At 42.8% G+C, this 72,089-nt stretch overlaps 2 protein-coding genes across 3 annotated transcripts in view; both read right to left on the reverse strand.

The window, feature by feature from the left end:
* Positions 1 to 16,373: 16,373 nt before the first annotated feature.
* Positions 16,374 to 49,621, reverse strand: PRTFDC1 (phosphoribosyl transferase domain containing 1). Of its 2 annotated transcripts, none has more exons than XM_063450792.1 (10): positions 49,520 to 49,621; positions 40,413 to 40,528; positions 35,245 to 35,351; positions 33,583 to 33,766; positions 30,018 to 30,083; positions 28,550 to 28,567; positions 27,563 to 27,645; positions 26,293 to 26,339; positions 20,004 to 20,080; positions 16,374 to 16,514 (listed from the first exon to the last, which is right to left on the reverse strand). In XM_063450792.1, the coding sequence occupies exons 2-10, from the start codon at positions 40,464 to 40,466 to the stop codon at positions 16,467 to 16,469; spliced, it is 684 nt and encodes a 227-aa protein (XP_063306862.1). In that variant the 5' UTR covers positions 40,467 to 40,528; positions 49,520 to 49,621; the 3' UTR covers positions 16,374 to 16,466. The 2 variants fall into 2 exon arrangements, with proteins under 2 accessions (XP_063306862.1, XP_063306863.1); XM_063450793.1 differs by lacking the exon at positions 49,520 to 49,621 and adding an exon at positions 49,196 to 49,274.
* A 4,810-nt stretch (positions 49,622 to 54,431) lies between these two features.
* The window catches only part of ENKUR (enkurin, TRPC channel interacting protein), a 21,754-nt gene continuing 4,096 nt past the window's right edge, over positions 54,432 to 72,089 (reverse strand). The window contains exons 2-5 of the mRNA XM_063450794.1: positions 70,063 to 70,208; positions 57,495 to 57,748; positions 57,060 to 57,206; positions 54,432 to 54,674 (exon numbers count right to left, since the gene is read on the reverse strand). Coding sequence (XP_063306864.1) covers positions 54,501 to 54,674; positions 57,060 to 57,206; positions 57,495 to 57,748; positions 70,063 to 70,208 — 721 coding nt within the window. The 3' untranslated portion in view covers positions 54,432 to 54,500. The remainder of the gene's footprint in view (positions 54,675 to 57,059; positions 57,207 to 57,494; positions 57,749 to 70,062; positions 70,209 to 72,089) is intronic.

The following is a 72,089-nucleotide window of genomic DNA, read 5'->3' on the forward strand; positions in this document are numbered from 1 at the left end:
ATTTGCAATTGTCTTAATTATTATTAAGTTTCCTGCTTTATGATATTGTTAAGTGCTACAGAATAATTTGAAGCTATACACATTCTAATAATAATAATAATAAAAATAATTCACTATCACAAGTGGAGTGGCATTCGTCATTGTCACTATCACAAGTGGAGTGGAGCAACCTAATGGCCCTTATCCACATCAGGTTGACAGGCTACCTGGTTGGATGTCCAATCAGGGCTGCCCAAACCTTGAGCGTTGCTTTCGTGCTTGTGTATGGACGCCTTGAATGTAACTCTTATAGGGTTATTTACCAAAGTGAGAATTTAACCCCCTAAGGACACATGACATGTGTGACATGTCATGATTCCCTTTTATTCCAGAAGTTTGGTCCTTAAGGGGTTAAAGTGAATTTCATATTTAAACACAGAGTAGCCAAACTGGAAGCATGGCTAACAGAGAGAGTTTTTCCAGTTCGACCATTTTGATCTCAAATGTTAAATTAACTTTGGATTCTAAAGTTTAGTAAAAGACTCTGTGAGGGCATACTGAGTGCCATTTTGTTCCCTTTCTCTCAGTCCTCCTGACTGTCACACCGCCCTCCGGGTCTGCTCCTGCCAGAGAGCGGTATGGGTCCAGCAGGCGCGTATCGTTGCGGCGGCATTCCCACATCGCAAGGGGAATGCCGCTGAATACTCAGCCTGTCTCTAGGAACCCTAGACTGGGACACGGCGGGTGCATCTCGTTGTGGCGGCATTCCCACGTGGTAAGGGGAATGCCTCCAATCACTTACCTCCTCCTGCGTTGCCTGCTGTCCTCTGACAGGCACTTCTCCCCTCACACAGCGGCCGGGTCTGTGATCATCAGAGACACTGGTCACTGCAGGTAAGAACATTTTAAGGTTCTTACTTAACCCTTTGCGTGCCTAACTTTGGAAACGTATGTGTGACGTCACACACGTTCAATGTCACATGCTCCCCTGCAGCCAATCAAGGAGCACCTTAGGCTATTTAAACCTTTTTCCTTCATCTCTCTGTGCCCTGTTGTGGTTTCCATTCTTGTTATCCGAGAGTGCGTTTCTGGTATTGTTTCTTGTGTATTTTGACCATGGCTTTCTTACTGACTATTCTGATCTCTGTATCCCTTGACCTTTGGCTTGGCTCCTGACAAATCTGACTTCTATATTCCTTGACCTTTGGCTCACATACCATTTATGCGATATTCTTGACCTCAGCCTGTCTTGTGTTTTTCCTTTTATACCTTAAATCCAGCTGTTCTTAGGCTAGGTAATACATTTTAGGGTTTTCTTTATTTTTTTACTTAAGTTCTGCGTGTTGGGCATATTAGTGTATCCTGACATTGACACGAAGTGATAGAGTTGGGTAGAACCTGATTAAAGTCAGAAATCTCTATGGTAGGTTTTTTGGTGCAGCAAACGGTCTGGGATATTAGAATCACTGACAAGATTTTGACCATTTACAATGATTTACCCTTCCAGAACCTGGAGCGCTGTCCTGTAATGAGAATTTTTCCAGCTTTTTTTCTGAGTGAATTGACAAAAGCCAAAGGACTATGGTGGACAACCAAAGCCAAACGATTTTGGAGATGCAAGTTCAGTTTCAAACATGATGCAAGGGAACTCGTGCATTTAACAAATACTCTTATAACAGTCAGTAATAAAACGACCCTTTCTCTGCAAACTATATGATTGCAGGTGCAAAGCGATACTGGCCTGCATTCCACATCTGGAGTCCAACCTTCAGCATTTTTTATGAATAAGTTCTACTAAGCTCTCTGTTAACAGGAGCTCTGATAGCTAATCATTGTGTAGTTATTACAGTGTGTAGACATCCATTCAGATTTACAGTCATTTATATTCTAAGCTGAAGTAGTTGGGTGTACTGTGCAGATTACCAGCTGCTTTGATAAATTCCGCAGCTGAACACAAAATGTTTCATCAGAGTACAATATTTTCTGACATTATTAGCTATTTCTGAAATGTTGCACCCAAGCTCAAATTGTCTTTTCAAAGAGAGGAGCTGGACACGAGTATCTCCGAGAATGATCTACTGTCTTGCCATAAGGAAGAAGAATGCATTAAGAAATTAAGCTATGTTATTAAACTCTTTATTACATTTTCCTTACAGTTTCACTTACAATCTGATGGGCATACTATAAATTATCGTAGACGTAGGAGGCAGCTGGTATCTCTCAAAATGAGAAACTGACTCAGAAGTCTTTATTTATTGAATACATTAGTCATTTGCAAAACTGAATACAATGTAACCCCTTCACTACTGTACTTTTTCTGATACCTACATTGATTACATCAGTTAAAGTCACTGCAGATGCTTAATGCAGCTTTAATGTCTTCATATATCAAAATAAGAGAGAAGATAACTCTTGCATGAGTCAAGAAATTTACTATTATAGTTTAAAATCCAATCAGTATAATTTCCGATCTAGAGTATCATTACTGCTGCTACATGATTTTGACATGTAAAATGGCTCAGTCACCTTCTGCTGTGCTTGCATATTTTGCAAAGTCCCTCAATGGCAACCATCCTGCTTGGTGTGTGGTGGCCCGGGGGTGCAGGAGAAGGTAGATTATACTTACCTGAAGCTGTCCCTCGTGGCCGCCACCATCTTGATCCGGGAGATCCTCTTCAGCTCCTGGTATTCATCTCTTGCGTATGTGCGAGAGTTCAACAATTATGGAGGATCTGGCAAGACCGCAGGAGCCTCCACAGAAAATGGCTGCCTTTATCCTCACAGCTATCAATAGTGTCGGCTGGAAAGGGATCGGCAAAACATGACAGTGATAGCTCCGCCTTTTGTCAAGTTTGATCAAGCAGAGTGTACATACATAAGACTTTGTATTATGATATGATATGACTGTTGGAATTTTGGTCCTGTGCCATGTGGGGTCCTCTAGGGGCACCACTAGGACCTGCAGAGAGAGCTTCAGCAGCACTTTCTGCAAGGTCATGCAGGCTGGGGGCCAGCTTGTGAGGCACCTTCAGTCTTTTAGGAGGCGGGCCAGCTCCTAATGTTTTTCACTTGTGACGTGGCAAGGTCCTCTCTCAGTGCCCTCATCCTGATTTGTATTCTCCCAATTTTGGGAGGTTTGGAATAAGGATGCGAGTTCATGCATTCTTCATATGAGTGGCCTGTCTTATAAACAGTCCCAGTGCAGATATTACCATATAACTTGTTCCAGATGAATATAGTGGGTGGGTTATTCACCTTATAGAGCATGTGTTAAAACACAAATCCTATATTGGCCATATGTGATTCCTTTCTTAGCAGGATGGACTAGGCCTTAACTTTGTCCATTTCTACTGTAAGCTGCAGACATCCCAATGCAAGTAAAATTGCTGTAAAATTTCATAGAACAAATAGGGGCCACCAGATTCCAATTATTGACTATGTGAGGCAGTCCCAATTTTCGGCATCCTCTGTCGCTATTACAATTTAGTTCCCTGTTGTCCCCAACATGCATAGTGTAAGTGCATTATTAAACACGGACCCTGAAATATTGCTCCATGCATGGTCCGTCCTCAATGGGCTGACCTGATTGACTAACTTGCCAGTAATTTTTCTGGATGAAACACCCTCTTCGGGGCGAAGCCATTAACATGATAGAGTCACTGACATGCCCCTTTTACACTACTTCCACCGGTGTCCCACATCTCTGAATGTTGGAGTTGGGAGCATTATCATACGCCATTTAGAACTTGCCTCACCAAGATACTTGAATCTGATCTTCGATGTGGCAATTTCCCTAGTAAGATTGAGGGCAATTGAAAGGACTACAGTTCACCACACTTACATTGACCCAACATTTAATTACTATAACTTATAATTCAGCCTGCAAAGGTAATTCCATCCTTCTGCTAAACGAAGGAAGTAAAAAAGGTCTGTGGGTCACATGATGGAGCAACTTTCTTATAGAATGTAGTCCTTTTTCCTGTTCTATCTGATGTGTAGGGCAGAGTTAACCCATTTATGTATATGCTGCCATAGTCACCCGGGACAGAGCAAATGCTGACTTATCTCAGTTTAATTGAGTGAATCTAGCAATCCTAGTATATCCAACGTCTTTATTTGTCCGATTCGGTAAAACATTTGAGAAATGCGGTTACGCCATAAGATCGTGTTTATTTATAGCAGCTCTCTGTTTTATGTATATCAGTCTCTTTATTTGATAGAAATGGATTTGAAGCGGGAGTAATTGTTTTGGTCTTTGTGTCTTTGCCGTTATCGTTTTTATAATAGCTTTAATATAATCCAGATGCTTAGGTTTTAATGGGTTTATTTTCCTATCTGATTCATAAAGTGGTGGTCTGTGACTTTTCAACATGTTAAAGTAAGATCCTGTTCGGCTGTTAAATTTCCAATGTTATTTTTAAAGGTCCCGCTACATTTACCCTCCGCCCTAAGCTCCCCTATTCACAGTCCTCACCCCCATTTCAGCTCCTTTTTCGCTTCGGACTTATAGTTCCATTTATCACAAAGAATTCACTGTAAAATGTTGACATCAAAAAACCAAACAGTATTATGGAATGCTATAATGGCACTGCATTTGTAACAAAGTCACAATTCTACAAAGTGGTTTTGGTGCATTGATGCTGTCCATTTTTGTCTGTAAATCTTTAGAGATGACAGTGTTTGTATTTTGCCTAAAACACACTTCTTGTGATTGTTAGACAGACTGCCACTAATGACACTTTCTCCTTACGACCTCCCTAAGATTTTGGAAGGTCAAATATTGGTACTGATGACTTAATCTGAGGCAAAGCGGCTGCGAAAGGGGACTGTACTGGCACTGGACTAATTGTACGTTTTATCTATTTTTAAACTATTTTATAAGAAGAGACTGCAGAAATCTGAGCTAAAGAAGGAGCAATATAATTTTAAAAATGAATATATTTATTTTTAACGTAAAAGTTAATGAACATCTCTAATTCTATTCTTGCAGAGATATTTACTAAAGTGAGAATTCAAAGAGAATTTCAGATTTAAGGCCAAAATAGCCGAACTCGAAACATTCTCTAAGTCAGCTATGCTTTGTTTTTGGCTACTTTGGTCTTAACTTTGAAATGCACTTTGAGTTCTCACTTTAGTGAATAATCCTGTTTCTATAATCACAACTTCATTTAAAGGACCACTCTAGGCACCCAGACCACTTCAGCTTAATGAAGTGGTCTGGGTGCCAGGTCCAGCTAGGGTTAACTAATTGTTTTATAAACATAGCAGTTTCAGAGAAACTGCTATGTTTATAAATTAGTTAAGCCTTCCCCTTTTTCCTCTAGTGGCTGTCTCACTGACAGCCACTAGAGGCGCTTGCGTGATTCTCACTGTGAAAATCACAGTGAGAGCACGCAAGCGTCCATAGGAAAGCATTATGAATGCTTTCCTATGTGACCGGCTGAATGCGCGCGCAGCTCTTGCCGCGCGTGCGCATTCAGCCGACGGGGAGGAGAAGAGGCGGATCGGAGGAGGAGAGCAGGAGGAGAGCTCTCCGCCCAGCGCTGTAAAAAGGTAAGATTTAACCCCTTTCCCCTTTCCAGATCCGGGCGGGAGGGGGTCCCTGAGGGTGGGGGCACCCTCAGGGCACTCTAGTGCCAGGAAAACGAGTATGCTTTCCTGGCACTAGAGTGGTCCTTTAAGCAAGAATTTTTGGCTTTCCAAAGACAAAAACGCCCTCTTCACGGCCAAACTCTCTGACCACAAGATTAATACATTTCTTAAAGGGACACTATAGGCACTCAGACCACTTCAGCTCATTGAAGTGCCCCTGTCCCCTTAACTCCGCAATTATAATTACTGCAGTTATTGATAAACTGCAATAATTACATCACAGGGATAACTCCACCTTTAGTGGCAGCCACTAGAGGATCTTCTGGGTCCTTAACTGACTTTTTGTCCGCTGACACTTGACGTGCTCACGCTTTCCTATGGGGAAATCCTAACAGGATTGCAGAGATCCCCTCGCATGCGCATTAGGTCTCCCCATCCGGTTGACGTTGGTGGAAGAGGAGCGGAGACGAAGCTTGATCCAGCGCCAAGAGACATCGCAACTGGAATCAGGTAAGTGACAAAAGGGGTTTTTAACACTGTCAGTGCTGCGGGGCAGGGGGGAACTATAGTGCTATGGAAACAACTTTGTATTCCTAGCATTGTAGTTTATCTTTAATTCTGTCTTCCTGCCTGACCCTCTTCAGTTTGGCTTCCATTGTCTGCACTATACTGAATCTGATCTAACAAAAGTGACCATGGGTTTAGCAACTGCTGTATTTAGGGGTCATGCTCTTTATGGATTCTTCCTGACCTTTCTGTCTCTCTTATCAAGTTGAACCAACTATTTCTTATTAACAGTCAGAGCTTTGTTCAGCGTGACGGCATCTTATCTTCCAAAACATAGAATGATAACAGGCACGGAAAATGTAGTGCGCTGTATTGACCATTTTAATCAAATTGGAGGCTGGTGCATATCTTCATCTTATCCCACCCACCGTTATAACCAATATTGTACAGACATAGTGTACTCTCCCTTGTTAAATAATGTCACAACAAACATATAATAACCGTGATAGCAGGTCAATATTTTGAAAAACAATCTCATATATTTTGTTAGTCCTTGACAATTTTCAGTGAGAGGCCCCTTAAGAAAATTGCTCTATTCCTTCCACATTATCCAATGTCTGATCTTTTGAACAAAATCACATCATGGTCTGTATCATGTCTATTGTATGTGTAACATTGTATCTAGATTTGTTCTGTGTATGTCTCCTATTACATGAGTAACAATGTATTGGTAAGTGCTCTCCAAGATGTAACTAAAAATGAGACATCTCAATGTATCCTTTCTGGGAGTTTAGAAATAGACATCAACAAAAAATCGATTCAGTTACATTTGAATTCTTATATTTCTATTTTTTTTTTATCCTTTTGTGTTTTTATTACTTAACAAAATGGAATATACAAATACAAGAAGCAAATTTTTATATAGAAGAAAAAGTCAGCAGCCACCCTAAGGCTTTATAAATCATTAATTTAATTCAGTTAATCTTGTAGATGTCTCTCTGCAAACTTAATCTCATATTTGCATACAATTAACATTTCTGTTTTGCATATGTACAGCATAATCAGTGCTGTATGGTGAATACTACAATCTAGTGCCCACCATGAGGCAGCCTTTATTGAGTCCCAAGGTATTCTTGTCCTACGTCCTTGTAGGATATGATTGACGGATCCATAATATTTCCCTGGAAGCATATGAGGTCTTGACACAGAAACGTTTTTTGATGACGTATATAGAATTGATGAGCACCTGGAGTGAAATCAATAAATCAATCAACCAATTATTCAATCAAGCCAGAAAGGACACGAGGGATCCAGTCTGATATTTTCCGTTACTCTCTGAAGCATATGAATTCTGTATACAGCAAAGAGATATTTTTACTTTCCACCAACAAGCAGGAATATCGGGGTTATTTAGTAAAGTGAGAATTTAAGGTGATTTAAAAGTGAATTTCGAATGTAAGGTCAAAAAAGCCAAAGTGGAAAAATTCTCTAATTCAGCAATGCTTTTGGTATGGCCCTAAAGAAAATCTATAGTGCCAGGAAAATAATAGCACCCCCCAGCTTTCCCGTGGTGCAGAAGGGGTTAAAAACCCTGTCTGTGACTTACCTGAGTCCAGCGCCGATGTCCTGGTGCTGGAGACTTAAAGGGACTCTCCAGTGCCAGGAAAACAATCTGCAGATCCCCTCTCCCTCCCACCTCCCAATCCCCGGTTGTTTAAGGGGTGAAAACCCATTCAGTCACTTACCTAAGACACCCGCCGATGTCCCTCGGCGGTGGTTTCGGGTCGCCGCCACTCCTTCTCATTATGTCGGCCGGTGGGCGAGACTGATCCAGCCCGCCGACCAGAGACCAAATGCGCATGTGCGGCAATGCCGTGAGGACGTCCAGCGACGCTCTAGCACAGGTTTTCTGTGCTATGGACCAGGAAGTGCCCTCTAGTGGCTGTCTAGTAGACAGCCACTAGAGGTGGAGTTAACCCTGCAAGATAATCATTGCAGTTTATAAAAATGGGCAGAAGTGGTCTGGGTGCCTGGAGTGTCCCTTTAATCCAGAACCGATGTCTCAGTGGAGGTCAAAGACTTAATGCACATGTGTGGCAGTGGCCACACTCACATTAGAACAGCCCCATAGAAAAACATTATACAATGCTTCCCTATTGGGATTCGGATGACGTTGGATGTCCTCATGCATGAGCTGAAGTGGTTTGGGTGCCTATATTGTCTCTTTAAATTTGAAATCTATTTTGAATTCTCACTTTAACGAGCAACCCTATATGTTTCCAGTAAAATATTGTGAATTTAGCATTCTGTAATGCAGGAATTCACCTAACCCCAACTTCAAAACCAAATGTGGTTTATATTTACACAGATCTTCTAGATTATTCGCTTCTACGTCTGAGCCTTTAAGAAAAAGAAACATTTGCCACTTTAAAACCACTCAATATTCACAACTTTTTTCTGTAAACTGCTAATTCCTTGTGAGAACATTCACAGTCGAAGCTTGACTTTGAATATTACACCGATTATTTCAAGCCTGTGAATTCTCGTCATCAAACTGTGATAAAAAAGAATAAAAAAAATAAATAAAAAATAAAATGTTTCCAGAGCTTCCCACACAAAGCGACAAACCATATTTCACAGGAGACGGAGAATATTTCATTTTCTTTATTTAGTTAGTTTTATTTTTTTTGAGATACAAGTTAATTTTGTCGACTTTAAATGTCATATGATTGTAAGAGGCAACAGATTTTTTTTATTATTATTTTATTTATATAGTGTCATCAAATTCCGTAGCGCTGTACAATGGATATAGCTTTATGCATTGACTCTATTCTCGTTTGTATTGCACCCTTGTTGCCTAAATTAAACACATTCTAACCCACTGCCAGTGTCCTGGCATTTTGGAGCATTGAGTATTTACCGAGCTCCTTCTGTTAATAAGTAACTATCAACACATGCTTAATAGCAGAGGTTAGAGAACATGTTCTTTAGTCTGATTTTTCGTTTTGCTTCTTTGCACACAGTTCATCATTGTCGAGTTTTCATTTTTTAATAATTAACCTGCTAGCCAGGCGGAATGCTATGATTGGCCGTCTAGTGCCAGGAAACTAAGGAGTCTAAGGAATCTGAAGAATGTGAATTTACTGATGGGTACAGTTACAAAAGGCTCAAACTGGCATTGGGTATATCATTTCTTTATTTTGAAGCCAATGGACTGGAGCTTTTATCAACTTGGATTACAATGTAACTATCTGTTTTGCACTGTTGATATATAAAAAAAAAAAAAAAAAAAAAAAAACACGAACAATACAAATATGGAGAGTTATTCTCCCAATAAACAGGACAACATCACCTTTTGGGGTTTTTGCTTTACATTGCTTATACCTATTCAATTCTAGTTTGATGCTTTTACAGACTAGAAAGCTTTGTTTTGTTTTGTTTTTACTTCCTCTTAGGAGACAATGATTAGTATACGTTCATATTATGGGTACCTGTGTTTTACGGTAAACCTGAAATAAGGAACTTAAAATAGCTATTTATTTCTGACATGGACTATCAGTTATTCCTAAGTAGATCATAGGGTGTAACTTTCTACAATGTAACCAAAACAAGATTGCACAGAACATTCCAATTCCAATATGCCCTGAGCCATTTATCAGTGCAGTAAACCCATCACATTTATTTATGGATACTAAATAAATGTAGATAAAGGAATATCAGTATAAAGTGTTTTGATGTTTTTTTTCCCCAAGAAGGATATCCATGTGCTTCTATAGAAACATTTGCTAATAATATATATTATAGTGATTTAGGATTCACTGGTATATATAAAATTATTATAGTATATAGAAATATCTACTCTCTCACATATGAAAACACACACACAGCCACTAAAACACACCAAATTAACCGCATACTGAAATAGCCAAACATTTCTCATTACCCACATACAATTACATAAATTGACACATATATGCCTTGTTATGCTCACACAATAAATAGAACATTTAAAGGGATTCTCTAAGCCACGGGTGGATTTACCCTCTGTGCTGCCCAATGTCCAGTTTCCACAATGCACCCCTGCTCCCCCCTCCACCCCCCCCCCCCTTTATGCATACACATGAAGCAACTAAAAAGTGGAAGGGAGACCAAATCCAGTCTACCATTTTTAATCACTGGAACAATTTAATATTGTTCTGTGTATCACAGAGCTCCCCAGCAATAAAACTCACAACACAGGATTATTCACTAAACTGAGAATTCAACATAAAAATAGCCGAACTATGTTATGCCTTCAGTTCAACTACTTTGGATTTCAATTTTAAATTCTCTTTCATTTCTCACTTTTTTGAATAACCCTGACAGCAACGTGCAGTGTGTTTGTGAGTGTATCACAGAGCTCCACAGTAATGAAACTCCCAATCATGTTCACGGTTATGTGCGGAGCGCCTCAATAATGCAACAATAAGTGTATCACAGAGTTTCATATCAATAGAACTCAGTTAAGTGCAGAGTGCAAGAATATATCACAGAATCTAATCACACGTAAAACACCAACACTTTCACAGACTTCCTATACCATCAGCTAAAATGTTTCCTGAAAACACTCATCAGACCCGGAACAGGTCTATGAGAAGAAACCATATTTGAGAAAGTATGTTTCCAGACTAAACCACCCGCAGAGACACTTTCTAAGTGTTATATATTGATTCAATCCTCGATAAATTCCAAATTGCCCTACTATACATGAATTTAGGATATGTAACTCACTACCCCTCTTACTCAATAAGCATGGTTAACAGTTTTTCAAAAAAATATTCCAGTCCCACCTAAACATTCCTCTTCAAGAGGCAAATCTTACATTCAGGGCTCGATGGTTTACCACCCCTGCAGAGATACATAGATTTAATAAATCCCAGTCACCAAACTGGTGGAGATGCAGTAAAGTACTTGGAACACTTCGACACATATGGTGAGACTGCGAAGAAATCAAAGACTATTGGAAAAAAGTCTATGATAGAGTGCAAGGTGACGGATGTTAATCTACCCATGGAAATAATTCTTCTGTTCCACCTAACCTACTAAAAGCCCAATTTAATATAAATGTTCACTAATACTTTCTTCTCACCGCCGCAAAATCAGGAGTCCCACTCCTATGGAAATCCACAGAAAAACCTCCTTACTTTTCGTGGTTGTCTAGGGTTGACCACCTCCAAGCCATAGAGCAACTCAGGTTGTCAACATTGAATAAAATGCACAAATACTATAAAATTTGGAAGCCATGAATACAATTTATACGACAAAACAAACCCATGACTGGCGGGAAAGGGTAATCACGTTCAAGCTGATAACCCTAACTTCTATCCATGTCTTGATTTTTAAATGTTGAGATGGAGAGGGAAATGAAGGTTGATAAATATATTAAATATGTCCCAGATCTAGCATCAATATGTCTCCATGAACAACTTAAGTCAACTTAGTATAAGCTACCTTAAATAAACAAACCTGACATTTCTGAGTGCTTCATGACAATTGACTGCTTATATCTAACCACCTCCACTTATTACACACATGATAATGAAATGTTGTCCCAAGAAAGTCCACCCTTGTTATTATAACCTACTTTCATTTTCTTTTTGTAAATACATTATTTTCCTGTTCATTATTTATGTTTCACCTATACGCTTCAAACGCAATTAATAAATGCCTTCCGGTTTCATAAGCAGATGTCTGCCTCACTTCAAACAGTTGCATTAAAAAATATACTAATGCATTCTTTCTTTCTTTCTTTTGATGAAGTATTAAAGAAAACTCTGCACATTATTATAGACACACAACTGTATATTTCAGCATATCCTGTTTTATCGCTAACTTGCATACATTATTTCTAATGTATAACTTGCAATTATGTTCTATTGTACATCCTATCTAGTTAAAAAAATAAATCTATAATAATAATAACAATAATTACCTACTGGCAATTCCTTCACACACTTCTGTCTGCGTTACCTTCCAACTTCTCATCCATCGCTCTCCTGACTAGTCTTCAACTACCTCTCTTCGTTAGGGTCTCTCCCTCATCCTTTCCAACTCCCTCCACAACTTTTGTCTCTCATTTCCCCACACGCATTTGCTGTGTCATCCACATACCCCTTACAGTCTCTCCCACTTCTACGCTCCACTCCTGCCCCTTTACCAGTTTGTGCCCTCTACTTGCCCGTTGACCAGCATCTTCTACAAGTTGCCCCCTTATCAGCCTCTCCCCATTTGTGTCCTACACTAGCCTCTGCTCGTGCATTTACCCCTCTCTGGCCATGCCTGCCCCTTACTTGCTCTCTGCTCTCTTACCAGCCTTTACATGACTAATGCCCACACCAACCTGTGCCCCTGTGTCCTTCAGCCTGTATGCTCATATTTTATGTTCCCATACAGTATGATTCATGTTGCTCATCTCCCAGGATATGGACTCTCCCCAGGCTCTGCACAGCTGGGCTCCGCATGAGGACAAAGAGGATGGAACATAGCTCCGCCATTGACTTGGGGCTTTTCAACAGCCCACTCTCAGCACAAGCCCGGATGAGCAATACCCAGGCTTCCCCAAAGCCGTGGCCTCAGTGGCCTTATGGCAAATCTGGGCCTTTTAGTATTCTATCTTGATCTAATAATATTTCTCAGTTTAGTTCTGTGACTATTATATAGCTCTCTTTCATTATCCCTCAGAAGAAAGTACAAATGCGCAAAGACAGTAACTCACAACTGTTTTTTTGTATTCGTACTGTTGGCTTGTGCCCAAAAATGATGCTTAAAATCACAACATAAAGTTTTGTTTAATGGAAGCTCATACATTGTGTCACTACTGGGGTCCATTCAGCCTGGGGATAGTCATGTGTAGGGCATAGCACCTGAAGGTCTATCACAGTAATACAACACTGATTGCTTGCTGTCTTATATTTAAAGTCTAGGCTCAAATACAACTGAAAGAGCAATGATGTATTGTGAAATGCACTATTCCTATGTAAGAGTGTACGTTAACAAGATAATGCTGTGTGCTGTATGATGCCATTAATCTTTGTCTTAAAGGGACACTCCGGGCACCAATACTACTTTAATGCATTTGCTAGGTTCTGGCCTCATTATTATGATGCATCAAATGCCATTATTCATCTCATGTCACAAGGTACTACAGGAATCATGGTACTCAACAACACAAAATAGTTTCCCAAGCCGATAGCGGAAAGACCGAAACATCTTAGACATTGGAAAAGAAGCCACGATGTATGGAGACTCAGGATCTGTTTAGGGCCTTGTGTCCCAATTTCCATCATACTATTTATGAAATTGGATGAAACATCTTCCCCTGGATAACGGCTACACTTATCTCCCCTAGGATGTATTGTTTTATTAAATATTTGGTCCTTATTGTATCAGAATAATTTGCTATTAATCTCCTCTTTCTACTGGCCGAAGTGCAGCACAGGATCACCTTGAATACCCAAGATAAGACTAACTTGTTGTTTGAGCGTATTATATTATACACAATTAGTGTTAGGGAGATGAGGTCTGTGCATGGCACAACCAGGGGCGTACCTAGAGCATTTGGCACCCGGGGCGGGTCCTATTTTTGGCCTATTTCTTGTTCGTGGGCTAGCTGACACCTCTTAACATCGATCTTTGTTTATCAGATAACTCCCTTATTTGCTATCCTTAAGTGGGATTGCCATATTTAAGGACACCAAATAAGGATAAGGGAGCTATCTGCTAAACAGCACCCTAATTTGGTATCTTTAAATATGGAAATCTCACATAAGGACACCAATTTAGAGAATTATAAACTAAACAGCTAAAAGATCAATTTAAAAAAAAAAAAAACCTTTTCTTAATTTCAGTTGTTTAGTAGATAACACCCTTATTTGTTATCCTTATGTGGGATTGCAATATTTAAGGACACCAAATAAGGGAGCTATGTACCAAACACATACACATTTATATACACACACAATAGGTGTATGTCTGTGTGTGTATATCTGTGATTGTGTGTGTGTATATACCGTATTTTTCGCTCCATAAGACGCACCTCACCATAAGACGCACCTAGTTTTTAGAGGAAGAAACCCAGAAAAAAAATATTCTGAGCAAACTGTCCCATAGTGTTTCTTACTATGGGACAGTTTGTACAGAATATTTTTTTTCTCCCCTGTCCCATAGTGTCCCCCCCTCCCATAGTCTTCTCCTCTCTCCCATAGTCTTCACCCACCCCCTCCCCATAGACTTCATCCACCCCCTCCCCATAGACTTCATCCACCCCCTCCCCATAGACTTCATCCACCCCCTCCCCATAGACTTCATCCCCCCATCCCCATAGTCTTCATCCACCCCCTCCCCATAGACTTCATCTCCCCCCCTCCCCATAGTCTTTATCCACCCCCTCCCCATAGACTTCATCCCCCCCCTCCCCATAGACTTCATCCCCCCCCTCCCCATAGACTTCATCCCCCCCCTCCCCATAGACTTCATCCCCCCCCTCCCCATAGACTTCATCCCCCCCCTCCCCATAGACTTCATCCCCCCCCTCCCCATAGACTTCATCCCCCCTCTCCCCATAGACTTCATCCCCCTCCCCATATTCTTCTCTCCCATACTGTCCCCCTCCCCTTGTCCCATAATTACTTACCTGTCTTGTAGCGTTGGCCGGCAGCACAGGGCGCACCGCGGTAGTGGAACTTGAATTTCATGTTCCGGTTTCCGGCGGGACTGAAAGGAAGTGCGCACTCAGCTTGTGCACACTTCCTTTCAGTCCCGCCGGAAACCGGAACATGAAATTCAAGTTCCACTACCGCGGTGCGCCCTGTGCTGCCGGCCAACGCTGCAAGACAGGTAAGTAAAGCTTCATATTCGCTCCATAAGACGCACAGACATTTCCCCTCACTTTTGAGGGGAAAAAAAGTGCGTCTTATGGAGCGAAAAATACGGTATATATATATATATATATATATATATATATATATATATACACACACACACACACACACACACACACGTGTGTATGTATGTGATGTTTGCGTGTGTATATCGAATTACGTGTGTTTGTAATTGTATGTGTGTGGGTCTGTGATTGTGTATGTCTGTGTTTATGTGTGTGGATCTCTGTAGTTAAGTGTGTGTGTGTGTGTGTGTGTATATATGTATATACATATATACACACACACACACACAACTACAAAGATACACACACAACCACACACATAAACACAGTTACAGACACAGTCACAGGTAGACAGTCACAGGCAGACATTCACACACAGTCACAGACATGTACAGGGAGACAGTCATAGACGCAGTCACAGGCAGACAAACACACAGTCACAGGCAGACATTCACACACAGTCAGAGACATTTACAGGGAGACAGTCATAAACGCAGTCACAGGTAGTCACAGGCAGACATTCACGCACACAGTCACAGGTAGACAGTCACACACACACACAGGCAGACAGTCACAAGCAGTCTCTCTCACACACACACACACACTCTCTCTCTCTCTTACTTACTGGTGAGTAAGTCCCTGGTGTGTTGGAGTTGGGGAAGCAGGGACTCCTTCCTGCTTCCCCTCAGTGTGCTGCAGTGAAAGGCAGCAAATGGAGGCTGGCTGTAGCTCCGCCCCCGCATCCGTTTTGGCTCTGCCTCCACGGCCGAGTTGACCCCGCCCCCAATTCTCCGTGCAGTACTTCTGTACTGCTGAATTCCCAGCCCCTGCGTGTGTGAGCTGTGTGGCTCCCGGCGCCCTGTGCAGCCACACAGCTCACAGAGTCACAAGCCTGGCCAGCCCTGGAGGCACCCCCCTACCTGATGCCCCCCCCCCCCCCCCTTAGTACGCCACTGGGCACAACCCTCTTTTATTGTGCTTTTAAGGTCTGTAATCAAGGTCCTAGTAGGACCTGATGTTTACATTTCCATGACCCAGGAAGGATCTCTAACAGCCATCTGAGGAGTGGCCAGTGAGGTTATCACTAGGCTGTAATGTAAACACTGCATTTTCTCTGTAAAGACAGTGTTTCCAGCAAAAAGCCTGAAGGGAATGATTCTACTCACCAGAACAAATTCAATAAGCTGTAGTTGTTCTGGTGACTATAGTGTCCCTTTAAACAAATTTGCACCAAAGTCGCTCTGTTAGATTGAGAAATAGATCTCATTGCAATAAAGATGATATATTTACATAAAGATTAAAAATAAAAACAGAGAAATCATTTTTCTAAAGTCAAAGCTTTATTGTAATTATATCAACTCACCTCCCTCCATTTTTTTTGCAAAAATAATAAGTTTTAATGCCATTCACATTTTATGGTAACAGTCTGTGTCTTCTAAAAAACGTAGGTTATAAGTTCATTTTGTCACACTTTATATTTCTCTTTGCCTTTATCACTGATGACACATATGTGCTGAAAAACAAAACAAGATAATAATTAATGGGTTTTACCTTTTCTGTCTCCAAATAATGAGTATCGTACATTGGTTGAACAACTCTGCCATTTGTGAAAAGCATTGCAGGGCTTATTTGCTAAAATTCAAATTGCAAAATTCAGGATAATTAGCCAACCTGGGACAATAGCAAAGTTAATTCAGAAAAGTGCAGATTTCTCCTTAAATCCACAAATGTATTAACAGGAACAAGGGGTTCACCAGTTAAAGGACCACTATAGGCACCCAGACCACTTCAGCTTAATGAAGTGGTCTGGGTGTCTGGTCCATCTAGGTTTAACCCTTTTTGCAGTAAAGCAGTTTCAGAGAAACTGCTATGTTTACGTATGGGTTAATCCTGCCTCTAGTGGCTGTCTTATTGACAGCCGCTAGAGGCGCTTCCACGCTTCTCACAGTGATTTTCACAGTGAGAAGACGCCAGCGTCCATAGGAACGCATTGATAATGCTTTCCTATGAGACTGTCTGAATGCGCGCGCGGCTCTTGCCGCGCATGCGCATTCAGCCGATGACATCAGAAGAGGGAGGAGAGTCCCAGTGCCGAGGGAGCCCGGCGCTGGAAAAAAAGGTAAGGGATTAACCCCTTCCTCCCCCTTCAGCGCCACGGGAGGGGGACCCTGAGGGTGGGGGCATCCTCAGGGCACTATAGTGCCAGGAAAACGAGTATGTTTTCCTGGCACTATAGTGGTTCTTTAACATGTAAATAACTTAAGCAATCGGGAGCATCCTTTTAACAAGAGGTGCTCATGTGATTTTAAATTGGATGATAACTAAATATAGCTAAATAATACAGAATATTGTTTTAGTCAAACAGATCTGGGTTTAAACACTAGTGTATAGAAAGGATTTACATTCAAATATCCAAGCTGTTTGCTCACTTCACGAGTTAAAAATTAATTTGTGATTAACGCAAAGACAAATAACACCTTCTACTCTGTAATAAGCTCAGAGCTTGATATAGAACTTCTCTCACTTTGCGGTTTGTTTCCAAGGCAATAATGAAAAGAAGAAAAGATCCACTAAATTCATTGCCCAGACTGCTGAATTAATTGCTAACCCTGCTGGTGGACTGTAGGCATGATGTGCAAGGTTAGAGAAAAATTAAATTGCACACGATGGACTGCAATGTGCAGATGTCCGAGATGTTTGCCGTAATATCTTAACCCTACGTGGATAGCAAAAGGAGATGGTCTCTTAATTTAAGGGTTTAGGTTGAAAACCTCCCTTCCATATAAGGGAAATGAAAAATGTATTAGATACTCAATAAACAACAATAATAAACAATAAAAGAATGCAACCCATGTCTAAAAGTGAAATTTACATTTTATTCAGAGAGTGAATGCAAAAAACCTACACATGGGGAAACATTACATTACATTTCAGTTCAGTTCTTCAACAATTCCCAATTTATTGAATAAATCCCAAGACATGATATATTTATTATTCACAGGTCATGACCATGACAGTCCCAAACATGTCTTCATCGTATCCTGTTTTTACCCATTGGAGCAGCTGACTAAACCTCCGTAGCTCTTGGAGAAAGCTGTGTGCTCAGTCTGCCACAAAGCCTGTGTTATAAAGGCAAGGCAAAGTCAAAGCTTGGTCGATAGCAAACCATTAAAGAGAAACTATAGTGTCAGGAAAATTGTTTTCCTGGCACTATAGCTCTCATTAGTGCCCCCATTTGTGGCACCCCCTCTTGCCTTCCCCCCGCTTCCCCCCATGGTGCAGAAGGGGTTGAAAAACCCTTTTGTCACTAACCGGAGTCCAGAACTCCCCTTATAGGCAAGCATTTATAATATCTATAATGCTTTCCTATGGGGTTTTGGGTGATGGTGGATGTCCCCACCGAAAGTCGTCTAACAACCCAAAAGTCCCTCTAGTAGTAGACAGCCACTAGAGGTGGAGTTAATCCACAAAAGGTAATTATTGCCGTTTCTTAAACACTGCAATAATTATATTTGCAGGGTTAAGGGACCTGGGACACTGCACTCTGACCACTTTAATGAGCTGAAGTTGTCTGGATGCCTATAGTGTCCCTTTAAGGCAGACACTTTTATTTACTAAACCATGAACTGGTGGAAATTGATATGAACAAATTTTACACCAAATAGTCCAGCTGTAAAAATAACAGAATTTTGTTTATCGGCTATATTGGCCTACATGTTATATCGTGGTCAGTTCATGATTTAGAGAATAACCCTAAGTTTAACACTTACATGTTTATTCACTAAATTGAGAATAGGGAGGAATTTAAAGTAAATTCAAAGTGAATTTAAAATTTTAGACCAAAATAGCCAATCTGGTAGCAAAGCCCACTTAGATTTTTCCAATTCAGCAATTTTGGCCTTAAAGGGACACTATAGTAACCCAGACCACGTCAGCTCAATGAAGTGGTCTGGGTGCCAGGTGCCCCAGGTTTTAACCCTTCAGATGTAAACATAGCAGTTTCAGAGAAACCTCTCCAACCTCTAGTGGCTGTTTTCCTGACAGCTGCTAGAGGCGCTTCTGCAACGCTGGATGCGAAATTCGCACCCAGCATGCAGAACGTCCATAGGAAAGCATTGAGAAATGCTTTCCTATGGACTGTTTGAATGCGCGTGCGGCTCTTGCCGCACATGCGCATTCCGCTCCACTCGGGAGCTGATATCGGCAGGGGAGGAGAGGTCACCAGCACCGAGGGAGCTCGGCGCTGGATTAAGGTAAGCTGCTGAAGGGGTTTTAACCCTTCAGCACCAAGGGAGGGGGGCCCTGAGGGTGGGGGGGATCCTAAGGATGCTATAGTGTCAGGAAAACTAGTTTGCTTTCCTGACACTATAGTGATCCTTTAAGTTTTAAATTCACTTTGAATTCCGTAGAAATCTCAATTTATTACGGAATAATGAAAATATGTTAGGAGTGTTACAGTTTAGAAAATAAAACTCAGCAATAACAAAACTTTACTTTTCAATTTAGTAATTGATCAATATTTTCACTACCAGGTTTATAGAATACACGGAGAACCTCCCAGGATCATTCAACACACAGGGTTGGGGGAACTTATTAGTGTTACACATTTTAGAGTGGCCTTTTATAGTGGCCAGCCTAAGGCACACCTGTGCAATAATCATGCTGCCTAATCAACATCTTGATATGCCACACCTGTGAGGTGGATGGATTATCTCGGCAAAGGAAAGGGCTCACTAAAACAGATCTAGACAGATTTGTGAACAATATTTGAGAGAAATAGGCCTCTTGTGTACATAGAAAAAGTCGTAGATCTTTGAGTTCAGCTCATGAAAAATGGGGGCAAAAACAGAAGTGTTGCGTTATGTCTTTACTGTATCTTCGTTATGTCTTTTCTAGGTTTTGTTTTGTATATGTTCTGTGTTTTGTAATAAAAAAATGGAATAAATTGCAAATAAATTGGAAAAAAAAAACACACAGGGTTAAATTTGTTTTCAGTACTCACATGAAGATCTCGAAAGTGTTCGTTGTAATCTAAAGCATATCCCACCACAAATATGTTAGGAATTTCAAATCCGGTATCTTTAAATAGAAAACAAAAGCCTTTTCATTTGCGAGACATTTTTATCTTATTACACTTTTTAAAAAAAATGTGATCAGCCTGTACTTTGTTGGGTTATATAGACAACACAGAAGAAGACTTAGCAAAGTGTTGGTAAATAATCTGTGTCTTTTAGTTGATATTTTTGTCAGAATGATCAGTTATGATGGCCATAAAACCTTTCGAGTTGCTTTTTGAATCGCATTCCATTTATTCATACGATCACTTTTTACCACAAGAAAATATATATTTTTTTAGCATCCTGTTAAACCACTTATCTTGGTGTAGAAAGAGAATACTCATAGAATATTCACACTATATTCTTAGTTACCAGGACATATTTGTGGAGGTGCAACAATATGTTGGAATAAATACGAATGGGATAGGTGACAAGTACAAACTAGTTTTAAAACAGAATTTAGAATCCTTGAAGATACTTTTCAAAACACTTTGATAAATCCTCCCTAAGGTATCAGAAATCAATCCCAAAGGCCAAGGACTATTCTGAAAATTCCAAGCGATATCATGGCAGTTCTGGCTCTAGAGGGAGTTAAACCCTGAAATCCCACATCATTCAGTAGTTAAAGGGAACTCCAGACTACTAAATCACTTTAGTTTGTGTGAAGAGTGTATCCTATTTTTTTTTTTTCATTTTACAAAGTAACCGCAGATTTCCATAGAAATTTGCACTTTTATAAATTAATCTTGTTAAACCAGCTTGGCTATCAGACAACAGGTCAGTGGAGCTAAACTCAAGAGGTAGCAATTGCCCAGAGCACCTGCTTTGCAACATAGGCGTGAGCAGCCAATTGCTTAGGGTGTGCACCCTAAAGCACAAACATACGCTGCATGTATGTGTATTTTTATATACACACACACACACATATATATATATATACATATATATATATAAATACATATATACATACATATATACATATATATATATATATATATATACATGAGGTGCAGTGTGTGTGATTGTGAGGAGTGCAGCGTTTAAGGGGTGCAGGGTGTGTGATTGCGAGGGATACAGTGTGTGTGGGGGGGGGTACAGTGTGTGTGATTGTGAGGGGTGCAGTGTGTATGACTGTGAGGGGTGGGTTGAAGTGTGAGACCACCCCTCCTCCCTCCTTGTTTCTTACCTGCATCCAGGGAGGAGGGGTGGTCAGCATATTCCCTTGTTGTCCGGTGGCACTGTAGGGGCTCTGCAGCTCCGCCGGGTTAAGGCTCTCTCGCGAGTCCTGGCACCACATGGAATCGAGTGTTGCCGTGTGGGGGCTGAAAGTGTTTGGGAATGGTGATAGTGTATGTGTATGGGGTGACCATGTGTGTGCGTGGGGATGACAGGGTGTGTGAAGAGGGGCTGTGCCAGGGTGTGTGTGCGTGGGGGTGACAGGGTGTGTGGAGGGGGGGATGTGACAGGGTGTGTCCGTGGGGATGACGGGGTGGAGTGGCTGTGACTGGGGGTGGAGTGGTTGTGACTGGTGATGCGGGGGTGGAGGGGCTTTGACAGGGGGTGTGAAGGAGCAGTGACAGGGGGTAGTGGGAAAGGAGCAGTGACAGGGTAGGGGGAAGGAGCAGTGACAGGGGGTAGAGTGGGTGGAGGGGCAGGTGGTAGAGGGGCAGTGACAGGGGGTAGGGGGTGGAGGGGCAGTGACAGGGGGTGGAGGGGCAGTGAAAGGGGGTAGATGGGCAATGACAGGGGTGGAGTGGCAGTGACATGGGGTAAGGGGGGTGGAGGGGCAGTGACAGGGGTAGAGGGGCAGTGACTGGGTGTAGTGGGGGTGGAGGGGCAGTGACAGGGGTAGAGGAGCAGTGACAGGGGGTAGAGGAGCAGTGACATGGGGTCAGGGGGTAGATGGGCAGTGACATGGGGAAGGGGAGTGAAGGGGCAGTGACATGGGGAAGGGGGGTGAAGGGGCAGTGACATGGGGAAGGGGGGTGAAGGGGCAGTGACATGGGGGAAGGGGGGGAAGGGGCAGTGACATGGGGTAAGGGGCTGGAGGAGCAGTGACATAGAGTAAGGGGGTGGAGGGGCAGTGACAGGGGGTAGAGGAGCAGTGACAGGGGTAGAGGGGTGGAGGAGCAGTGACAGGGGTAGAGGGGTGGAGGAGCAGTGACAGGGGTAGAGGGGTGGAGGAGCAGTGACAGGGGTAGAGGGGTGGAGGAGCAGTGACAGGGTAGAGGAGCAGTTACAGGGGGAAGAGGGGGGGTGGAGGGGCAGTGACAGGTGGTATAGGAGCAGTTACAGGGGGAAGAGGGGAGGGGTGGAGGGGCAGTGACAGGGGGTAGAGGGGTAGTGACAGGAGTTAAGGGGGTGGAGGGGCAGTGACAGGGGGTAGAGGGGCAGTGACAGGTGTTAGGGGGTGTGGAGGGGCAGTGACAGGGGGTAGAGGGGCAGTGACAGGGGTTGGGGGGTGGAGGGGCAGTGACAGGGGTTGGGGGGTGGAGGGGCAGTGACAGGGGGTAGAGGGGCAGTGACAGGAGTTAGGGGGCATGGAGGGGCAGTGACAGGAGTTAGGGGGCATGGAGGGGCAGGGACAGGGGGTAGAGTGGTAGTGACAGGGGTTAGGGGGGTAGAGGGGCAGTGACAGGGGTTGGGGGGTGGGGGCAGTGACAGGGGGTAGAGGGGCAGTGACAGGGGTTAGGGGGCAGTGACAGGGGGTAGAGGGGTAGTGACAAGGGATAGGGGGGTAGAAGGGCCGTGACAGGGGGAAGGGTGGGGGTGGAGGGGCAGTGAGTGACAGGGGGTAGAAAGGGGATGGAGGGGCAGTGAGTGACAGGGGGTAGGGTGGGGGTGGAGGGGCAGTGACAGGGGGTGGAGGAGCAGTGACAGGGGTAGAGGGGTGGAGGAGCAGTGACAGGGGTAGAGGGGTGGAGGAGCAGTGACAGGGGTAGAGGAGCAGTGACAGGGGTAGAGGAGCAGTGACAGGGGTAGAGGGGTGGAGGAGCAGTGACAGGGGTAGAGGGGTGGAGGAGCAGTTACAGGGGGAAGAGGGAAGGGGTGGAGGGGCAGTGACAGGGGGTAGAGGGGTAGTGACAGGAGTTAGGGGGGTGGAGGGGCAGTGACAGGGGGTAGAGGGGCAGTGACAGGTGTTAGGGGGTGTGGAGGGGCAGTGACAGGGGGTAGAGGGGCAGTGACAGGGGTTGGGGGGTGGAGGGGCAGTGACAGGGGGTAGAGGGGCAGTGACAGGAGTTAGGGGGCATGGAGGGGCAGAGACAGGGGGTAGAGTGGTAGTGACAGGGGTTAGGGGGGTAGAGGGGCAGTGACAGGGGTTGGGGGGCAGTGACAGGGGGTAGAGGGGCAGTGACAGGGGTTAGGGGGCATGGAGGGGCAGTGACAGGGGGTAGAGGGGTAGTGACAGGGGATAGGGGGGTAGAAGGGCCGTGACAGGGGTAAGGGGGGTAGAGGGGCAGTGGCAGGGGTTAGGGAGGGTAGAGGGGCAGTGGCAAGGGTGTAGACGGGCAGTGACAGGGGGTTGAAGGGGGTGCAGTGGCAGTGAGTGACAGAGGTAGAAGGGGGAGCAGGGGCAGTGAGTGACAAGGGGTAGAAGGGGGTTGCAGGGGTAGTGAGTGACAGGGGGTAGAAGGGGGGTGGAGGGGCAGTGAGTGACAGGGGAAGAAGGGGGGTGGAGGGGCAGTGAGTGACAGGGGGAAGAAGGGGGTGGAGGGGCAGTGAGTGACAGGGGGTAGAGGGGGGTTTATAAATACCTGCCCTGGTCGTCCAGTGGGCGTCCTCTCTCTTCAGGGGTTAGGGAGGGTAGAGAGCAGTGGCAGGGGGGTAGACGGGCAGTGACGGGGTAGGGTGGGGGTGGAGGGGCAGTGAGTGACAGGGGGTAGAAAGGGGATGGAGGGGCAGTGAGTGACAGGGGGTAGATGGGCAATGAGTAACAGGGGGTAGAAGGGGCAGTGAGTGACATGGGGTAGAAGGGGGTGGAGGGGCAGTGAGGGACAGGGGGTAGAAGGGGGAGGGGCAGTGAGTGACTGGGTAGAAGGGGGGTGCAAGGGCAGTGAGTGACAGGGGGAAGGAGGGGGGTGGAGGGGCAGTGAGTGACCGAGGGTAGAGGGGGGTTTATAAATACCTGCCCTGGTGGTCCTGTGGGCACCCTCTCTCTTCAGTCTGCAGCGCCGGGAGTGAGCCTCGCGTTCTCCAGTCAGTCACTCTTACAGGCTGGAGATTGCGAGACACATCAGTCTGCAGCTCACTCCCGGCGGAGCTGCAGACTGAGGCTGAATCTCCGTCAGGGCAGACTGACAGGAAAGTCCTCGCACCCGGCGGCATTGTGGGCAAGCCGCCAGGCCCCCTCCTGTGTCGGGTCGAGGACCCGAAATGTCAGTCTGCCCAGAGGCAGTGCAGCACAGAGGTGTGATTAGGGTGTGCCCAGGCACACCCCGTGAGCACGCCTATGCTTTGTAAAGACTTCTTATTGAGCTGCTTTGGGAAGTCTCTGATTGGACAGCCACAGAAAGACTGGGTGGGGTTAGAAGGGGAGGGCTTGCCAAGGCAGCAGACAAGAGAATTGCAGGTTTTGCAAGATGTTTTTAGATTCACCCCAATGAAAAACTGCATAATTAAATGCATGGAGGTTTTTTATTTGGGGTATATATAGTAAACTGTGAAGTTTTTTTTATATTTGGGCAGTGAAGTGTCACTTTAAATATTATTTAATATTATAAAGACTGCCTTATTTGTATGGACTCTCTCTCCTCTTGGCTCCCAAAGCCACCTAAAACTGCTATGCCTTAAATCATCGCATGTTCTCTGGTGTCAAGCCGAAAGATCCCCTCAGCAATGATCTAGGCGAGTGTTGGGCCTTCTCCCATAGAACCTGACTAGTGTCTCCTCAATAATCCGGTTAATCCGCCTTCTTTGTTATCTGGACTCTGTAGTTCTGCTGGGATAACCAGATCGCATTTTTTACTGGGTGGACTATGCAGTAAATGGCTTTCCCTGCCCTGTTAACACAGTCAGTGTAGAGCACTCGCGGGGTGAAGATGCATTATTTTTAAGTCTGGAATTTATTATTCAGCTTATTTTGTGTTCCGCGATATATTTTTTTTTTCTTCTTTCATTGTAATAGTTGTGGCAAGACCTTATAGATTTTTAATCAGGGCTGAAGAAAAAAAGATGACTTCTAATGGTAAGTAGGACATTTTTATGTTTCAGGTATTTATTGGCCAGTCTTCACAATTTTTAGGGTGAGGGGGGTAGGTAGTGTATTTTTTTGGGGGGGAGGGGATGGGGGGGGGGGTTTGGGGACTCCTGGTTACCAGTGGGGCGGCAAGTGGATGGGGGCTGGACAATATGCCCACCCCTCCTTTATTATTTATGGTCACCACCCGCTGCCAACGGGTGAAGACTGGGAGGACACCATGCCTCCCTGTAGATTTTATTTAATAGTTCCCACCGTAGCTATAGATGGGGGCTGGGGGGGGTCACTATGTTAATAAATGAATGTGCCCCTCCATTCATTTTATTTAATATTTCCCTCAAATAATTAATTAATATGGTGACCCACCATGGGGAACCCGTGTCGCCTTTATTGGACTAGCAACTGGGCAGCAGTAGAAATAGCTACCCAGTCACTAGTTGTTTTATGTTTAGTAGAAATGCCCCTACTCACGGCACAGAGGGTATGGGCAGAAGGTAGCATTTAACCTCCCTTATACTGCTATAGGGGTCATATTGATCCCCACACACCAAGGGTGAGAGGGCCATGGGGGGGATTTAGGAAGCACAGATACGGTCGCTTCTATTTTTACAAGGAGGGAACTGCAAGCTAGTAGCTCCCTCCTTGTAATTGTAACAAACGAATGAAAGAGTGTATTGCACGGACGACATTTGGTCCAACAAGCAATTTGTTCTTCATGTCATTCAAAGGAATTAGCCATCGGATAAATCAATATATAACGAAAACATAGGACAAAATATGGCATTAGCAAAATGTCTCTGCTAGACACAAACATGTGATGGGAATAGATACCCAATTAGCAGTTTTTTAGGTTTTTTACAGACTTTTGGAATTTAAGTGTCTATTCAGAGTTTAGTGAATAAGTATGTAAAAGTCACCAACTTTAGTATGCATTACACTGTGAATAGGTTCTTATGTTAAATTTCCAGTTTAAACATGATGCTAATAAATGGCATAACTGTTACCAGAAATAAAATAGTGTTGAAAATTCGACTTACAGTCAGGGCTATAGGTGTTGTTTCCAGCAGACCTTTTCACAAGCAAGCTGTAAAAAAATAGAAATATCCATCTTTTACATTAAATAAAGTTCTACCGTTTATATAAGAATGGTAATACAAAATAAAAATAAAATAAAAAAAAGACAGTATGCGTTAACATTATTTTCATTGCATTATAATAAAAATGTCGGATAAAAAAAATGTTTTTTTTCCTCAATATATAATGGATAAAAAAATGATATTTCCACTTGCTTCAGTTTCCAAGGTAATCTGAAAAAGAAAAAAGAAACCCACATTCTCTTATCACCTATCTTATTGAATGAATTGGTGTCGCCTCTACCAAGTGACTAAAGGTGTTTTTCTCCTTTGTCTATATAGAAGGTTAAAAACAATCCTTTATTTGGTTAATAGAATGTTTCAAAATGACGCCATTCTCTTGCACTGTAACATTGTGATTCCCATCTCCACGTTTGCAGTAATTATGTAATATTACCAGTAGGTGGCACTGTTGTTGGAAAGGTTATGACAAGGCTGTGTTTGTCTGACAGTGTAATCTGGGACTGCAATAAAAAAAAAAAAATAACCACTACCGACAGTCATGAAATGAATGCCTCCATAAAATAACTATAACCTTTAGTTTGCTTGTACTAAGTAGAGTCAATTTGGAACTTTGGGGATATACACAGAAGGCATCTAATGTTGTCTATATACAGGTCTATTCACAAAAAGTTGAACTGTCAACATTTTAAAGATAACTTTATACCATAGCGTCAGGGTATCCCTGTTCCTATGGTGATTCAGGGTCACCTCCCTGCGGGTGCAGTAAAAATGAAGAAAATTAAAGTTTTATTTCCCTTTTTCCAGCGCCAAGGGTCCCTCTGCGCTACCTCTTTTCCTCCTGCAACAGCATGGAGGAGGCATGGCCTCCTTTCTAGTTGGTCAAATTCAATCCTCCTCATAGAGCACTGGAGAACTGATGCACATGCACAGCAGCAATGGGACTATAGCTAGAAGGAAGTGTGTGACCTCTGCATTAGCCATACCTACAGTGGGTGGGGGTGGAGCTATAAAAAGCCAGGGACCCTCGTTTCGTGTTAAATTGCTGCAAAATGATTTAACATTAAATGGAGGGTCAGTGCTAGGGGACTTCAAGCACTATAACTAATTCAGAAGGAATGGTTATAGTGCCTACATTGTCGCTTAATTCATAGTATTAAAATTGGTTAGACCAGATGACCAATCACAAATATAAAACAAGATTGAAACCCACCTTGCCACTTTTACCATTTTTGGATTGTAGTTCTCAATGTGACTAAGCAAAGCCTTCATCGTCCTACCAGTTCCAATAACATCCTTCAGAAAAAGAGGGGGGAAAAAAACGTGTCAATAATAATATTATAGCTTTGTACTTTTTAGCTGCTAATCCATGCCTGGGCTATCATTAACGATATGTCCATCTATGACAACCATGACAATCTGCGTATTATTGAGTTTTATTAAAGGATCAGTCAAAGCACCATAACAACATTGTATTATTGAACAAATTGTTGCAGTTTTGAGACAGACTCTCAGAGCTGTTAATCAGGCAACCAGATCTTTCAGATCTTCTGACTTTCAATTATGTCCAATTAGCGTGTTTGTGGAATGTATACACTATATGCACAATTTATACGGAGTACTCTCTCCTCTCCATAGAAAGATTCAAACCATGGTCAAAGCAAGCACAGACTGTGACTCTACCACTACACAGTGCTGTGTGTGTAAACAGATAGAGGCCGTGATAAACACACATATGGGAGGAGGAGAGAAATTTGGTTGGGGAGGTAAAGGAGAAAATATGGGTGCTGGTATGGAACGCAATAAAACTGGAGAGAAGGAATGAAATCATGCTGTGTTGGACACTACACTTGTTCATAACTGCTTTTCCGCTGATGCGAATGAATCAATTGAATTTTAAGCCACTCCCGAACCGATCAGCCAAGCTTTGACTGTGAAGTCAGGCAGATTTCGTCCTTCGGACATTGATTAAAAGCAATTTGATTTGTTCCCACCAGCTGAAAAGCATTTATGCACCCCATGGATATATAGGTTCTAATAGTTGTAAATATGGAATAATAAAGTTAAAAATTATTCATAAATTATTAAAGGATGATCTGTATAGATAAAACAAGCTCAATCAATAATACGGATTAATTCTGTTAAACCCACATTTGTATGAATTCATAAATTAGAAATACGAGAATAAAATGTCACTTACCTCTACAATAAGTACATTCTAAATCAAAAGAAAGACAAATAAATGTATTGTCACATATTGCACTAAGTGTACCAACATCAATACAGCTATTAAGCTACACTACATGAAGACATTATATAACAGATTTATACCACCAGAGCGGTCAGAATATATGCTAATTAGCACAACCATTCTTGCCACTTTTTAGATATTTTCATTTCAGTTTATTAATAATAATAGAAAAGATCTCATGAACTAGCCAACGACAAACGGAGAAAACAGGTTTCTCAGCAGATCTGCACACATTACAAGTAATTACAACTGTCATAAGCCTGCGGCTGACTGAGGGTTATGGGACTTATTCATTTAAGAAAAGCTGCTTCATGTAATAAAGGGGAAATCAGGGGGATATTCCCTCAGTAATTGAGCCAGCAATTGATAGTTTTTTTTCTTGGATTCTGTTTTAATGTCCTCTATTGTTAAATCATTCAATGTGTCGATCTTATCCTGTGCAGCAACTGACACAGATAGGAAATGTCCAGGTGTAATGGATAGTTAAAGCTTAGTCTCCAAGTACTGCAGGTAAATGGATTTTTACCTGCTTAAAGGGACACTCCAGGCACCCAGACCACTTCTGCTCATTGTAGTGGTCTGGGTGCCAACTCCCACTACCCTTAACCCTGCAAGTGTAATTATTGCAGTTTTTCATAAACTGCAATAATTACATTGCAGGGTTAACTCTACTAGACAGCCACTAGAGGTCACTTCCTGGGTTCTAGCACAGGAAACCTGTGCTAGAGCGTCGCTGGACGTCCTCACGCTGTGTGAGGACCTCCAGTGTCGCTCAAAACCCCATAGGAAAGCATTGAAATGATTTTTCAATGCTTTCCTATGGGGAGACGTAATGCGCATGCGCGGCATTTCCGCACATGCGCATTAGGTCTCCTCGGCCGGCGGGCGAGATCAGTCTCGCCCACCGGCCGACGCAATCAGAAGGAGGAGCGTCGCGGAGGCGGAGACAGCGGCGAGGGACATCACCGCTGCCCCAGGTAAGTCACTGAAGGGGTTTTCACCCCTTCAGTAACCGGGGATTGGGGGGTGGGAGGGAGAGGGACCCTCCAGTGCCAGAAAAACGGATCGTTTTTCTTGCACTGGAGTTTCCTTTCCCTTTAATGAGAAAACAGAACGCAGCAACGGGACTGTCCCAGCGAAAGCGGGACTGTTGGGAGCCGTGGTCTAAGTCAGAGTTTCATAACTTTGTCAATACTATGTAACTGAGCTTACATATGATGAGGAAAAAGCATATTTACTGAAGTATTTACACAATTTACTCCCTTAACTGAATTGTAAGAAGCTGAAACTATTTTAAAAAAAAAAACAACAACAAACAAAACAAAAAAAAAGTCACGTTGTATTGAAAGAGAAGGTGGAATAATTCTAGTGGAATAATTTTATAGTTATGCATTAAATAATTGGCACATTCAAATACCTTCCCAGTCAGCTTTGACAGCTCCTCTTCTCCAATAATTTGCAGATCTTCTGTGGATTTGTCATTCTAAAAAAATAAATAAAATAAACAAACTCCTATATGAAGAAAAAAAACACAAAACAAAAAGAAAACACAACAGCTGTAGAAACTCTATAGAATGTACTACACTAAAAGCATTGAACAAAATAAAAGAGATGTGTGGCTCTAAACCAGGTTTCTGCATGTTTGGTCAGATTTATTTTAAGATCAATTCTCGCTTAACTAAAATGAGAATTCAAGGTGGACTCAATGTGAATTTTAAATTTAAGGCCAGAGTAGATGGGTGGAAAGCATCGCTGACAGATTTTTTTTCACGTTCAGATATTCTGACCTTAAATTTGAAATTCACCTTGATTCTCATCTTAGTGAATAACCTTGCAACTGCCTCTTAATCCCTAAGCAGAACTAGTGGCCATAACTGACTCACAGTTTGCCAGCTTCCACTAGCAGTTTCCTGACCATTAACATTGGTTGTAAAATTTAGGAAGGAAAACAATTCTGCAAACCAAAAATAACATTGTTGACTTGAGTCAGTGGCACTGACGTCTATAAAAGGGAAAGTAAAAGTGTAGAATTGCCGACTGTTCTCATCATCGTAGCTCTGCTAGAATATAATTAAACTGCAGGGTTCTAATGAGCAGTAAGCTGGCTCATAACTAGCTCTGTGCTTTCGGTATGGTTTCCAGGATTGGACCAATACATATTGCTGTGTGGGTCCAAGAATAAAATGGCACCTCAATCCAAATTAATAAAAAAACAAACACATACACACATAACTTGCCCCTACTTAAATGTCAATACTCAATTAGATGGGGACAGATGGAACACCCAGGAACAGGGGACAAGGACAAAACAGAGAGTAGATCAGAAAAGAACAAATATGCCTGGACTTTATGTCCCAGTACGGCCATGAGGAAGAGGAGGCCAAGGTGATCACCATTTTCAGTCCATCTACACACATGTAGGACAACATAATAGAGCACTGGAAGAGAAATCAGTTTCTCTACAGTGTAAAGGACAACTCTGAATCAAACAGGACTTATGCAGGGCTTTATGGCCTTAATGTATTTTCCCATTGCTGTGCAACATAAAATGAAAAATAAAGGGTTACTCCAACTACCATGCTCACTTCTATTTGTAGAAATGGTCATAGTGGTATGAGTTTGTGTGTGTAGCGTTCCTGATTGAAACTCTGGACATACTGGGATATTTCAATTTCCTCTTTGCTCTGGTCTGCTGAAGATAACCAATCAAATGCTTTTCTGTGAACCATTTGATTGGACAGTGTAGAGGAAGTGAGTGACACGTGATTACTTAAGCATCAATTGAATGGAGAAGGAAGAACTGGAAGGGATTATATCCCAATTCAAAAATGTTTCAAAACAATAGTATACTTGTCAACTCATAGAATACTAGCAAGTATGCCAACTAACGTACTTGAGAATTTATCTGGACAGTCCCATTTTTTCAACCCTCGCTCTGCTAGATACTTGCCTCAGAATTATGTCCTGCATTTTAAGAATGTCATTGAAAAAAATAGAACTTATAAACTAAACTATTTAGTAAAACAATAGAATTCTGGGGTTAATTCCCAACGCTGTCTTACCAACCAGCACTAGTCAATAAAGTGCCAGTCCCAACTGTTAGCAGATAGTGGCTGTTTACAGACTAGAAAATGTCACCAGTATTGACAGGGAGTTATTGACTTCTGGCACTTAAAGAAACACTACAGTAACCAAAACAACTTTACCTTAATGAAGCAGTTTTGGTGTATAGAACATGCCCCTGCAGTCTCACTGTTCAATTATCTGCCATTTAGGAGTTAAATCACTTTGTTTATAAAGCCATAGGCACACCTCCCTAAACAGTCAGTCATCTAATCTTTACACTTTGTTTACTGCAAATTTTATTTAATTTAAAATTTATTATCTCTTGCTCTGTTAACAGATCACTAGACCCTGCCAGGAGCCTCCTGTATGTAATTACATTTAAATTTACAGAACAGGAGATTAAAAACTTATAAAACAAGTTAACATTTTATTGAAAATGATGCCAATGTTTTTCATGCAGGCTGTGTCAGTCACAGCCAAGGGAGGTGTGACTAGGGCTGCATAAACAGAAACAAAGTGATTGAACTCCTAAATGGCAGATAATTGAGCAGTGAGACTGCAGGGACAGGATCAATACACCAAAACTGCTTCAATAAGCTAAAGATGTTTTGGTGACGATATATTTCCTTTTAATTGTTACTCTAATCATCGAAAGCAGGTCACTGCTGTCGTCATTCATTGAATGTCGTTGTATGTTAGCTGACAGCTCTCAGCCAATGACGGACGTTCCGTGCAATAAAAGTTGCTCAGAATTGACTTTAGCCAGCCTGGAACTCTAGTTCGGAGCTAGCTGATGACTCCCTAATGGAATTAAAACCTCCGGCAGTGGAGGGGTTAAAATCTGTATGTACAGCATTTCACAGCAAAATGCTGCACGAACTGACTTCAGGCTCCATTTAACTAGCAGTTGATAGTGTACTGTGGGACTGTTTTTTTCAGGAGAATTATATAGTCGGCGGGGCTATGGAAACTGGTGCGTGTGTTCAACACTCCTCTAAATTGCTTTGAGGCATAAGTGACCCTGGAATATTTTTTTCAGATGTTGCCAACTATACAATAGACCAGGGGTAGGCAACCTTCGTCACTCCAGATGTTTTTAACTACATCTCCCATAATGCTTTTGCAGCTATAATGCTGGCAAGGGAAATGTAGTTCAAAACATCTGGAGCACCAAAGGTTGCCTATCCTTGCCATAGACAGACATATTAAGTGCACACAGCACACCTGAATGGCTACAATAAGGTAAGGTGAAGAAGGAGAAAAAAACGCAAAGGCCAGACATGCATAAACAAAACGCCAGCTCCAATATATCTGCCCAAAAAGGAATGGTGACCTGGCATTTACTGGCTACATTACCTGGACACGACATAGTGTCATCCTGAATAATTAAAATAATATCACACCACAAAAAAAAATGGGAGTCAGAGAACGGAAACAGCGTCAGTACAGAGAGAGAACAGAACCATCAGTGTGGGGAAATCGGATCACTCAAAACTTCCAAGCTGATGTAGTAATGTTTACCCAAACCTATGGTTACAGTAAACAACACCCAGTGATTCTGATAGAATATCATCCAAGGGAGTCAATGTTTTGAAGAAAACCCATAAACTTCATTCTGGTCCCATAAAAAATAATAATAATAATAAAAATGCTTGAAAGTAAACCAATCAGGTAAGCTATAAGGCAGCAGTAGAACATTGGGTTTCCATAGGCCACAGAGTTGATCCATCACAGAGAACAGGACTGAGTAAAAACTCAACCGAGGAGCCCTCGAAAGAACAACAGTCAGACAGTAAGCGAGGTTTGAAGGGAAAAAATTAATAAATTGCAATTAGGGACAGATCTGATCCTTGGCTCCTATTGATAACCAACATAATGACAGACAGAACGGGGGTTGGAGGAGCTTTTAAACTTACACAGTAGCTTCTGAGCCTGATGAAGTCTACTCTCATGGAAATAAACCTTTCTGAATTTCGACTGAGATTCTTGATGTGTTCAACTAGATCAGCGCAGAACTTGTATCCTCCTTTAAGCACACATAAGACTGTAATATGATTATCTCCGATGTCTTTCATTATATCACTAGCTAAGCGTTCTATCCTGTAATGGGGAAAAATAAAGTTTCCAAACAATATTATTAGCGGAACAGATGGGCCATAACTTTTCAGGGGTAAAGTAGTCAGTTTACATTTACATAATAATATTGTCATGTCCTGTGATTCTCCTTATAATCTCATTAACGAGTTTCCCAAATATCTAACTTCTAAATCCATCTGTCCCTGTATTCTCTCCTAATAGTTGTTGGAAATGAGTCTATAACAATTTCACAGCAATAAATATTCAGGTTTTTAAAGTAACAAAGTCACTATTTAGTAGATATACCCCGAATGAAAACATGCATTGCATTTATCTCGGCTTTTGTATTTCATTTGGATATATCTAAAAACAGCTGGCAAAACCTGCAGATCTGATTTTCTGCTCAGAACCGACTTTCAATCTATGGTATGGAAATGACCACAGGCTTCTCGTTGATTTTGAGCCATCAGCTCATGTGGCTTTCAGCCCATGTCCTCTCATCCTGCTAGCCAGGGAGTCTGTAGGAAAGGTGACCAGCACAGAGCTCTATGGATGCACAGTGGACAGGCACACTTTTACTTGGAGGAGAAAGCAGTAGTGCTGTGGAGCCAACGAAAGTGGAAGATAACCTCCACAGCTGTCTGACTGAGAGCCAGAGAGTAATTTCTGCAATTAATTATTAAAGAACCATTTTCGATTAGATATCAAAACTTTACAGCACTAGGAGTAACATATAGCGTTAGGAGTACAAAATTGTATCCCTACCCCCACCAAGTAAGGATTTAAAAAAACCTGTTTAAACACTTTCCTGTCTGCACTGGGTCGGGTTCCGCCTCAGTCGACATTAGGCCTTCTTCATGAGAAAGCATTGAATCAATGCTTTCCTATGTGGGATTTCAACACACTGGACATACTCATGCAATGCGCGAAGATGTCCAGTGTTGTTTCACAGAGTTAAACTAGACAACCCAGTGGAGGCAGTCTTAACTCTTCAATGTAAACATCGTAGTTTCTCTGAAACTGCAATGTTTTACATTGCATAGTTAAGAGGACAGGGACACTGCACCCAGACCACTTCAATGAGATGAAGTGGGCTGGGTGCCTATAGTGTCCCTTTAAACCACAGTAAATATGTTTAGAATTCAGTCTGTGTAGATAACATACACTGATTTCGTACAATTTAACATTTTCAGTTACATAAAAGTTATCAGTAGGTCACGGGGACTCCTATAATATTCTGGCATGTATCTTCCCACTGGCCTTACCTCCAGTCACATTCCCTAGAAGGAAAGTGCCCCTACTTGGCTATATGGAACATTGGTGTGCATAAAAATGGTCAATTGTATCACGGACGATAACTTGAAGCACACTTTTGTTCTCCAGACCTCCGAGAAAGTGTTCACTGTAGGTTGGTTTAGTAACAGAATGAGATTGCAAGCACCCAACTCTCAAAAAGCAGCAGGAAGGCCATGTGATATCATCATCATATTTCATGAACGCACCTGTCCACTATCACACCATGCGGAATATATACACATTCCAAATCTTCACAGTAATGGTTCGGTAACGAAAATACATCCAAGTTATATCCAGGCCATGTATCGGAAATCTGGAAGAAAAAAAAAATGTACACGTATTATTATTATTTTATTAAACTGGAAATTATTTGCAGTAACTCGGTTACAAAATAATATTAAATGACTACAATTCAAATGCATTGATAACAGTTCACAGATACTCACACTGTAAGCATTGGAGAGTGCCCCAAAGGGCTACCCTAGTCCCCCAAACATTTTGTCATGAAATGCACTGATACCTTTGCACTGATTGTTTGTAACAATAATTTTCTATATTAATTACATAACTGCATAAATCTGTTACACGTATAGGTCTATCCATTAAATACTGTATAGTAGTCGAATGATGTTCATATGTGCAAATTCAGCTGTTTCAAAATAAAACAAAAACTTACTATTTGGAACCAATGCCTAGAAGGCAAATTTAGTCATTTCAGGCATTTTTCGAAGGCAATTCAGCTGGTTTTCTGTTAGCTGTTACAATTAGCTACGTGCTTGTGCAATTTCAGTGGAAGACATTTTTCCAGAGGGGCATAGCCATAATCTGAACAGGCACAGACACTTTTAGAAACTGTAAAAAGAGGGCACGTGCCGTCTTCTTTGGACGTCCATTTATACTTGCTAATTTTATTATTCAGAAATCGCCTAATGTGCTTGCGATCCCGATGGTTAATGTGTGAGGAAGCGAAGAGCCCACACAGCACTGATGGACATGGGCGCTGGTATCGGGTAAGTACACTAAGGGTTTATTAACCTTTACAGTACGGGGAGCGTGAAGGAGCTATAGTGCTAGGAATACAACCTTTAAATTATGAATAAAGGGACAGGCCGTAGGCACCTGGAGGACACTATTTATCTAAAACCCCTCAGAAACGGTTCGACGTGGAACCAGGAGATGATGTCAATAGCAACATAAATAATGTGCTGTAGTGGTTATGGTGCTTAGGCTGCTCCTTAAACGTACCCCCCTTTAAAATATCCTGCTATGAGTAATTCTCGACAGACTAATTTACTGGCCAACAAAACCTCATCTGGCCAAGAACCACACATATGTATCTCTCTCTCGGTTGTAAAGAATAGTTCCTGGTCTTCCCACACATTACCAGTTTTCCTCATTACAATGTATTTAGTGGAATGCATGACGTAATGTACGGCAGTGCCATTTTAATAACAATTAATTGGCTTTGAAGACAAAAGGTACATTTTTAGAACGCAGATGGTTTGACAGCTAGTCCTCCACTATCTCATAGCTTCAGCCACAGATTCTGCCCAGAGCCATAAAGTCTGAGACAAACAGTCAGGATTATTGTCCTGTTTAAGATGCTGAGCATGAAAGCCAGCATTTGCTTTTTTTCCCCCCACATCTCACTGTAGCTGGATGTGGGATTTTAATCTTTTATTTCAGATTAACCATTAAAGTGCCACTCCACACACCCACGTTAAGTGCAATGCGTTGGTTACAGCTAGTTACCCTGATGGTTATTATTCATTAGTCTTATTTAGATTTTTAAATACTACATAGTTAAGAAAATACTACATAGTTAAAATTTCATAGGCCCACTACTTCGGTACTTCCTTGCTCCAATAATACAGCTGAATGTTATACCCAGGATAGGGTTCTGAGAGTAGTAAGTCGCTTGTTAGTTTTCCATAGAGGAATCGCGACAACGGAACGACCAGTCCTTAAAGGACCACTCTAGGCACCCAGACCACTTCAGCTTAATGAAGTGGTCTGGGTGCCAGGTCCAGCTAGCTTTTACCCTTTTTTTTATAAACATAGCAGTTTCAGAGAAACTGCTATGTTTATTCTGAGGGTTAAGCCAGCCTCCAGAGCCTCTAGTGGCTGTCTCACTGACAGCCGCTAGAGGCGCTTGCGTGCTTCTCACTGTGAAAATCACAGTGAGAGCACGCAAGCGTCCATAGGAAAGCATTATGAATGCTTTCCTATGCGACCGGCTGAATGCGAGCGCGGCTCCTGCCGCGCATGCGCATTCAGCCGATGACGTCGCGAGAAAGAAGAGGAGGAGGAGTAGAGCTCCCCGCCCGGCGCTGGAGAAAGAGGTAAGTTTAACCCCTTCCTCCCCCCAGAGCCCGGCGGGAGTGGGTCCCTGAGGGTGGGGGCACCCTCAGGGCACTCTAGTGCCAGGAAAACGAGTATGTTTTCCTGGCACTAGAGTGGTCCTTTAAAATTCATGCTGTGCAAGAATTTGTGGAAAAAGCTGAACAATGCCAGAGGAGATTAAAGGGACATCAAAACGGGCCTTCCCCAGATAGTTCCTAGTCTGACCAGTGCTCACTACAAAAGTTTCAAGGCCTGGTGATTTATTAAGTAAACAGGAACTTCATGTGTGAGAATCCGTTAGTCTTTTAGCATTTTTTTTACATAGATTTTGAATGTATAATCTGTATCGCACACCCAATTTAAAATTCACATGTCAGCTCCAGCCTGCGAAGAGGCATAAACAAAAATGGATTCATAGATATATCTGATGTGACCGAAAAAAAGATAATACACACAATTGTGTACAATAAAATGGGACTAGTGGAAATTTGAAAATGGAATTATACATTTTAGACCGAAATATTTGAATTTGAAAATTCTGCAGCCAGAATTTTGTCACAGCAATACTTTCGTCATAAAATGTGCAATTCCCCTATATTCTCTATATTTGCCAGTTAAATGATGAATGTGTCACGGTGTGCGAGATGGCATATCCTGTCTGTCACACTCTCTGGAGAAGGAATAGAGTTGTTCAAATTCTTGATAAATATTTGCAGTAAATTGGGCATTGCCATACTTACGTCGGGCGGCGCTGCTGGGCAGGCGGCGAGGGAGCCCTTCCTCTGAGCTGTCTGCTCAGCTCCCTCGCGCGCTGCAGAGTGAGGCTGGGAGCCGGAATATGACGTCATATTCCGGCTCCCAGCCTCACTCTGCAGCGCGCGAGGGAGCTGAGCAGACAGCTCAGAGGAAGTGCTCCCTCGCCAGCCGCCCGCCCGCCCAGCCCAGCAGCCACTGGACCACCAGGGAGGAAGAGACCCCCCCCCCAGCATTCCCAAAGGTAAGGAGGCTGGGGGAGGGGGGGTCTAAATAAATGTAAAAAAAATGTGTTAATGTGTGTGTGTGTGTATGTTAGTGTGTGTGTGTATGTTAGTGTGTGTGTATGTTAGTGTGTGTCTGTTAGTGTGAGTGTGTGTGTATGTTAGTGTGAGTGTGTGTGTGTATGTTAGTGTGAGTGTGTGTGTATGTTAGTGTGTGTGTGTGTATGTTAGTGTGTGTGTGTGTATGTTAGTGTGTGTGTGTGTGTATGTTAGTGTGTGTGTGTGTATGTTAGTGTGTGTGTGTGTGTATGTTAGTGTGTGTGTGTGTGTGTATGTTAGTGTGTGTGTGTGTGTGTATGTTAGTGTGTGTGTGTGTGTGTATGTTAGTGTGTGTGTGTGTATGTATGTTAGTGTGTGTGTGTGTGTGTATGTTAGTGTGTGTGTGTGTATGTTAGTGTGTGTGTGTATGTTAGTGTGTGTCTGTTAGTGTGTGTCTGTTAGTGTGTGTCTGTTAGTGTGTGTCTGTTAGTGTGTGTCTGTTAGTGTGTGTCTGTTAGTGTGTGTCTGTTAGTGTGTGTCTGTGTCTGTTAGTGTGTGTCTGTGTCTGTTAGTGTGTGTCTGTGTCTGTTAGTGTGTGTCTGTGTCTGTTAGTGTGTGTCTGTGAGTGTGTTTGTCTGTTAGTGAATGTGTGTGTCTGACTGTGTGTGTGTGTGTGTGTGTGAGACTGTCTGCGCGCGTGTGTGAGACTGTCTGCGCGCGTGTGTGTGACTGTCTGCGCGCGTGTGTGTGACTGTCTGCGCGCGTGTGTGTGACTGTCTGCGCGCGTGTGTGTGACTGTCTGCGCGCGTGTGTGTGACTGTCTGCGCGCGTGTGTGTGACTGTCTGCGCGCGTGTGTGTGACTGTCTGCGCGCGTGTGTGTCTGTCTGCGCGCGTGTGTGTGACTGTCTGCGCGCGTGTGTGTGACTGTCTGCGCGCGTGTGTGTGACTGTCTGCGCGCGTGTGTGACTGTCTGCGCGTGTGTGTGTGACTGTCTGCGCGTGTGTGTGTGTGACTGTCTGCGCGTGTGTGTGTGTGACTGTCTGCGCGTGTGTGTGTGTGACTGTCTGCGCGTGTGTGTGTGTGACTGTCTGCGCGTGTGTGTGTGTGACTGTCTGCGCGTGTGTGTGTGTGACTGTCTGCGCGTGTGTGTGTGTGACTGTCTGCGCGTGTGTGTGTGTGACTGTCTGCGCGTGTGTGTGTGTGACTGTCTGCGCGTGTGTGTGTGTGACTGTCTGCGCGTGTGTGTGTGTGACTGTCTGCGCGTGTGTGTGTGTGACTGTCTGCGCGTGTGTGTGTGTGTGACTGTCTGCGCGTGTGTGTGTGTGTGACTGTCTGCGCGTGTGTGTGTGACTGTCTGCGCGTGTGTGTGTGACTGTCTGCGCGTGTGTGTGTGTGACTGTCTGCGCGTGTGTGTGTGTGACTGTCTGCGCGTGTGTGTGTGTGACTGTCTGCGCGTGTGTGTGTGTGACTGTCTGCGCGTGTGTGTGTGTGACTGTCTGCTCGTGTGTGTGTGTGTGTGTGTGTGACTGTCTGCGCGTGTGTGTGTGAGACAGGGTGTGTGGGAAGGGGTAAGGAGTGGGGGAGGGGGGGACGGGAAGGGGGGGCGCTGTGAAGATTTTTTTGCACAGGGCGCCCAAATGCCTAAGGCAGTGTCTGCATGCAGAGGGTGGAGACACTGAATGTCAGTCACACTGTGCAGCACTGCCCCAGGAAGCAACTCTAGTGGTCATATGCGGAGTGGCTAGTCGAGTTATCACTAGACTGTAATATAAACACTGCATTTTCTCTGGGGAAAAAAAAAAGTGTTTACAGCAAAAAGCCTGAAGGGAATGATTATGCTCACCAGAACAAATGCAAATAGCTGTAATTGTTCTGGTGATTATTGTGTCCTTTTAAAACTGTATTGTGTGTGCTACAACACTAAAACAAGTAACAAGGAAACAATGAAATATTTGTAATATTATCAAAAATGAAAGAACACTAATAGTTAAAGAAGAAGAAAATATTTAGATACCACAAGTCCACGATGTGTAGAGCAGGGGAAGCTTGATAAGTTGCTTTCACACATATTTATAAGAGGGCAGTTTGATGAAGATCAACAGAAGGGATTTGTGGGATGACTTTCTGGTCCTAAAAAAACAAAAAACATATGTACATAGAATAAATGGTTCATTTTGCAACTGAATTTGATGATACATGTTTGTCTGGAGCCGGTGCAATGATATTTGCTGCCTTAGACAAACTTCCACTTGCTCATGAGTGTGCCTTTCAGGGTTATTTATTAAAAGTGAGAATTCAAAGTGAATTTCAGATTTAAGGTAAAAATAGTTGAGCTGGAAAAAAATCTCCAAGTCAGCTATGCTTTCAGCTCGGTTACTCTGGAGTTAAATTTGGAATTCTTTCCCCTAGAGTGCCATGTCTCTCCTTTATATATTTACACCTACACAGACTCACAGGCAAATAGATACACACACATTGCCCAGTAATGGCATTCTGGAAAAGGATCTAAAAAGTCAGCACATTCTAGCTACAAAACAACCTTGAGACTTCAGACTTTTGTGGACCGAACCTCGATGACGACAGCAACAATCTGTCTGCAGATACAGCATGTCTCCGGTCTCATTATTTCTTACTATATGACTGAAGACATACTCACTCTCAGTCTCAACCCAGATACAACAGAGTTTATGCTTGAGTCTACAGCCCTGTTACTAAAACCAGTGAAGTAAATCCCACTTCTTATAAACCGGTTCAATGTAGCCTAAACCTACATGAGAGGATGTCTGCAATAGTCAAATCTTGGAACCAGAATCAGATCTTGGATCAAAGGTCCACACGTTCATCTCCACATTCCTTGAATTTGCAAATTGCTTGTATATATATCTACCAAACATCTTCAACAGGTATACAAAAGTCTTGAACAGGTATACAAACAGCAGCATGTATGATGGAATCAAGAGAACATCATTTCCGTCATGTGACCTTGAGGGGTTGAAGTGTCACAAAAACAGGCTACAGGAGGAAATAAGAACATAATATTGTTTAACCCCTTAAGGACACATGACGTGCCTGACACGTCATGATTCCCTTTTATTCCAGAAGTTTGGTCCTTAAGGGGTTAAATTAAGACTCTTTGATCAGCCAGAGCAACAGATCAGTCCTGGCTAGAGATGTCCAGAACAGTTCGCCGGGAACTGTTCGCCGGCGAACATAGCTTGTTCGCGGTCGCCGCGGCGGGCGAACATATGCGATGTTCGGTCCGCTCCCTATTCGTCATGGAGGTGGGAGGGTCTGGGAGGGAGGGTCTGCTGCTGATTGGCTGGAATGTGTCTGCTGACTGTGAGGTACAGGGTCAAAGTTTACTCAATGATGACGAATAGGGGGCGGACCGAACATCGCATATGTTCGCCCGCCGCGGCGACCGCTAACAAGCTATGTTCGTCGGTGAATAGTTCCTGATGAACTGTTCGGGACATCTCTAGTCCTAGCACCATAGCCACTACAGCACCTGTAGTGGATATAGTCCTTGCAGTATTTATTTAACTTGATGTCTCAAAAAACACTGCTGGCAGTAATTTACGGGATATTCTCCGTTCCAATAACGAATGGACGCATACTGAGCCACTTCCTGTCTTAAAGTTTGCTGCATATGTCGGAATTTTAAAGATTTTGTTTGATTAATTTTTAGATTTTAATGCATTTTCTGTATAATGCATTAAAAAAAACAGTCACCTTCACCACACTGAATGTAGGATCTCTCCTTCAAACTAACTGTGAGAAGCACTGTATTGAACAAAATATTTTTAAAACACACAGCTATTTAAAGGTCCTTTTGCAATGCACTATCCGTTAAAAAGACTTACCGTATATACTCGAGTATAAGCCGACCCGAATATAAGATGAGGCCCCTAATTTTACCCCAAAAAAACTGGGAAAACTTATTGACTCGAGTATAAGACTAGGGTGGGAAATGCAGCAGCTACTGGTAAATTTCTAAATAAAATTAGATTCTAAAAAAATTATATTAATTGAATATTTATTTACAGTGTGTGTATATAATAAATGCAGTATGTGTGTGAATGCAGTGTGTGTGTATGAGTGCATTGTGTGTGTGTGTATGAATGCAGTGTGTGTGTGTGAGTGCAGTGTGTGTTTGAGTATGTGTTGCAGAGCCTTGGTGGGGGGTGGGCATTTTTATTATTATTTTAATATTTTTTGTTATATTATTATTATTTGTTATATTATTATTTTAATTTATTATTATTTTTAATTTTTTTCGTCCCCCCTCCCTGCTTGATACATGGCAGGGAGGGGGGCTCTCACTCCCTGGTGGTCGAGTGGCATTGGCAGTTCAGTGGAGGGGGCTGGCAGAGAGCGCTTACCTCTCCTGCAGCTCCCTTCTCCTCCGCGCCGGTCCGTGCAGCTCCCCTGTCAGCTCCCAGTGTAAGTCTCGCGGCCGCACTATGACCCCGCGGCTCTCGCGAGACTTACACTGTGAGCTGACAGGGGAGCTGACCGGACCGGCGCGGAGGAGAAGGGAGCTGACAGGAGCTGCAGGAGAGGTAAGTAAGAGCTTCTCTGCTAGCCCCCCTCCTACACAGCCCCCTGTCTGTATTATGGCAATGTAAATTGCCATAATACAGACATTGACTCGAGTTGGGGTTTTTCAGCACAAAAAATGTGCTGAAAAACTCGACTTATACTCGAGTATATACGGTATATTTAACTTGTGCAATCTTTTTTGAGATGTCTTTTCTAAATTATTATTTTTATTATTATTATATTTATATGGCGCCAACAGATTCCATAGCGCTTTACAATATTATGAGAGGGGGGATTTAACTATAAATAGGACAATTACAAAAAAACTTAGAGGAACGATAGCTTGAAGAAGACCCTGCTCAAACGAGCTTACAGTCTATAGGATGTGGGGTGTAAAACCCAACAGGACAGGAAATAGCAATCAAATAAGGTGGGAATGAGGCAGAGCTGGAGGAGAGAGTAAAGAGCTGCCCTTTAGGAGAGAGCAAGAGACAGGTATCTGAGGTAGAGGTTAGTCTGTGGCGCCATAAGATTTCCTAAAGAGATGGGTTTTAAAGCACTTCTCTGGACTGAGATTGTCTAGATTAGAGTCTACTGTTAACATGTCATTATATAAGGCCTCTAATTGGATTTATCATTTTTTATATGTGTGTTTAACTTGAATGATTCTGAGATACTTGTATAGATAAGTGATTTATTATTATTAGTATTATTATTATCAGTGGGGATACTTAACAGTATGTAATTGAGTAACATGGACAGATTCACAGAGGTAAAGTGGGCCCAGTTCAAATTTATAAATAAGTGGGATACTATGATGGTTTGGGTGATCCTACTGACGTGGTCTGGGTGCAGTGTATTTGTCAACACCACCTCTAGTGGATGGTTTCCAAACAGCACCTAGAGGCACTTCCTGGATTTTCACATAGTTTCTCTCTGTGAAACGATGCTGGACATCCTTACGCTTTGCATGAGGATGTCCAGTGTCTTCAAATTCCCAATAGGTAAGCATCGATTCAATGTTTTCCTATGGGGAAGACCTCGCCACGCATGCGCATTATCTTCCCCTTATCGCCATGACGTCGGAGGAGATGGAGCGAGAGATGGAAAGAGGTAAGTGTTAACAAGGTTTTTAACCTATTCAACACCGGGGGAGTAGCTGGACATTTAGCTGTGGTTAGAGGGACACTATATCGTAAGGAATACGTCCGTCCCCCCTTTAATCCATTGGTGACTTAATTGTGTTTCTTTCTTGTTTTTACATCTTTTCATTTTGGAGCCAAGTCTTACTTTTGCACGTTAAACACCTTGAGGTGTAAAAACTGTTTTTTATTCAGTGGAGTTATGTGTTATTATATTAAATAATTGTGTTTCTTTTTTTTTTTTTTTTTTTCTTTTCTCGAATTTAGGTGCCACACAGTTAAATAGAATTAACCATTCAGGTGGGGGATAGTTTCTTACTATGTTTCTTTCCATCTGAAAAAAGGAGTCACTCTTAACACCATAACCACTAAGACTAATTGTAGTAGTTATGGTGCTACGTAAGTGTTATAACAGAAAACAGGTGTTGTTGCCAACAGAGTCACACAACCATAACCACTACAATGAGACAATGAGTTGTAGTGGTTGGTTATAGTGTCTGGAATGCCCATTTAAATTGGCTAATCCACTTTTTGTGTTAAGTTGCAATACCCTACTGGTCATTGTTAGCATGGACCTCCCCTTTAATATCTAAAAATACATAACCATCCACGGAGAAGGGAGATGGAGCCATGAAGGCTGTCTGTCTGCTCCTCCAAGGGGTCTTCTTTCTTTTCGAGCGTGCCCAGATGTCACAGAGTTGCCACATGTTACCATAGCAACACTCAAATTCTGTGCTCGCAAAAAGAGCCTGGGCACCTGGTTTAAATAGTTGTCACTAGACCACCAGGAAATGTTGTTGTCCCCCTTACTGTCCATAGGTAAGAGGCAGGGTGGGGGCAATAGAATAAAACTGTAGTAAAACTGTTCCTCTCATTCCTCACAGATTACGGCCTCTATCCTACCCCACAAAGGTGCATACACACTGCATGCCTAATTCTTGTGGATTTCAATATTCCTATAAACCCACCCTTGTCCACGGTAGCCTCAAAACTTATTTCAATCACCTCCTACTTTGGCCTATCTCAATGGGCTAATTCTCCCACACATGTAGCTGGCAATACCCTAGATCTTATTTTTTCAAATGCATGCTCAGTCTCCAATCTCTGTAATACTCCATTTCCTCTATGAGACCACCACCTCCTATCATTTGTTCTTGAGTGCCCCCACACCTGATATCCTCAACCTAAACCCCCTCAACTCAGGAGGAATTTGAATTCTCTTGATTTTCAGCAGCTCTCAACTGTAATCCATTCTGAACTCTCATCCATCCCTGCCCTCTCCGGCTATCTCCTCATATTCCCCGCTCCAAGCACGCACCTCAAGGAGGGCACGTTTCCAACCGTGGCACACTAAGTCAACACTCAACATGCAGAGGTGCTCTCGCTCAGCTGAACTCTGCTGGAGGAAGGTCCGTACCTTGTTAGACTTCCTCCATTATAAATTAATTTTGTCTTCATATAGCACAGCCCTCACCCTTGCTAAACAATCCTACTTTTCATCTCTTGTTAGTTCATGTTCACGCAATCCCAGGCATCTCTTGAATACCTTCAACTCTCTCCTTCGACCACCTCAAGCCACCGTTCAAATAGACCTTTCGGCAGATAGCCTTGCATGCTACCTTTACCGACAAGATTGAACAGTTAAAAGATCACTATAGTGCCAAGAAAACAAAGCAGTTTTCCTGACCCTATAGTGCCCTGAGGGTGCCCCCACCCTCAGGGCCCCCCTACCGTGGCGCCGAAGGGGTTAAAACCCCTTCAGCAGCTTCCTTTATCCAGCGCCGGGCTCCCTGGGCGCTGGTGACCTCTCCTCCCCCGTCGACGTCAGCTCCTCCGTCCGACGTCAGTGGAGCCGAATGCGCATGCGCGGCAAGTGCTGCACGCACATTCAAAGTGTCCATAGGAAAGCATTTCTCAATGCTTTCCTATGGACGCTCTGCGTGATGGATGCGAAATTCGCATCCAGAGTCGCAGATGCACCTCTAGTGGCTGTCCCGAAGACAGCCACTAGAGGCTGGATTAACCCCAAATGTAAACATAGCAGTTTGCATCTGAAGGGTTAAAACCTGAGGGACCTGGCACCCAGACCACTTCATTGAGCTGAAGAGGTCTGGGTGACTATAGCGTCCCTTTAAGGAAAGAATTCTCCCCCCTTTCGCAACCATACATCGACCGTACCCTCCCTACCCTACAGGCCTTCTCCCCAGCTACAGGACAGGAGGTGGCTTCACTTCTCCTCTCCTCTCATCACCTGTCCGCTTGATCCAGTACCTTCTCACCTTATCAGATCTCTGTCCCCTCGTCTTGTACCATACTTAACACACATCCTAAACTGATCTCTTTCATCTGGTATTGCCCCTGCTCCCCTTAAGCATGCTACCAATCCTAAAAAAGCCATCCCTGGACCAGTCTTCCCCTTCCAACTATCGTCCCATACCCCTGCTTCCTTTTTCCTCAAAACTTCAAGAATGACTTGTTTTTACTCGTATGACTCACTTGCTAAATTCCAACTCCCTCCTCGATTCTCTTTAATCTGGCTTTCGCCCACTCCACTCTACTGAGACTGCTCTTATTAAAGGGACCCTCTGCCAATTGGAGTGGTCTGGGTGCCAACTCCCACTACCCTTAACCCTGCAAGTGTAATTATTGCCGTTTTCATAAACTGCAATAATTACCTTGCAGGTTTAACTCCTCCACTAGAAGGCACTTCCGTGTTTATAGCACATGAAAAGTGTGATATAACGTCGCTGGACGTCCTCACGCTATGTGAGGACCTCAAGCGTCGCTAAAATCCCCATAGGAAAGCATCAAAAGCATTTTTCAATGCTTTCCTATGGGGAGGTCTAATGCGCGTGCGCGGCATTGCCGCGCATGCGTATTAGGTCTCCTCTGCCGGCGGCCGCACATGCTCAATAGGTCTCCCTCGCCGGATGACGTCAGCAGGGGAGGAGCGTGGGCGGACCCTGACCCAGCACCGAGGGACATCAGCGCTGGATACAGGTAAGTCACTGAAGGAGTTTTAACCCCTTCAGCAACTTGGGATGGGGGGTGGGAGGGAGAGGGGGCCTGCAGTGCCAGGAAAACTGTTTGTTTTCCTGGCACTGGAGAGTCCCTTTAAAGTTACAGATGATCTAATCGCAGATAAATCCAAGGGCCACTACTCCATACTAATTCTTCTTGACCTCTCTGCTGCCTTTGACACTGTTGATCATGACCTCCTTCGCCAAACTCTCTAATCTCGTGGTCTCTGTGACACAGCCCTCTCATGGTTCTCCTCCTTTCTCTCCCAACGCTCCTTCAGTGCCTTTCAAGCTCGCTGTCTTGGTGTCACTTTTGATCCTGGCCTCACCTTTGTGCCTCATGTCCAGTCTGTTGCTAAAACCTGTTGATTGCAGCTTAAAAACATTGCCCGCATATGCCTCTTTCTTACGCAAGATGCTGCCAAGGAGCTTGTTCATGCTCTAGTAATCTCTTGCATGGAATACTATAATTCTCTCCTAATTGGTCTCCCCAGAAGTCGTACTGCCCCCCTACAATCTGTGATGAATGCTGCTGCCAGGCTGATCTTTCTCTCCTGTTGCTCCTCTCACACCTCACCCCTCTGTCAATCCTTACACTGGCTTCCTGTACCCTACAGGTGTCAATTTAAAATACTAACCCTTACCTATAAAGCCCTAACCAACTCTAGCCCCTCTTACATTTCTTCACTAAATCATAGGTAAGCCCCCTCTGTCTCTCCGCTCTACTGGTGACCTTCTCCTGTCTGCTGTTCGCACCCTTACTGCAAATTCACACCTGCAAGACTTCTGACGGGCGGCTCCTTTCCTTTGAAACAGCCTGCCTACCCCTGTCAGACTCTCCACTAGTCTTCAGTCCTTTAACAAGTCCCTCAAAACCCATCTTTTCAGGAATGCTTATGGACTTCAAGCGCACCTTCTATCTCTCAAACCTTCCTTTCGTTCTCTTCTATAGGGTCACACTCCACTCTCACCTCCAGTCCTGCTACGTTCTCACCAAGTCTATTTGCGGTCTCTCTCAATACCCTTCCTATTGTGTTTTTATACCCCACCTCCTCTAGTCTGTAAGCTCGTTTTAGCAGGGTCCTTAACTACCTATGGTTCCTGTTACATTTTGTTATTGTCTTGGTTGGTAAATTCCCCTCTTATAGTAAAGCGCTGCGGAATAAGCTGGCGCCATATCAATAAAAATACTAAATATACACACACTGCATCCACCTTAATACACACACACACTGCATCAGACTCTGAGCAGGCCACAAGCCTAGAGATGTGAAAATGTATGGCCCTCGTCCATTTAAATGCTTCTCATTGTGCTCATTGCCAGTGAGAGGACAGGACGGAGTGGGAAGGAAAAGCCGGAGGGGATAAATATATATATATATATATATATATATATATATATATATATATACACACACACACACACACACCTCCCAAGTGTCCCTATTTAGGAGGAACAGTCCCCATTTAGTGCCCATACCCCTCTGTCCCTCTTTTCTAGGAGCTCCATACTGTTGGTGTGCCTGAGTGTATAACAGAGCTCCACAGCAATAATGCTCACAGTAATGAGTTGTTAAACTACAATAACGGTGTATAGAAATCAGTCTGTGTAAATAAGACGCATTGTCCTTGTTCTAAATTACATTTCAGCAGCATAAATAAATTTGTATTAATAAGTCACCTAACGTTTCTAAGAGCCCCATCCTAATCACACCTCTAAAATGAAAGCGTCTCTTTTTTTTTCCCATTTGAAGCGTTGATAGGTATGCATGCCTGCAAGGGGATAATGTGACCATGTCCGTCGCCAGTGGACAACAGATGTACAGTTTTCACAAAATAGATATTAGGAACCCTGCACATACAGACTCCTGCCATCATGACCACATAAAATCACAGAAGTACTCATGGTAGTTGGAGTAACCCTTCAACTATAGTCTATAACCCCACTCTCCTGTTCTGTTAGAACAGAAAGTCATCCGCACAGTACAATTGCACACTGCTATATTCCTGTGATTTCACAATGTGTCACACCTTTTAACAAGCAGGGGTTTATGCCTAAAATGTGAACTGTGCTGTACCAACATGACTTTTACCTTAAAGATTCTGGAGAGATTTTTCAGCTATGGTCATTCTGGCCTACATTTTGCAAGTCAGTTGTCAATTCACAACAAGTCTCAATTGAGTGAATAATACTCCCCTGGTGAACTCACTTAAGGAAAAACAAAACAGATTGTAAGGTTTCTATACAATCTCCATTTTTATTACACAACCCCTCACAGAAAGAAAGCCACGTGTGTCCACAGAGTACATCAGACTGCAAACTGCCAAAGCAGACATTTGATCAGACCCAGTGTGCACTGACAGACCCCTCTAAGAATTAGGAAGTTCAACTCCAAAACCCCAAAACTCAGACTCACCTCAGCCTGTCTTCCGTCTGCAGAAAAGTACAAAAAGGAGGAATCAAAGTCATTAGTTGGCTGAGCTGGGGGGAGGAGGGCTTAGCTCAAAGACAGGCTTGTTTCTATGTATTTCGTTGGCATTGAATAGAACTCTTCCTAACCCTTTCAGTTCCACAATGGAATGTGGCTCCTTGGATTTTCTGTAATGTGAGCCATCATATCTGGCTTTAAAAGGGTTAAAAATAGCCAGAATTCCCTAAAGCAATGCATTGCTAATTGAAACCTCAAGACATAGCTCCTCATTTTATTTAACTCTGTAATTTAAAAAAAAAAAAAATAATTTTTAGTTTGGCTAACTTCTATTCAGGCATTAAAGCATAGCTCCTGTCACATGTAACTGTTGTATATGTGAGGGTGGGGGTGGGGTTGGGGTTATTTTATTTATTTCTTTATTTATTTTTCCTCTTTACATTTTTAGTGTTGCAATTTGTGGCTTTCTACAATGACCAACAAAAATTAAAAGTTGTGCAATTTTATTGCAGAATTTTTTTTTTAATTTTAGAGAGTGCCTGTATTTTAAACAAGGCAAAGTATAAGGGATTTAATACAAGTAATGGGACAGATGCATGAATAGATAGATAGATAGATAGATAGATACAGGGACATTGCTTATCTAGCCGAGATAGATAGAATAAGAAATCTAAGGGGTCACTTTAACCCTTTTTAAAAAAAAAAAAAAAGTCATAATGCCCTATTGGTGAGCATTATTATTTAGGTAGCCCCCATAAATTATAAAATAAATAATCAAATAAGTTTAAATTTACCTGAAATCTAGTGCCTGACTAAGATCCCGGCGCTTCTCAGGTCTTCCCCGTCTGATGTCACGGCAGCCAATAGGGAGATCAAATCAAAGGCTACTCATAGAGAAGTAGGTAGTAAAAATTAATATTCAAGTGTTTTCAGTTCTTATTATTATTTTATTTTCACTATTTTGGCCTATATTTGAAATTCACTTTGAAAACCAGACATGAAAAAGTCCTTTTTTTTAATTTATAAAGTTGCTTGGCCTTATGGTAAACTGCATTACGGTCACTTTTCGGACTGAGGACTGTTTTTTGCTACTATCAGGATCTGAATGTTTCCATATCCTCGTAACAGTCTAATAGAGAGGATTGCACCTGTTGTGTATCTCTGTGGGTATGTCTGCCTGGCAGTATCTATCTGAATGTGTGTGCGGTTGTTCAGTGAGTATTCTTGTGTGTCTATGTCTCTTTCTGGCTGTGTGCATGGGTGTGTCTCTGTCAGTGTTTATTTGAATGTGTGTGATTATGTATGGTAATGTATATTTATGCTTGTGTCTGTGAGCATATATCTGTGTGACTGGGAACATGTGTGTATGTGTGTGGTGCTATCAACCATATTTTTATTTTCAAAGAGACCTCGAAAGTTCTTATTGCAGAGCCAGCAGCAGCAGACTTGAATAGAAGTACGATTTTACTATATTTAGGGTGATAAGGAAAATACAGGGAGGAGGGGCTAGATGGTGGTTTTAACATTACAGTGTCAAGAATACAATGTGTTCCTATGGTGCTCCTTTAAATGAACAAGGAGTTTTGTATTATGTGTTCCTTCTCAAAACATTAATATCTAATTTTGAATGTTTTTTTATTCTCTTTTGGTGGAAAATATAGTTGTAATAAACCACAGGAGCTGTGTTTGGTTCTGGAACTCAGTTGCAGTAACAGCTGGAGAACAGGATTCTGTCAGGTCAGTGATGGCATAGAAAAACTAATTCCGAGCAAGGGTCTGGCAGTAACCAGACAGTCCAGAGGTCAGGGCAGGCAGCAAACGGTGAGGCCAAAAGGCAAGCAAAAGTCAGGGAGCACTGACTATGTAAATAACGTTAAGAGTTCGATGTAGGCAACACAACAACCAAGCACTAACTGGTAGGCGTGTTCTGTTTTTAAAGGGCTACTGTAGTGGTGTTGGTGCTTAGATTGTTTCCTACTTTAAGGAATAACTGAAAATGTCCATATAAAATCTTGTTGATGGCAGCAAGTGAGTGACCAGGTGAGGTGTAAGTAGGATTTGGATGTTAATTTGGTGTAAAGTGTTACCCTGTAGGAGGACAGCGTCAGTAAGTTCACAGACAGAGTGCTATTAACCCTTTATATCCACACCCTCCCCACTTTCATAGCTTGACCTGTAACCCATTCTGTAACATGGCCCATATAGCATAACCACATGTAAAATCAGTAATACTTGGCTTATTGTAACTGTAACGGAGCTCCGTGTACTCCGACCGAGTACCCTCCGTTGATGGATGCTCCTAGCGCTTACAGAGGACTCCAAGCACTGCAGACGACACCACAACCACCGCACGCTCCACAACCGCCGTAGCTTATCACTGGGGAGGCTCTCACCTCGCCGCCACTGGGCGTCTTCCAGGGCATCATACCAGAGTTCCTTTCTGTCCGCATCCCTGTAATCTGCGGCCGCCTCCTCCTCCTCATCATGGAACGCTGTCCGAAAACTAGCTGATTCCATCCTGCTGTAGCCAGGGGCGCTGTACGGATACCAGCGTTGCCCTCAATTTGTAATTCCAAACGTTACCAGTGTCTCTGAGCTGCTTCTCCTCGCACTAGGACGCCATCCCACCGCTGTCACCAATGTAACGGAGCTCCGTGTACTCCGACCGAGTACCCTCCCCGTTGATGGATGCTCCTAGTGCTTACAGAGGACTCCAAGCACTGCAGACGACACCACAACCACCGCACGCTCCACAACCACCGTAGCTTAACTGGAGCCGCGCCGTCTTCCTTCCACCCTGGAATGAACGTAGCTTTGTCTCGTTATTGGAGGGAATTGCTGTATCACACTGGGGATTGCTATGCTCTGCATATTCCCCTGAGCTTAATCACTTAGCTCTTTTAAGAGCTTGTTCCGGATACGCTCTCCTGGAGGAGAGGTCTTCCCCACACGGTCCTGAATGCTGGAGGCTCATTCCAGGGTGGAAGGAAGACGGCGCGGCTCCAGTTAAGCTACGGCGGTTGTGGAGCGTGCGGTGGTTGTGGTGTCGTCTGCAGTGCTTGGAGTCCTCTGTAAGCACTAGGAGCATCCATCAACGGAGGGTACTCGGTCGGAGTACACGGAGCTCCGTTACAGTAACATTAAAGTTTCAATAAAAAATTGCTTAAAAGAGCATTCTAAATACCAAGTACGTTGCAGTGGTTATGATATTATGATAATTTTGGTGCCATCCCCCATTTTCTAAATTTCTTTTAGTGGTTTTGATTTGAACACTACATCTCTCATATACATACATCTGAGGCTCTCTGCAGTCACCTAATAGATACAGATGATTATTTTTCTAAAGCTATCCAACCTTTTGCTACAATGTGGTTATGTTACTGTTCGCAAAGTGGTTGTAGTTGCTTGACAGACAACATGCTTCTATCTGAATAAAAAGTATATGTTATTTTATTTCCAGCCTAAAGCCTTGATTTAAAGGGACACAATAGTAACCAGAACTACTTACATTACAGCCTAGGGATACCTTCGGTGGACACTCCATATATGGGAGGAGATATTGATTGGCCAGGGCTGTGTTTGACTTGTGCTGACTCTGCCCCGATCTACCTCCTTGATAATCTGAGCCAATCCAATGCTTTCCTATGGGAAAGCATTGTGACTGGCTGAGAGAATCACTTCTGATGATGTCAGCCAAGCAGGCAGATTAGGGGCAGAGCCAGCAGCAGCATACTGGAATAAAAGTAAGATTTTACTATATTTATGGGGGCGAGCGGGTGGGAGGTGGATGGGAGGGGGGAGGTGGGGCAGCTAGAAGGTTGAATACCTGACCCTATAGTGTTCCTTTAATATTGTTGAATAAGCTTTCCAAATGATCTAATATTTTGGATAAACTTTTGAAATTGTTTAAATGACAAATATTACATTCTTTTTATAAGTTAAATGATTTTTTTGTGGAAAATTTATATTTTTTTATACGATATAGGTTTTTTTTTTGTGTCAATTTTTGTTTTTATTGAGGCAATAGGAAGGTACATAGCAATTTAATAGGAGGTATACCAGACATACACACAAGTAGAAAAGGTCAGCATGAGGATGAATACATCATTATCACAATTCACACATGAATATACTCCTTGCGAGTTCAGCCTCATGATAAAAGTTTTGATATATTAATACGTTGAAAAAATCACTTGAAAAGTTATTCCGAAAAATATGAAATAATTTGGAAAGAGCATCCAACAATATTAAATCAATGCCAAAGTGTATGTATTATATATTTTTTTCTTTTTTCCCATTAATATATTTTATTGAGTTTTAGAGCATACAGTAGCAGTCAACAAACACAGTTAGTGATCGTACTACCCTCAGAGAGAGGGTTCAACGTATCAAGTACAAGAGCACGAATAATGGGTGTGTCCACCTGAGAAAGGGGTGGGTCCACCCACTGAAGGGGTGTGGCAGTCTGTCTGGCCAGCTCCTTACTGACAGGACTATGCAAGTAGCGCAGGTGAAGTGCTCTTCGTATGGTCCTACTGCCCGCTTCACAGTGCGAGCATGTCTAATAATGCGCAAGCACTTTTCTGCCCGGGGACAGTTCTATGGTGTATCTGGATGCAAGACATAAGGGGAACTAAAGCGGGACAGGACAGGAAAATTGTCATCAATGTAATGTTTAATTTACTATTTTATATTTTCATTTTGGCTGTAAGTTAGTAAATTATTCAGAACTGGTTTGAAAACTTCTATTTACCACTATGTAAATACATGTCATGTAAATAGGAAAAATCATCTAAAATTAGGAATAAAAAGGAATCCATGCTTTTATAATAATTATCACATGCATAGTAAAAGAAAATCATGTTCACAAATAGTAAAAAGGATGCAACTATGGTCTGTATAAATGTCAATAATTTATTAGCGAAGCAATGTTGACTGGTTGCAGATTGACGGCCATCCTGAACGGTTGTTAATTGTTTGCAATGTAGATAACCTTGTGTTTCTCCATTGCTTGAATGTCTCGTTCTAATTTTGTCAATTCTTTTTCAAGCCGTTCTTTGTAGGCTTTTTTAGCAGGTGTATCAATCACAACAGAAAGACCTTGATAATCGTGGTTCAACTCTTCCCAATTTTTCTTGAGGCCCTGAAAAGAAACAACAGATATATGATTTATGCTTGACTGTTTTACTTATAGGCAGTGGTGTATTTTGGATTTGTGCTGCCCTAGGCACGACTAAATTCAGGCACCCCCAAAATCCAAATTTGCCCCCCCCCAATTCGCTATTGGCCACTTTTTTGACTGACAGACACATGCCCTCATTGATACATGCACTGATATACACTCACAGACAGATACACAGTCATTGGCACACACATACAGTCATTGGCACACACTGTTTAACCAACACACACACTCACTGACAGATACACACTGACACACCCACTCACAGATAGGTACACACTCTCAGATACACATAAAATGACATACACACACTGACACACCCATTCTCACTGAAAGACACACACGCACTTTCACTCACTCACAGACACACACTCACAGCTACACTCACTCACAGTAAGGTGGACAGCCCCAGAACACTAGGCAAACAAGGCATTTGTCTGGGAGCTTGGGGTGGCATTTTTTGGCGCCCCCCCCTGAAAGTGCCGCCCTAGGCAAATGCCTTGTTTGCCTTGTGGTAAATACATCCCTGCTTATAGGTGCAATTCCAGCAGTGATTGTAATCATGTAAAAGCACAAATATCAATGTTTTTTTTAGGTACAGCAAGTATGTGTATTTAATGAAGATTGAATCTTCGGGAAATAATATTTTTGACAGTGTTGAAATTCCAACCAACTCAAGAGATATACAGACACAAACTTTGCCTCTGTATATTTCCTCCGCCTGACTTACTTAGACTTAAAGCGGAGCTACAGTGTCAATCCTGATAGAGAATTGGCTCTGTCTATAACGGATCCCGTAGTCTTGCGGGATCCTCCGTGGACCAGCTGTACTCTCATGCATGCTGAACCTGAAGAGGACCAGCCAGAACAAGATAGCCGCACCCACGAGGGACGGTTCAGGTAAATAAATCTCACCTTTACCTGTGCCACCAGACCCCAGCGACGTTGTCGCCTTTGGGGTCTTTGCAAATTTGTCAAAGTCCCCAGACATTGACACTGCTGCTTTAAATTTCCACTGTAAAGATCAGGTCTATGTTTTATGTAAATAATTTTGTTTCAGAATAGATGTGAAATGTTTACATCCTAGCCTTGTTCTGGTAGCATGGTTCACTAAATGGTTCAGTTCATTCAGGAGAACTGGGCCTCAGTGCATAGGCTCTTAAAGTGACACTGTAGGCACCCACACCCTTCAGCTCATTGAAGTGGGGGGAACTGCGAGGGAGGGGGAAACTATAGTGCCAGGAAAACAAGCTTGTTTTCCTGGCACTATAGTTTCCCTTTAATCAAATTCTAAGCATGTAACTCATATGGTATTCTATCCTTGCTAATGGCAGGAAGACAGACTTTGGTTCTGATGTTATTAATAAGGGGTGGAGCTGAAAACTCTATACTGTATATAACTGAAATGATACATGCTATTTATGAAATAAAGTTTAATAAATCCACATCCAATGAATTTAATCTAAATTTGCTTACATTTGACCTTAAAAATAATATTCAACCTTACAATTTCTTTAAGGGTGAATCACCAACGCTTCTGTTCATCTAGTCTACCGCACGGGCCTGTACCATCTATGTGCTCCCAAAATACATTTTTAATTAAATGAAAGGAAAATTTAAAAATCTGGCTTCTAAATGTCATGAAATCCACAGAGCAGCAGGATCATTCCTTCTATAAACCTCATGCTGATCTGAAAGAAGCTATTTACCAAACAATGGAGCATGATGTAAAATGTTTAGTGTCACATGAACTCTTGTCATACTGACCTGATCTATGCAAGGAGATAAGTATGTAATAGTTCCTTATGGCATTTAAAGGGGAAGAGACAACTTTTTAAAATAAAGTATCACAATCAATACCGACACCCGCAAATAAGGTCAGGACAGACAGTATGATAGAATATCAAACTCTACTGAGGCAGAAATGGAAAATGTCTCAAAATTTCCAAGAAAAAAAATCCCTCCTCACAGCATGGCTTTAAGCATGATGCTTATTAAAGGGACTGTTTAGGCCAAGTAGGCTCCATAACATCTTCATTTAAATTAAGTTGTTATGGTGCCAGGAGGCCCCTGTGGCACTCTTACCTTCAGGGGTTAAATCGTTCGCAAAAGGTTTAATTCCAAAGTTGCCTCTACTGCCAATCTGGCTTCTTAAATCTCAGTTTCAGGAAGTGCTGAGTGCGCCGGGCAGGGACGCCGTTGATTTGCTGATAGCGGTCAGCTGACGCTCTCAGCCAATCAGTGACTCCCCATTCAAAAAAACTGGCTTGAAAAAAAGGAAGTTTCTTTAAAGTCAAGGCCGCAAAAAAAATAAAACACATAACCTGTACATGCACAAAAGCATACCTGAAGTACAATCTGCCTTTCTTCATCAGAGATTTCTTTCATAGCACCCATTTTAATACGCTGTTTCACGTAAGCGTCATACTCTTCCTGAGCTCTCATTACTTCTTCATTTAGTTTCACTAAGTATTCAGGAGTAGATCCATAATCCTTTCAAGAAAATGAAATATACAAGGTCATCAGGACTTTGATCTTACAGATACTGCATGTTCAGGGACCTAGGTTTTGTCAGTATCCCCAGATATCAAGGGCTTTGCATGAGGATATCTGTAAGGAACCTGCAAGCATCTTTCGATTCTCAATATTAGTAGAATGCAAAAATTATGACTATGTGAGCATGATACTGGGCATGCGTATTTCGAAGGGCTTTACAGGATGCTACAGCAGACTACATACAGAAGAAATGTGCCATCATGCAGTTCAAACGTGATAAATTACCTTCTTCTTGATGTATTTGGGAACAAGTCCCGAAGTTTCGAGGAGCAGTTTATCCCCTTTTTTAGTGTCTACCAACATAGGTTGTGGTTTCTTCGGCACAGCCATGACGGCTTCGGCTACATTTGTTTTGATGAAGCTCTTGTTGGAGTAAACACCCATGGGTGGATGTTCTGTGTGCAGAGGGACTGGGGGGCGTTTTTTCCCTTCATCAAGACATCGGGGGATTTTATCTGCAGAATTGAGGAAAGCACTTTCTTGGTTTTCACAAGAAAGTTAAACACAGAATTAGATGTGCATTAAAACTACTCTTATCTGAAAACATTCTCAAAACCAGTTGATTATACTTCACATTCGGTACTCCATATTTTTTTTTAGTTATTTTGAATATCTATTTTGTTAATTAAGTCGATTAAAACTTACAGATTTAATGTAAATTTAGACCATAACCCTGGAACAAAAATAAAATTACAGATTCCAAAGGAAGAAAGAAGAAACCAAAATAGTATCTATACTGGATCATAACAAATTGCACCTATACAGAAAGACCATGATTAACATACCAAAACATACAGCAACAGTTTCATGTGACTTACTGTATGTTTTATTTAATCATCATAACATTTGTTAAATTACTACAAATAAAACAAACTATCTCTGTTCCTGTGTTCAAAGCAGACTCTGAGTCTGCCTTTGTGTTTGCTTTAATTACAGAGCTTGGGATATATCACAAACATTAACACCTTGCAGGACATCTCGTTTCTAGACATTTAAAGGGACACTAGGGGCCAATACAACTTTAATGTATTTTATAGATTTTGGCCTCAATAATATGCTGTATTTTTTTTTACATGCTCAAATCTTTATAATTTTTGCACAAAAAAAAATGTATGCACTATATTCCCGCCATGTCCCTCCTGCCAGAAAGACCTTCTTATCAAAAGTATGCACACAGTCACGGTCCAAACAGTACTGAGTGAGTGGCTTTTAATTCACAACCTGGCTGCAGACAGACAGAGAAACTACAAACACTATTACAGGTAGTGATATCCTTACTATATGCCTCCCTGGATGCCCTGTTCTGATGCAGGTTGTTTTGTTGTTCAGATGATTCAATGCTGTCAGTGGCTGAGCTGTGTGCATACGTTTGTAGGGGTATAGTTAGAGAAGCAGGCCTATGGTGCAGCATTCTACAAAACTATGCAAAAAATATAAAGATTTAAGAATGCAAAAAATACAGCATATTAATGAGGCCAAAACCTATCAAATGCATTATAGTATTTGTTCCCACAGTGTCCCTTCAAGGAGCTGCATCAGGATGCTGTGCTCAAATCATGCAAGTTGAGACAGACACTTGATATTTTACCACTGTAAGTATTAACAACCAAATATGTAAATATTTTACTGTTTATTACCAGTGAAGCTGGTAAACTTTAGACTGAATTAGAGTTAGGCACTATATTCCCCAATACCAGCCACTATTTGGGTTAGTCCTACTAAACATTTTAACTGCAAAACACATTAAGATCACAAACATCAGAAATTTTAATGCACATTGTGACAAACTGAACCTCGTCATGGGTCCTTGGAGGGGCATACTTGCCAGCCTCTTGCCCTGTGACTATGGCCCCTGAAATGAACTTTGGGTTAAAGACTCTGGTTGTGCCTCTTGGACTTATATTAGGAACAATTCGAACTTTCGAAGTGGCACTTCGAACTCCCAAAGCCATTCGAAGTGGCATTCAAACACGTGGCGGCGGCCATCTTGTTTAGTCGAACGCATCCAGTGGTGTTTGGTCGTCGAGTGCATGGAACTCAAATTGGACACTTGACGGCGCGAACACCGCTAAACTTTTACCTTCCATGGATGTTTGGCTATTCGAACAGGAGTCGAACGGCGTTCGGTAAGAAAAAACTCCCTACCAAGAGACATACACTGACTGTACTCACGAACAGGGCTGCCATCAGAAATTTTGGGGCCCCTGACAAAGCACAAGGTCTGGGCCCCCCCGCCCCCTCCCTCCCGGGCCCGCCCACGCCCTACCTAGTCCGCTGACAATGATGCGGGACTGAATGTGGTGTGTATAGTGGAAGTGAATTAGAATGTGTGTAATGGATGTAGTGTTTGTGTGTATTAGATACTGTTTGTGCAGTGAATGCAGAGTGTGTGTTTGTGTAGCGGATGCAGTGTGTATAGTGAACGCAAAGTGTGTTTGAGTAGTGGATGTAGTGTGTGTACAGTGATGTAGTGTGTGTTTGTGTAGTGGATGTAGTGTTTGTATGTACTAGATGAAATGTGTTTAGTGGATGCAGTGTCTGTAGTGGATGCAGTGTGTGTATTAGACGCAGTGTCTGTGTATAGTGAATGCAGAGTGTTTCAATTTGTGGTGGATGTAGTGTGTGTACTGTGAATACAGGATGTTTGTGTAGTGGATGCTGTGTGTACAGTTAATGCAGAGTGTGTGTCAGTATAGTGAATGCAGAGTGTGTGCATAGTTTAGTGAATGCAGAGTGTGTGCATAGTTTAGTGAATGCAGAGTGTGTGTTAGTGTGTAGTGAATGCAGAGTATGTCAGTGTAATGCATTTAGTGTGTGTGTGTTAGTGCAGTGAATGCAGAGTGTGTGTAAATGTGTAGTGAATGCAGAGTGTGTGTTAATGTGTAGTGAATGCAGAGAGTGTGTGTTAATGTGTAGTGAATGCAGAGAGTGTGTTAGTGTGTAGCAGATGCAGAGTGTGTGTTAGTGTGTAGCGGATGCAGTGTGTTAATGTGTAGTGAATGCAGAGAGTGTGTTAGTGTGTAGCGGATGCAGAGAGTGTGCTAGTGTAGTGAAAGCAGAGTGTGTTAATATGTAGCGAATGCAGAGTGTGTGTCAGTATAGTGGATGCAGTGAGTGGGTTAGTGTGTAGTGTATGCAGAGTGCATGTTGTATTAGTGAATACAGTGTGTGTATTGTATTAGTGTATGCACTGTGTGTGTTAGTGTATGCAGTGTGTGTGTGTGTTGTGTTAGTGTATGCAGTATGTATGTTGTGTTAGTGTATGCAGTGTGTGTGTTAGTGTATGCAGTGTGTGTTGTATTAGTGTATGCAGTATTAGTGTATGCAGAGTGTGTGTTGTGTTAGTGTATGCAGTGTGTGTTGTGTTAGTGTATGCAGAGTGTGTGTTGCGTCAGTGTATGCAGTGTGTGTTGTGTCAGTGTATGCAGTGTGTGTGTTGTGTCAGTGTATGTAGTGTGTGTGTTGTGTCAGTGTATGTAGTCTGTGTGTTGTGTCAGTGAATGTAGTGTGTGTGTGTTGTGTCAGTGTATGCAGTGTGTGTGTGTCGTGTCAGTGTATGCAGTGTGTGTGTTGTGTCAGTGTATGTAGTGTGTGTGTGTTGTGCCAGTGTAAGCAGTGTGTGTGCGTGTGTTGTGCCAGTGTAAGCAGTGTGTGTGTGTGTTGTGTTAGTGTATGTAGTGTGTGTGTGTTGTGTTAGTGTATATAGTGTGTGTGTGTGTGTTGTCAGTATATGCAGTGTGTGTGTGTTGTGTCAGTGTATGTAGTGTGTGTGTGTGTTGTCAGTGTATGCAGTGTGTGTGTTGTGTCAGTGTATGTAGTGTGTGTGTTGTGTCAGTGTATGTAGTGTGTGTGTTGTGTCAGTGTGTCAGTGTGTGTGTTGTGTCAGTGTATGTAGTGTGTGTTTTGTCAGTGTATGTAGTGTGTGTGTGTGTGTGTGTTGTGTCAGTGTATGTAGTGTGTGTTGTGTTAGTGTATGTAGTGTGTGTGTGTTGTGTTAGTGTATATAGTGTGTGTGTGTTTGTGTGTGTGTTGTGTCAGTGTATGCAGTGTGTGTGTTGTGTCAGTGTACGTAGTGTGTGTGTGTTGTGTTAGTGTATATAGTGTGTGTGTTGTGTTAGTGTATATAGTGTGTGTGTGTTGTGTTAGTGTATATAGTGTGTGTATAGTGTGTGTGTTGTGTCAGTGTATGCAGTGTGTGTGTTGTGTCAGTGTATGCAGTGTGTGTGTTGTGTCAGTGTATGTAGTGTGTGTGTGTTGTGTCAGTGTATGCAGTGTGTGTGTTGTGTCAGTGTATGCAGTGTGTGTGTTGTGTCAGTGTATGCAGTGTGTGTGTGTGTTGTGTCAGTGTATGCAGTGTGTGTGTTGTGTCAGTGTATGCAGTGTGTGTGTTGTGTCAGTGTATGCAGTGTGTGTGTTGTGTCAGTGCATGCAGTGTGTGTGTTGTGTCAGTGTATGCAGTGTGTGTGTTGTGTCAGTGTATGTAGTGTGTGTGTGTGTTGTGTCAGTGTATGTAGTGTGTGTGTGTTGTGCCAGTGTAAGCAGTGTGTGTGCGTGTGTTGTGCCAGTGTAAGCAGTGTGTGTGTGTGTTGTGTTAGTGTATGTAGTGTGTGTGTGTTGTGTTAGTGTATATAGTGTGTGTGTGTGTGTTGTCAGTATATGCAGTGTGTGTGTGTTGTGTCAGTGTATGTAGTGTGTGTGTGTGTTGTCAGTGTATGCAGTGTGTGTGTTGTGTCAGTGTATGTAGTGTGTGTGTTGTGTCAGTGTATGTAGTGTGTGTGTTGTGTCAGTGTGTCAGTGTGTGTGTTGTGTCAGTGTATGTAGTGTGTGTTTTGTCAGTGTATGTAGTGTGTGTGTGTGTGTGTGTTGTGTCAGTGTATGTAGTGTGTGTTGTGTTAGTGTATGTAGTGTGTGTGTGTTGTGTTAGTGTATATAGTGTGTGTGTGTTTGTGTGTGTGTTGTGTCAGTGTATGCAGTGTGTGTGTTGTGTCAGTGTACGTAGTGTGTGTGTGTTGTGTTAGTGTATATAGTGTGTGTGTTGTGTTAGTGTATATAGTGTGTGTGTGTTGTGTTAGTGTATATAGTGTGTGTATAGTGTGTGTGTTGTGTCAGTGTATGCAGTGTGTGTGTTGTGTCAGTGTATGCAGTGTGTGTGTTGTGTCAGTGTATGTAGTGTGTGTGTGTTGTGTCAGTGTATGCAGTGTGTGTGTTGTGTCAGTGTATGCAGTGTGTGTGTTGTGTCAGTGTATGCAGTGTGTGTGTTGTGTCAGTGTATGCAGTGTGTGTGTTGTGTCAGTGTATGTAGTGTGTGTGTGTTGTGTCAGTGTATGCAGTGTGTGTGTTGTGTCAGTGTATGCAGTGTGTGTGTTGTGTCAGTGTATGTAGTGTGTGTGTGTGTTGTGTCAGTGTATGCAGTGTGTGTGTTGTGTCAGTGTATGCAGTGTGTGTGTTGTGTCAGTGTATGCAGTGTGTGTGTTGTGTCAGTGCATGCAGTGTGTGTGTTGTGTCAGTGTATGCAGTGTGTGTGTTGTGTCAGTGTATGTAGTGTGTGTGTGTGTTGTGTCAGTGTATGCAGTGTGTGTGTTGTCAGTGTATGTAGTGTGTGTGTGTGTGTGTGTGTTGTGTCAGTGTATGCAGTGTGTGTTGTGTCAGTGTATGTGTTGTGTCAGTGTATGCAGTGTGTGTGTGTTGTGTCAGTGTATGCAGTGTGTGTGTTGTGTCAGTGTATGTGTGTAAATTTGCAATCTGGGGTGAGGGGGAGGAGGGGCATTTTAACATAATAATAAAAAAAAAATTACATTTATTTAAATTGTTTCTCCCCCCTCCCTGCTTACCTGTGTCTAGGGAGGGGGGAGTTTCCATCCCTGGTGGTCCGGTGGCATGGTGGGGCCCCCCGGCTTCCCTGTTACCGCAGAGGGGGCCCAGGCAGCACACAGCTTCTCCTCTTCTCTCTCCTCCAATAACTCTCGCGAGACCCGCGGAGCGTTGCCATGGCAACCGGGTCTCGCGAGAGTTATTAGCAGAAACGAGAGGAGAAGAGTCTGTGTGCTGCCTGGGCCCCCTCTGCGGTAACAGGGAAGCCGGGGGGCCCGCGGCTGCACACATAGATCGCGATATTCGCTATCTATGTGTGCAGGAAGGGAAAGTGGGGCCCAGGACTGCCAGAGCAGTCCGGGGCCCCCAGGGCCGCCGGGCCCGTGACAACCGTCATGGTTGTCACCCCCTGATGGCGGCCCTGCTCACGAATGGCTACATTCGGTATCTTGAACTTTACTTTGAATCTCCGAAGTAGACCAACCGCACAGTTTAATTCTCTGGAACTGTTTTGGGCATGGAACCATGCGTGCGGTCGATCAAAATGTGACTTCCAGGAAATTCCTGAAACCCTGAACTGATCTGTGTGATTTTTGGATATGTTGGTCACCCAGATCAGACCCATCAATTGTGAGGATATCATGTGTTTTTGGGGTACTTTTGGGGTTTTGTAAAATATGTTTTTCTGCCTGGAGATAATTGGGTTAATACAGTATCTGACTCAATTATCTCCCAGGCAGAGGGGAGGGATTGTATACCATGTGTGGGAGTGCCTTACATTTCAACTCTGTTATTATTGGTTTGTAAGTTTGTCACACACCTGTTTTTTTTTAAAAAAAAATTTTTTATCTGAAACAAAAGTGGTAAATCAGGCAACTATACATGGCTTCACATAGTCTTGTGGTGAAAATGTTGCTGCATGTATTACTACTGAAATTAGCCCCTACAGAATCTCATACGTCTGGTAGTCTTTGTTACTATATTTGATGACTATGAGAGCTTTAATCTGAACTCAGTACCAGTAAAAGTTTATTTTGTACAAAATGTTTCGGTGCAGTCAATTTAGACTGGCCATGGCAAGAATTGGCACAGGCCATTGTAATCGGTATTCCTATTAGTTTTGTCCAATCAAGTCCTCTTTTGAAGATATATTGATTGTGCCTGACAGATATACAGCTTATATCTCAGGGCTAGTACAATGTGTATGAGAATGTGAATGCCTTTGTGTATGTATGTGGTTAGAGAGTGTACCTCTTCTCTTTAGATATTTGTAAATCTATATGTGGCACTAGTTTAATTCTAAAAAGCAGTGTACTTACAAGCTATGTGTTCTACAAGAGAAAGCAATGGTTTATTTACTAAACTGGTGGTTGTAGAGAATTTATAAACAAAATGTGAATTCTAGGTCACAATACCAGGAATGGAGAAATATTAGAGCAGTAGAAATTCTCCACATTTTGTATTTTAGTAAAAAAAATCCATGCTATTTTTGAAAAACTTTTCCCGTTCCCTATACCCCATTAAAAAGACACTTGAAGCACTATAGCTACTGCAGTTTATTGTAAGCGTATGGTGCAATGAGTTTTAAAGTGAACGCCTTTCAGGTTTTGTTGAACAATTTGGCAAAAACTGTAACTCTTCTGTTGTAAAGCCCCTAGCTCTCACACCTCATTAATAACCTCCAATTTAGGACAGATGACGATAATGATATAGTGAAATTCCTCATTGACTCAGCAGTTGCAGATGGATGTGCTTGGTTTCCTGAAAGGATACTGCTTTTTTATGTCAAACTGCTGTCAAACACTGCTTGCACCAAAACCACTACAAGTATATATGTATATATATAGGTTTGGAATCAGGATGGGGTGCGTGGGGCTCTGAGAGATGTGACCCAAGCTGCTGGTGATGCAAATAACCAACAGGCACGCCCACTGACAGTATGTCTTGCCAGTCCCCTTCCTTCAGGACCATGCAGAAAGTGCTTCTGAAGTGCTCTCTAGTGCACTTGTACATCTAATAATGTGCTCAAACTGTGTTGGCTGGGAACAATCCTTGGTGTCCCCAGATGCGAGACGTAGGGACAGGATCCCAAAATCAAGACTGTCCTGCTGACATCGGGACTGATGGGAGGCCTGTTATAGTGTCCCTTCAAAGTCAGTAGCAGCAATATGCAGTAAGGCCACACTCTCAAAAATGTCATTATTTGGGTGTTTGGTTGTCTGCCTGTGTGTGTGTGTGACTGCCTGCCTCTGTGTGTGTGGATGTCTTCCAAATATGCCAGCATATTTGTATAAAAGCTCTTTAATGGCTAGGTATCAGCTCATGGGCATGGCCCTCTTTACCTTTTGTATTGGTCTGTGTATATTGTATTGTTCCCGCCCTCTCTCCCCCCTCCATTGTACAGCTCTGCGGAATATGTTCGCGCTTTATAAATGCCAGTTATAAATAAATACATGTTGTATAGTGTTGTACAATGGGCAATACATTAAAAAGCCCAAAATATTCATGTATAAAAAATAAAACAAACTAAAGGAAATATGAAACTAAATATGATAATATCCCAAGATGCTTTACAGTGTTATAACAACAAATGGGACAGACTTGCAAATTTGGGGAAATAGGTTGATATGAACCCTGTTCGAATAAGCTTACATTCTAAAGGGAGTGGGGTATAAAAACACAATAGAAAGGGTAGAGTGAGGGATAGTAACCAAATGACAGGTTGGGAAAGTAGCAGAAATGGAAGATGAAAGTGAACCGTAGAATGGACCCACTAATTAGAGAGAATGATATTGGTTTGAGGAATGCTATATACAGGGCCGGTGTGCGAGCTGTGCGGCCGGAGCAGGGGTGTGCGAGCTGTGTGCGAGCTGTGCGGCTTGAGCAGGGGGCGCACTGTGGCCAACACAGCTCACACATGGCCGTCGGGATAAAAAAAAAGGGGGCAGAGCTTACGTGCGGCGGGGGCGGAGCTTACCGTGCGGCAGGGGCGGAGCTAAAAGCGCCGGAAAACTGCTGCAGGGGAAGCAGGAAGGAGTCCCTGCTTCCCCCAACAACCAGAATCCAGGAGCTGCACTGCCTGTCTGCCTCCATAATTAACAGAGGTAACTATGTGACTGTCTGCTTGTGTGTGTGTGTGTGTGTGTCTGTGTGTTGGACTGTCTGCCTGTGTGTGTGTGTGTGTGTGTGTGTGTGTGACTGTCTGCCTGTGTGTGTGTGTGACTGTCTGTGTGTGTGTGACTCTCTGCCTGTGTGTGTGGCTGTCTGCCTGTGTGTGTGACTGTGACTGTCTGCCTGTGTGTGTGTGACTGTCTGCCTGTGTGTGTGTGATTGTCTGTGTGTGTGTGACTGTCTGTGTGTGCAGGGCCGCCATCAGGGGGTGACAACCATGACGGTTGTCACGGGCCCGGACTGCTCTGGCAGTCCTGGGCCCCACTTTTCCTCTCTGCACACATAGATAGCGAATATCGCTATCTATGTGTGCAGCCGCGGGCCCCCCCCGGCTCCCTGTTACCGCAGAGGGGGCCCAGGCAGCACACAGCCTCATCTCTTCTCGTCTCTGCTAATAACTCTCGCGAGACCCGGTTGCCATGGCAACGCTCCGCGGGTCTCGCGAGAGTTATTGGAGGAGAGAAGAGGAGAAGCAGTGTGCTGCCTGGGCCCCCTCTGCGGTAACAGGGAAGCCGGGGGGGCCCCCACCGGACCACCAGGGATGGAATCTCCCCCCTCCCTGGACAAAGGTAAGCAGGGAGGGGGGAGAAACATTTTAACTAATTAAATTAAATTAATTAAAAAAAATGTTCAATTATGTTCAAATTCCCCCCCTCCCCCACCCCCCAGATTGCACATTTACACACACACACTACATACACTGACACAACACACACACACTACATACACAACACACACACTGCATACACAACACACACACACACACACTACCTACACTGACACAACACACACACTGCATACACTGACACAACGCACACACTACATACACTAACACAACACACACACTACATACACTAACACAACACACACACTACATACACTGACACAACACACACACACTGCATACACTGACACAACACACACACACACGACATACACTAGCACAACACACACACACTACATACACCAACACAACACACACACTGCATACACCAACACAACACACATTGCATACAGTAACACAACACACACTATGCATACACTGACACAACACACTCTGCATACACTGACACAACAAACACTGCATACACTAACAACACACACTCTGCATACATTAACACAACACACACTCTGCATACACCAACACAGCACACTCTGCATACACCAACACAACACACACTGCATACACTAACACAACACACACACACACTACATACACTGACACAACGCACACACTACATACACTAACACAACACACACACTACATACACTAACACAACACACACATTACATACACCAACACAAAACACACACACTGCATACACCAACACAACACACACTGCATACACTAACACAACACACACTCTCCATACACTGACACAACACACTCTGCATACACTGACACAACACACACTGCATACACTAACAACACACACTCTGCATACATTAACACAACACACACTCTGCATACACCAACACAACACACTCTGCATACACCAACACAACACACATTGCATACACTAACACAACACACACTCTGCATACACTGACACAACATACACTGCATACACTAACACAACACACACTGCATACACTAACACACACACTGCATACTGCATACAACACACACACTGCATACACTAACACACACAGTGCATACACTATACTGACACACACTCTGCATCAGCTACACACTAACACACTCTCTGCATTCACTACACATTAACACACTCTCTGCATTCACTACACTAACACACTCTCTGCATTCACTACACATTAACACACTCTCTGCATTCACTACACATTAACACACACTCTGCATTCACTACAAATTTACACACACACTACATTCATTACACTGACACACTCTGCATTCACTACACCCTAACACACACTCTGCATTTATTACACACTAACACACACTCTGCATTCACTAAAGTATGCACACACTCTGGATTCACTATACTGACACACACTTTGCATTCACTACACTAACATACACTCTGCATCAACTGTACACACAGCATCCACTACACAAACATCCTGTATTCACAGTACACACACTACATCCACCACAAATTAAAACACTCTGCATTCACTATACACAGACACTGTGTCTAATACACACACTACATACACTACAGACACTGCATCCACTAAACACATTTCATCTAGTACATGCAAACACTACATCCACTACACAAACACACACTACATCACTGTACACACACTACATCCACTACTCAAACACTCTCTGCATTCACTACACATTAACACTCTGCATTCACTATACACAGACACTGTGTCTAATACACACACACTACATCCACTACAGACACTGCATCCACTAAACACATTTAATCTAGTACATACAAACACTACATCCACTACACAAACACACACTACATCCACTACTCAAACACTCTGCATTCACTACACTAACACACACTCTGAATCCGCTACACACTAACACACACTCGGCATTCACTACATATTAACACACTGCATTCACTACACTAACACACACTCTGCATCCGCTACACACTAACACACTCTCTGCATTCACTACACATTAACACACACTCTGCATTCACTACACATTTACACACACTCTGCATTCACTGCACTAACACACACACTACATTCATTACACTGGCACACTCTGCATTCACTCACTACACACTAACACACATTCTGAATTCATTACACACTAACACACACTCTGCATTCACTAAACTATGCACACACTCTGGATTCACTATACTGACACACACTCTGCATTAACTGTACACACAGCATCCACTACACAAACATCCTGTATTCACAGTACACACACTACATCCACCACAAATTGAAACACTCTGCATTCACTATACACAGACACTGTGTCTAATACACACACTACATCCACTACAGACACTGCATCCACTAAACACATTTCATCTAGTACATACAAACACTACATGCACTACACAAACACACACTACATCACTGTACACACACTACATCCACTACTCAAACACACTCTGCGTTCACTATACACACTGCATCTGCTACACTAACACACTCTGCATTCACTGCACAAACAGTATCTAATACACACAAACACTACATCCATTACACACATTCTAATTCACTTCCACTATACACACCAGATTCAGTCCCGCATCATTGTCAGCGGACTAGGTAGGGCGTGGGCGGGACCTTGTGCTTTGTCAGGGGCCCCAAAATTTCTGATGGCGGCCCTGTGTGTGTGTGTGGCTGTCTGTGTGTGTGTGGCTGTCTGCCAGTGTGTGTGTCACTGTCTGCGTGTGTGTGACTGTCTGCGTGTGTGTGACTGTCTGTGTGTGTGACTGTCTGTGTGTGTGACTGTCTGTGTGTGTGACTGTCTGCCTGTGTGTGTGTGTGACTGTGTGTGTGTGTGTGTGTGTGTCTGTCTGCCTCAGTGTGTTTGGCTGTCTGCCTGTGTGTGTGTGTGTGTGTGACTGCCTATGTGTGACTGACTGGGCAGACTAGATGGGCCTAATGGTTCTTATCTGCCGTCACATTATATGTCTGTGTGTGTGGCTGTCTGTGTGTGACTGCCTGCGTGTGTTTGTGTGTGTATGGCTGTCTGCCTGTGTGTGTGTGACAGGGTGTGTGTGAAGGGGGATGGAGGGGAGGAAGGAGTGGGGGAGGGGGAGACGGGAAGGGGGCGCTGTGAAAATGTTTCGCACAGGGCGCCCAAAGGCCTAAGGCCGGCCCTGGCTATATACAAAGTAATAAGAAAATAAATACAGCCGTATTACTTTGACTTGATAACAATACGTACTTTGGGATATTGTTACTTCATGTGTATGCTTTTGTAAATATTCTTTTGGAGAGGGAACTTTAACTTTGGCCGGTCCCATGGTCCTGCATGCATCTTTTTTCTTCTGCTCTTCAGTTTTCACCGATTCGCTGAATGTTGAAATATACCTGTAATACATAACACGGACACCACTTTAAATCCTGCGACTAACACTTTGGTTTACAACATAGTTACAAAATCAGAGGGTTTGTTCTCATTCATTCATCTGAACACCCCACACCGACTAGTGTCTATTTGCATCCAGTAGGCATTACTTTGACAAAACAAACTCCAGTGCACCAATCACACACAGTTGCATCATTTATTGATAAAAAAAAGTGATATAAGAGTGATGATAACCCAATGCAATAAAAGTAACAGCATCGCCGTCTCCATATCTAGCACACGTGGTTACGGCTGTCTTATACTTGTTTGTTTCCTGGATTTAGTTAAGCATTTTTATGGGTTGTGACTTGGAAATTTTCTAAAACAAATCCTTGACCTGGCTTGTCTATTGAAATTGTGTATTCATGATGTCCCTTCTTTGGCTGGTGTACAGTGTTACATTAGCCTGTAAGTCAGGGATGTCGAACATGCGGCCCCCCCAGATGTTGCTGAACTACAACTCCCATGATTCCCTGGCTATCTGTTTCATTGAAAGAATCATGGGAGTTGTAGTTCAGCAACATCGGGGGGGCCGCATGTTCGACATCCCTGCTGTAAGTGAATCGGTTGAACAAGCGAATGTTTCCAACTCATATACTTTCGTCCTATGACTTGAAATTCCCATACCGCAGTTCACTGTTTAGTCAGTAACCCCCGACGGTGAAACCATACACGTAAACTGAAAGGTGCTTAGCAACTGTACTCAGCTACAGCAGAGTACAGTTGCTAAACACTGACCAATGAAAGGAAATGTACTTAAAAAGAGAAAATATTTTCGATGCATAAATATATGTATTAACTTATTTAGCTATTTTCTTCTTCCGTGATGTATTATACATTTTTGAATACATATTTATAAAAAATTTAAAATGGAATTCTGCAACTAATTAGATGTGCACTTATTAATTCTCTTTTAGAAAGCTGGTTTATTTAATTTCACTTTAATACAAATATTTGTTGTCTTGTTTCTTGTTAAAATGTTAAGGGCGCAAATGAATAAAACTAATATGTAAATGCTGGAAAAATATATAAAAAAAGTTCATTATAAATGTTTAAATTTGATTATTATTATTTTTCGCTGGTTTATTGCTTATTGCACAGTAGCAGGATATATCTGAATCAGTACTTAACTGAAACTGCCGCTATTTAGATATTCACCCTGCATTTTTATTTCAATTCAACGCCTTTTAAACAGGGTCTTTATAGATGTGTACTCGCAGATAGAATTATAGTGCTTAGCATTTTTATAAAATATCATATTAAAAAAGGTTATGTTGGGAACTGTATAGCCATACATATGTATGAACATCCTACTGGTGCTGATGAAAGTTTATATTTTAAACTGAAACGATAATGCTGCAATAAAACTTACATTTTAAAGGGACACTATAGTCACCCAGACCACTTCAGCTCAATGAAGTGGTCTGGGTGCCAGGTCCCCCAGGTTTTAACCTTTCAGATATAAACATAGCAGTTTTCAAAGAAAGATGTTTACATTGCTGGGTTAATCCAGCCTCTAGTTGCTGTCTTCCTGACAACCGCTAGAGGCGCTTCTGCGACGCTGGATGCGAAAATCGCATTCAGCGTGCAGAACGTCCATAGGAAAGCATTGAGAAATACTTTCCTATGGACTGTTTGAATGCGCGCGCACAGCTCTGGACGCACATGCGCATTCCGCTCCACTCGGGAGCTGATGGCATCGGGAGAACAGAGGTCACCAGCGCCGAGGGAGACCGGCGTGGATTAAATAAAGTAACTTTAACCCCTTCAGCGCAAAGGGAGGGGGGCCCTGAGGGTGGGGGGGGGGGGGAGCTAAGGGTTATATAGTGTCAGGAAAACAAGTT

Source organism: Pelobates fuscus, chromosome 4 (genome assembly GCF_036172605.1).
Source record: "Pelobates fuscus isolate aPelFus1 chromosome 4, aPelFus1.pri, whole genome shotgun sequence".
NCBI classification, from domain to species: Eukaryota; Metazoa; Chordata; class Amphibia; order Anura; family Pelobatidae; genus Pelobates; species Pelobates fuscus.

What these genes read in the sequence shown, in the direction of transcription:
- PRTFDC1 (XM_063450792.1), bottom strand. Translation starts at nt 40,466, where the DNA reads ATGTGTGAAAGCAACTTATCAAGCTTCCCCTGCTCTACACATCGTGGA. An exon ending in CTACACATCGTGGACTTGTG is followed by an intron (nt 35,352 to 40,412) that starts GTATCTAAATAT and finishes TTTTTCTTCCAG; the next exon opens with ATTTCCGATACATGGCCTGG. An exon ending in AACACTTTCGAGATCTTCAT is followed by an intron (nt 16,515 to 20,003) that starts GTGAGTACTGAA and finishes TTTGTTTTTCAG; the next exon opens with CACATATGTGTCATCAGTGA.